At 45.1% G+C, this 72,089-nt stretch overlaps 2 protein-coding genes across 2 annotated transcripts; both read left to right on the top strand.

Annotated features, from left to right (window-relative positions):
- Positions 1-15,336: 15,336 nt before the first annotated feature.
- Positions 15,337-18,513, top strand: BCDIN3D (BCDIN3 domain containing RNA methyltransferase). Its single transcript, XM_083171287.1, has 2 exons — positions 15,337-15,789; positions 17,820-18,513. Exons 1-2 carry the CDS (start codon positions 15,595-15,597, stop codon positions 18,390-18,392), a joined length of 768 nt encoding a protein of 255 aa, XP_083027413.1. The 5' UTR covers positions 15,337-15,594; the 3' UTR covers positions 18,393-18,513.
- Positions 18,514-35,453: 16,940 nt separating this feature from the next.
- On the top strand, positions 35,454-69,106 carry FAIM2 (Fas apoptotic inhibitory molecule 2). The gene is made up of 12 exons (XM_083169641.1): positions 35,454-35,615; positions 40,247-40,427; positions 44,115-44,218; positions 44,922-44,986; positions 49,233-49,286; positions 50,679-50,729; positions 57,611-57,650; positions 61,111-61,148; positions 62,845-62,932; positions 65,905-66,000; positions 66,565-66,618; positions 67,833-69,106. The coding sequence occupies exons 1-12, from the start codon at positions 35,601-35,603 to the stop codon at positions 67,980-67,982; spliced, it is 936 nt and encodes a 311-aa protein (XP_083025767.1). The 5' UTR covers positions 35,454-35,600; the 3' UTR covers positions 67,983-69,106.
- The last annotated feature ends 2,983 nt before the right edge of the window (positions 69,107-72,089 follow it).

The following is a 72,089-nucleotide window of genomic DNA, read 5'->3' as shown; positions in this document are numbered from 1 at the left end:
GTAATGCTGTCAAATGCTTAGAGACTTACCATTCATACTGCCCATGTGCATGTAACGAAGGTAATACAACTGGCATGTAGGATCTAATGCAGGGTTGCCTACTTTGGAAAAATCATTTCAGGGAGAAAAGTAAAAGCCAGGGGGCGGGCCTGGTCTCGCAAGGGGGCGGGTCTTGCATCGCCAGGGGGCGGGCCTTGCACCATCGGCGGCGGGCCTTGCATCGCCAGGGACACACACTACACAGTGAGGAGGACTGGACCCCAGAGCAATGCTCTGCAGATAGCATACATAGTGAGGAGAACTGGGGCACAGTGCAATGATCTGCAGATAGCATACATGGTGAGGTCTAAGAGCACCAAGCAACCACTACAAACTGAGCAAATGAAAGGCTGAATATTACACAAATGAATGGTGCTGCACAGGGACAGCTTGCTGGAAAGGATGAATGTATTTATAAATCCAGAAGTTTACACATCAGGCAGGCATTCCCCAAACCCTTCAGAAGCACAGGGCACACATGGGCATGGTATACAAGGGGGCATACTCAGTGTGTATGTGTGAGCTGATGTGCTTAATACTAAGGTAGGAGATAGAGGGACACTGGGAGTGGGTGAGGCAATGCCAGTAGCACTGTGCCTTCCCACCACAGCTGCCAGGCCCTATACCAACAGTATGTAATAGGAGCAATAATACAGAAGAGCTCCCTGTCCCCTCTGCCATTACCTGTCAGCGGTCACTCCATATCTCTGACACCAGACACGGGGGCAGTGGGGAACGCAGTCCTTGTATGATGTGGCCTCTCCAGCAAGACGCCCAGAACTACATTTCCCAGCATGCACGTGTCTTTGCTTGGCGAGCTCTCTATCTGCAGGCAGCGGACAGCGCAGGACACGGAGGAGTCAGACTTCAATTCCTGGCAACCATGTAGCTGAAGGTTCTGGTTGGCCAGCAGGTGGCATTGCGTCATCGCGTCGGCAGCGTCGCAGCGCAAGCGGTGAGCACAGATGCAGAAGCAAAGCGGCGGCTGCGGGAGAAAGGGGTCCTCTTCCGGGAGTCCGTGAGATGTCCCAGAATTCCGGGAGTCTCACGGACATTCCGGGAGAGTCGGCAACCCTGATCTAATGCTTGTGGCGTGTGAAGGAGACTTTGGCTTTAGCCTGTGCAGCTGGCGCTGTAGCACAAAGAACATAAAGTTAACAATGTAAACTCTCACGAGCAGGGCCCTCTTCCCTCATGTGCTTTTTCTTTTTCTTATTAAACCATCTTTGATGGCACCAATCCTGCTGTTTTTTGCCACACTGACACTTATTCCAGTGTCCTCTGCTGATGCAGCTATGGTTATGTCCCTGTATGTACCATTGTATTCAACTGTAAGTCATTGTTTCCATTATTTGTTTATGTGCTCAGCAATTTGGCACTGCAGATCCCTTGTGGCACCATATAAATAAGGGTTAATAATAATAAAGTAAAGTAATGGTTCCATCAGTAAGTTAAATTGGCACAGCCATCTGGCAGTCACTTTAAGAACTTTACCCCCCACAGTACCTTAGGACGGGTGATAACTAACAAGCATGGACTTGCCTTCTTCATTGCTTTGTTACATTGCCTACCTGCCTTTAAGTCCCCCTGAAATAGTGACACCTAGATCCCTCTCTTCCTCAGTAGTTTGCATTATAGTGCCATTTATACAGGGTTGCCGACTTTAACATTCTCCTCTCCGGGAGAAGCCCGGAGAGGAGAGTTTCAGCAGCCGTTCAGGGGGCGGGGCTTACGAGTGACATCACTAAGCCCCACCCCCATACTGTTAAATGCAGCTAATTCAGGGATCTCCATGGAGGGGGCGGGGCTAAAATGACGCGATTGTGCCATTTTAGCTCCGCCCCCTCCTCTGTGACCCGAGGATTGCGGCATTTTAATGCCGCGATCCGGGGGTCAGCGGGGGTCCCCCCTGAATCCGGGAGGGTTGCCCACCCTTCCGGGGGCCGGGAGGGGGTACCCGATTTTGGGAAACTCCCGGAAATTCCGGGAGGGTCGGCAACCCTGCATTTATACTATATTTAGTCTTTGGATTTTTGCAGATGACACAAAGGTATGCAACAGGGTAGACACACCAGGAGGGGTAAAACATATGACTGATGATCTAGGTAGATTAGAGGAATGGTCAAGAGCATGGCAACTACAGTTTAATGCCAAAAAATGCAAAATCATGCACTTGCGTCTCAAAAATCCAAAGACTAAATATAGTATACATGGCACTATAATGGAAACTACTGAGGAAGAGAGGGATCTAGGTGTCACTATTTCAGGGGGACTTAAAGGCAGGTAGGCAATGTAACAAAGCAATAAAGAAGGCAAGTCAGATGCTTGGTTGCATAGGGAGAGGTATCAGCAGTAGAAAGAAAGAAGTAATAATGCCACTGTATAGGTCATTGGTACGACCTCACCTAGAGTACTGTGTTCAGTACTGGAGGCCATATCTCAAGAAGGATATAAATACATTAGAGACTGTACAAAGAAGGGCAACTAAAATGGTGCATGGCCTACATCACGAAACGTACCAGGAAAGACTAAAATATCTTAATATGTATACTTAAGAGCAGAGAAGGGAGAGGGGGGACATGATAGAAACTTTCAAATATATCAAGGGCTTTAACAAGGTACAGGTGGGAGACATTCTTCACAGGAAGAGGAGCAACAGAACAAAAGGACATGCACTGAAACTAGAGGGAGGAAGATTCAGGGGAAATGTGAGGAAGAATTACTTCACAGAAAGAGTAGTAGATAAGTGGAATAGCCTCCCATCAGAGGTGGTAGACGCAAATACAGTAGTACAATTTAAACATGCTTGGGATAGGCATATTGATATCCTTACAAAAAAATAAGGATCAGATATGGTTTGAGGTAACATGTTTAAAAAAGGGGCAGACTAGATGGGCCAAGTGGTTCTATCTGCCGTCAAATTCTATGTTTCTATGTTTCTATGTAAGTAGGCCTTCACTTTATTCCTCGGCTGTCACCTGCAAGGTGCTAAGCAAGTCACAGGCTTCCATGGGGCAGGATTTCACTCTGGTGGGGCAGCATATAGCTGATCTCAGGGCTCATCATTTAGCAGAGCAGCGATCATGTCTGAATAACCCTCATTGTCTCAGTACATGAACATGATGATGGTAATTTGTTGTGGCCCGTGGTTATCATTTGCATCAGTTACAAAAGTTATCAAGACGCAAGTTTCTGCACTTGACAGAAACACTCTATTATTACCTAAGCAGTCCAAGAGTCCAATATGAAGCCATTCATACAGAACTCTAACCAGACAAGTCCACAAATCACTAGGGGCCAGATTCTCTAAGCTTCAAAAGTGATAAAATGGAGAGTGATGAACAGCCAGCCAATCAGCTCCTGTCTGACATCTTTCAAACACAGTCTGTGTCATGACTGGTAGGAGCTGATTGGCTGGCTGTTTATCACTCTCCATTTTATCACTTTTGAAGCTTAGAGAATCTGGCCCTAGAACTGCTAAAAAATGATGGCCATGATCCAGTCTGACCCTGGCCTGAAATTAAATACCACCAAATTATTAGCACCTCGTTATTGGCGTGGGCAAAACCTATGTGACACTCTTGTCAAAACATATACTCAAATTGATCCTCTTTTAAATGTGGGTGTGTTACATGCCGTTCTCTCATTCAAGGTCCTAGTTTTTACCACCCACATATTAGACATACCTTAACCTGCAGCTTCAGGTTTACAGTTTACCAGATCATTAGCCAATGTGGCCTTGCCTACGTTGGTAAGACTGAACGAGCTTTTAAAGTGCCTATGGCAGCTCATCGGTCCGCTATTAAGAATGGTTTGTCATCTGGTAGCCGGGCATTTCTATGAGGCTTCCTATAGCATCTCTTCAATCGGATATTGTATGATAGACCATATTGCCATGTCGCTGAGAGGTGGCAATGGTTGTCTTCTTTTGCTCCATTGTGAAAAGCGCTGGATATTGCGACTGGATACTAATGTCCTTAATAAGACAATTGGGTGAAATGTACTGATTTGATTAGTCTTCATTTTTTTTTTTTTTTGATATTTCCTTATTGTTATATTGTAGTCTGTATGTGCCTTTTTTCTTGTGCCTTTTTTCTTATCAATGTACATTTTCATATATTGCTCTGTATTTTCTGATATTTTTATCCAATAAGAACATCTGCTTGTGTATTTGGCTTTTGCAAATGTTGTGTTTATATATATATATATATATATATATATATATATATATTTTTATATATATATATATATATATATATATATATATATATATATATATATATATATATATATATATATATATATACTCAGTACTATTTTTCTGGAAAAATAGGTTCAGGAACTCCAGGTCTGGGGGTGGATCAATTAAATAAAATGGTTTTATTAAACACTACGTTTCGAGACCCGCAGTCTCCTCGTCAGGTGAAGAAATGGGCTGGCTGGATTAACGGAGACCTTGGAGGGTATCACGGGCTCATCAACTCACCACCAATTTTCCCCATGGATAATCTATAAAACCACAGCTGCTCCCTTTTTTAAAGTCTAAAAAAGACTATGGGGTAAATTTACTAAAGCTTCTACAAATGAAAAGAAGTGATGTTGGGGGTATTCAATTCCAGATCACGCCCATCGGTACGTCATGCCAGTCGTGGCCCTGACCTGTTCTCAGTCCACTTGCCTGTTTATTGCCAGGCGGGATTCAATGTCCCGCCTGCCGAATGACAAAAAGGCGGCTTGGCCATGTAAATGGGCAAGGATTGACGAGATGCAGCCGTAATCTCGACAATCCACGGACATTCTCAGCAAAACAAGCATTGACAGCATTGAATAAGCACCCTCCGCTATTTGTTGGAAATAGCGGCGGTGATTGAATACTCCCCATAATCTGATTGGTTTCTATGGGTAACATCCCCACTTTTCACTTTTAGAAGCTTTTGTTTTTCTATCACCCTAATACTTATTTTAGTATCGCCTGCTGGTGCCGATATGTTCATATATCCTGTACTTGTTCTATACATTTTTTAATGTAAGTCACCCTATTCTTGTTCTGAAAATTTGTTTATGTATTCTGTAAATGGGTGCTGTAGTGCTGCAGATCCATTGTGGCACTGTATAAATATATAATAATAATAAAAACATTACCCATCATGCTCTACACCTTATACCTACCTCTCTGAGTATTATTGAGTTTTTCTGTTGATAGCCCCTGCAGCCTTTTTCTGTTTCTCTAGGGTGGGCATATTGGTGTCATTATTTTTGGACTGGACTTTGGACAGTGTAAAAATGTTTTTGCTTTTATTTCTCTACACATCATCACACCTAATTTACACTACTGTCGGAAATATAAGCTGCCACTGCCATCTTGTGGATATTATGCAATACTACACTTTATAGCTACAGAAATACCACTCTTTTTTTGTTCGCCTTTTTCCCAATGCTCTGCCTTTATTAAATCCACCACAACATTATCTAATATTCCCAGAACTCTTTTTATTTGCTTTACCTACAGTACTTGTTAACAAAGACAGATATTTCTAAATTCTGGGCATTCAAAAGTAATATAATAGGAAGCAAACTGTGTACATGCAAAACACTCCCCTTTGCCCTACGAGGAACCCCTGAAACAGTGGCGTAACTATGGAGGGTGCAGGGGATGCAGCTGCTATGGGGCCCGGGCCCTGGGGGGGGGGGGGGGCCCATAGCTCAACAGGCAATCCCCTGCACTTTTTTTTTTTTTTAACTGCCACAGTCACAGTGGCAGCACTGGCAGTGTCAATGAGCAGCGGCGTCACATGCCCCCTCCCCCACCAGCGGCAATGCTTTACAATGGAGCGGGGAAGGTGAATGCTTACATAATGATCCAGCCTCCCGTCTCCCCTCTATGATGCTGCCGGGGCTTGACCTCACTATCTAGTGACCAGCCCCGGCGCGAAACACGCGGCACCGGCAATGTGTGGGAGAGTTGTGGGAGACCCAGGCAAGAGCCGCATGTAGAGGAGGATCTTGTCCCCCGAGCGGTAGAGACCTGGAGCTGTCAGTTGACGGCAACTCTGCGCGGATGAGGAGAACCTCCCCCAGTGCACAACATCAATCATACTTAGTGGTGAGCGGTGGACAGGACAGCCTGAACGGGGTCGGTGGGGAGTTGAAAATACTTGATTAGGAGGTAAGAACTGATACAGGTCCCACCTCCTCTTTTTCTTCTCTGTGCTCTCTCTCCACCTACTCTCTTTTTCTACCTCCCCTCCATGTCTCTCCTCTCTCTTTCTCTCCTGCTACCCCCCTTCCCCCATACCTATCACCACATCCCCTCTGTCTATCATCTCCCCTCCTCCTTTCTTTCTCTGTTTCCTGCTCTCTCCACCCACCTCCCCGTCATCTAACCTCTCTTCTCTTTCAATCTCTCTGTCTTATGCTCCACTCCCCCGAACCTCCTTTCTCTCGTTTTCTCCTATGCATCTGTCTGCCTAACCCTCTCACTCTCTCTTGCTCCCCTCTTTTTCCCTCCATGAAGTGCTATCTATCCCTGACCACACCTCTCTATTTTCCCGACACCCTCTTTGTCTCTCATATCCTTCAATCTCTCTTCTGCCACCCTGAGGGGTATTGTAGTAACAATTGGGGGAGAGGGGCCCTTTCAAGATTTTGCTATGGGGCCTCAGAAGATGCTAGTTACGCCTCTGCCCTGAAACATTGTTCCTTTCTGTCCACGATTAAGTCCACCAACACAAAGCCTTGGTGAGATGTCCTTAAATACTGCCTGGGAGTTCATTGCAAAGCTACATCTGTTCTATTGCTCATGCACCTAATTTGTTACATTCCAACAGCCAGGTCCTATGAAGCCTCCACGAAGGTGTCTGCCTTACTCAGCACTGCCCTAGTGGTAGTAATTGAGACTACAGGTTCCAGACACAACAATTAGTTGGTGACAAGCAGAAAGAATGGGTGCCTGGCAATGGCTGTTATCTATATACAACCGGGGAAGAACCTTTCTACACACCAGACCTAGTTTGCTTTCATTCTCTTCTATGGCATTGCCAGGACCTTAGCTGTATTCATTAGGGTCTGTTCAGTATGTCCTAATAAGTCTATGTAGGGCTTGGGGAATGTCTTATTGCATATTTACATCACCTACAGTATTTACCTTCTGTAATATGATATATTTTGCTCAATTGATAGGTTTGCAGTGAGGGTGCAGTTCATTGTATATTAACAATGTTACAGTTGTGTACAAGAGTAGATCAATAAATACGGTAATAAGACCTCTCAATTTGTAAAATGATACAACTCATACTCCATAATGGTCTTGGTACATTTTATATCAGGATTTTGACCAGATAGATAGATAGATAGATAGATAGGTAGATAGGTAGATAGATAGATAGGTAGGTTGGTAGATAGATATTAATGATGGTTTAATGGTTAGCATTAATGCCTCCCAGCACTGAGATCAAGGGTCCCATTCCCGCTATGGCCCTCACTGTGTGGAGTTTGTATATTCTCCCCGTGCTTGCGTTGGTTTCCCCTGGGTACTCAGATTTCCTCTCACAATCTAAAATATACTGGTAAGTTAATTGCCTCCCAACACAAATGAACCCTAGTGTGTAAGTGTGTGCGTGTGTAAGTGTGTGCGTGTACATGGGTTTTAGGGCCAAGTGGCTCTCATCTTTAATCAAACTCTATGGGGGAAATTTACTAAGATGCGAGTTCTATTTCACATGGGATGTTGCTATAGGCAACCAATAAGAATCTATTTCTTATTTATTTATTCAGCACCTTCAAAATTCACCATGTGAAATAGAACTCCCATCTTAGTAAAATTCCCCTTATGTTTCTAAATAAAACATGCATACACGTAAAACAGGAACACTAATAGGTATGGAAACATATTCCCTGGTGCAACCATGATAAACAATTTAAATCGGTATTAAGGAATTAATATAATATTTTTGGTTTTACAGTATTTTATTTTGTTGCCATTTTTTGGTCAGATTTGGTTTCTTTCTTCTTTGTCTTTTTTATTTTTTTATCTCTTCTTTGTCTTTCTTCATGTGCAAAATGTCAATGGATCCTCTTCTTGATGATCAGATGTACTTAAGCATTTATCACCCAGTTATAAGGTAACTATTATTACCTTTCATGTAACTCTTACATACAAATAAAATGTTTCTCTACTCATTGTCGGAAAGCAGCAAAACGCGTTGGAGACCCCACCATTACCATTATCTCTGCCCTGCTGGACACTATTCACCCCTGGACTCACCATCATTTCACTGCTGTCCTTCTCAAACAGCAGCAAATACCCCATTGCCTCCAGTGGCTGTGGACTTCATCCCAACTGTCCCAAACGGCCACCCACTAGAGAGGACCCACTCCCTTCAGCAACTGGGAGTCATCCATTCCCCCAGCCCACAAGGGCCAATCATTGGATACCCCGACATTGGGAGCACCCTAACCCTAACCCACATCCCCCTCCATTGGACAAGATCACTGCCCCACTGTTATCCATCTACAAGTGGAAAGAATCTCTTGGAAACTCCTCCAGTGGCCACATAACTTACACCATCTTCTCCAGGCCACACACTAGAGAGGATCCATCACCCATTGCCTGGGTGCTCATTTTTCTTCCATTAGCCCATTGGGGCCCGACACTGCTCCCCGGACAAGTAGGAGACACACCTGATCCATTGGATCAACACAAAAGAGAGATGGTTATCCGCACAGGATCCTCGTTTGGATTGAGGAGATTTGGACCCCCCTAGAGTTAGTTAGGTATGGTGTCAGCCTGCAGTTCAACGCCACTGGACAAAATTTGGATAACTTTATTAAGAAAAAGAAAAGAGAAAAGTATGTCCTTTACGGGTTCACCTAAATGGTCCTTAAATAAAATGTAACCTTTATTGTTCTTTATTAAAACTTAGCGAAATATGGCAAACACACATATAACATTTAAACGTGAATACAGGGGAAGGGTAGGTGTGTTTATTAAAACCGGTGGCCTACTCGTTACACACTGGTATAATGTATGTAATGGTTACAGGTTTTCTCAAGGTCGACATGGGTCTACCAAAATAAATGTGTTAAATTAATACTGTGTCTCAGTGTCTTTATTTCTCAGGTGGGGTGTAATGCCCACGGTAGCACAAAGGGTTATGGTATGTGTGGATACACTATTCCCCTAAGGGTTAAATTGTCCAAGTGAAATAGTGTACAGTTCTCACTGGCAATATTAAAGCACCTGGGTTCACTTGTAATTTCGTAAGCTGGGTTTTAACTGCAATTTAATATACTATATTGTTAAATATTGCTCAGGTTGCAACGGTTGACATATCGTCTTCTTAATTCTCAATTTATATCACACCTCTGATTTCTGCGGATGCAGTTGTGATCTTTGGTGCAATAGTGTTTCAAATGTACTTGTTACAGTGGTTGTTTTTATCTGTGTAATGGCTCAATGGTTCTTACAGATTGTACCACTGTGTCTGCAATATTATCATTAATTTAATAATGACATGCTTGTGTCTGAGTTAACCTGCAGGTTTATAGTATTCCGAGTACAAGAGACAATTGTTCAAATCAGAGAAATACTTTATTGCAACATTGTATCATCCCTCAGCGCTGATAATACAGAATTATTTTATATTATCAGAGTGCAGGAGCCATGGGTGAAGTGTTAATTGCAATGGTCGACACAGTGTCAACATAAAAAGAAACCCTTCTTTCTCACTTACATTAATGACAAACACTGAATATATGTAGTTGGTGATTACTGTTTAGGGTGCGGTTAACCCTGGTGTTACTGCTACATATGAACTTAGTCAGCAGACATTTTAGGTATATGCTGCTGATCGATGCTAGTTTAAAGATAATTAATCTGAGACACATTGTACACTAGTCCCTATAATCCCTAATGCATATAAAACACTGAGTATAGTAACCGTAGTGGTTCCTCTTACAAGTGTAATGGCTCTGTGGCCATATGAGGTAGCCAGCTGCGTCTCAGCGTTTAGCAGGGATTATTATTAGCTCATGTATGGCATGCTCTTTGTATCATGTCGTTAACAAGGCTTTGTGTCTAGTCGCCGCTACTGCCCCCCTTGGGAGTACGGGGTCGGCAGCCGATATAAGACACCTATGAGCTATTGTAACCTGTAGGGAGAGAATACAGAAATCAAAATGCAGTGCTAGTATAAGGGCGAACGAGTAGGCACCACCTCTAGCCGGCGCGCTTCGCCTCCAGCTTTTTCAAGCAAACAAATAAATCCTTCTCACCCGGACTGAGTAGGACATAAGAGAATGCCGACCGATGACATGGTTAGGTATGGATACCCTTCTGATGAACAGATCCTTCTTACACCAACATGTTTCTGAATTAACCTTCCTCAGGGTGTGAGGACTAAGCTCCCTAACAGGAGAACAGAGGATAAAACCCCTGAGGAGCTTAGTCCTCACACCCTGAGGAAGGTTAATTCAGAAATGCACTGGTGTAAGAAGGATCTCTTCATCAAAAGGGTATCCATACCTACCCATGTCACCGGTCGGCATCCTCTTATGTCCTGCTCAGTCCGGGTGAGAAGGATTTATTTGTTTGCTTATGGGCCCTCTGTTGAACTTCTCCAAGAGGGAGACCGCGTCTTTAATAGGAAGTTCTGTTCTTTGAAATAACACAGCTGCGGCATGTAGACCTTGTCTGCAACAGCCCCTAACCTCTTGGACTCCTGGATCTTGCGGTTTTCTTTAACAAAGACTGATTTTCTTGCGCACCCAGGTCACCGAGGCAGCAAAGTAGATTGGCCTGGAGTAATCCACCAGGCGGTTATAGGCAGCCTCCCTCTTCTGCTTGTTGCTATAGTCTGGGGATGATGTCAACCACAAACACTCCTACTCCTGGTATAGGCTAAAGCCATATAAAAACTTTCTGCTCTCATGTGACCCTCTGCCCTACCTGCATTGCCAGGCCCAGAGGTCAAAGGGGACAGCCGCCCCAGGCCTCGCAGATCCGAGGGGCCCAAAGCATGCCCCCCTGCCGCTCAGTAACTCAACATGTACCCATCTTCATTCCCCTCCCTCCCCGAGTCCCTGACTCCCATCTAACCCGCGGCCAACAGGAACACCACGCGGGGTGAGCTGAGGAAGGAGATGCTGCACGGGGCTGCATGGAGGCGGAGCTTTGTGGGGCTTGGCAAGGGGGTTAGGCTGAGGGGGGTTTATCCACAGGGTACAAGCTTTAGACACTAGCATGATTGGTCAGGATTAGGCTGCGGGGGTTAGGAAGCATGTCAGATTTATAGAGCACAGGCCACACAGTGAGGGAGGGCAATAGTGTGATAGAGGGCAGGCCGCAGGGTGAGGGATGTGGGTCAGTTTGATAGAGCGAAGGCCACAGGGTGAGGGAGGGCATCAGTGTGATAGAGGGCACATCACAGGGTGAGGGAGAGCATCAGTGCGATAGAGGGCAGGCCGCAGGGTTAGGGAATGAGTCAGTTTGATAGAATGAAGGCCACAGGGTGAGGGAGGGCATCAGTGTGATAGAGGGCACATCAAAGGGTGAGGGAGGGCATCAGTGCGATAGAGGGCAGGGTGAGGGAGGGCATCAGTGTGATAGAGTGCAGGCCGCAGGTTGACGGATTGCAACAGTGTGATAAAGCTCAGGCCTCACGTCGTCAATGTTCTAGAGTGTAGGCCGCGAGGTAAGGTAGAGTGTCAGTGTGATAGAGTGCAAGGTGAGGGCAGTTTGATAGAGTGCAGGCTGCAGAAATAGGGCTGCTCCCACAAATTTCCCAGGCAAGTTTTCCATCCCAATCTAACCCTCCCTCCCTGCTCTGCAGCAATCCAGTAATGGGCACAGGAAGCTTACAGTTTATGTTCCAGCATAGGGGGTGGGGGCCCGCAGAGACATCAGTGTATGGTGCCCCAAGAATTCTGTTGCTGGCCCTGTGCAGTGCACATGGTTTTGCCCATTTTGAGAACAAATTTGTACTGCGATCACATCTGAATAAGGGCCTATGTCTGTTCTCCTATTCCTATCTCTTGTGGATGCCATTCTATTGAGGCAAATCATACCTCAATCTTTTCCTGAGTTTGGAGTGATAGGGTCTATGTAAATCTACCCCAAGTGTCAAAGATTGATTTTGTTTTGTACATACAGATGGGTCAGGTCCCATCTTTGCAGGGGATGGCGCTGGCGTCGCCAGCCGCCATCCCCCGCCAGCGCCATGGCGCTCGTGAGAAGGGGGCGCGCGCGCACGAGAGGCGTGCGCGCCCCCTTCCGACGGCGCTTCCAAACGTTTCCCCGGGTCCCCGCCGGCTTGCCGGCGGTAACCCGGGGTCCCCGCCGCCTGCCCGCACCCCCCCTAACCCCCCCTAACCCTGTCCGTCTCCCTGAGGCGGAGACGGACAGGGTTTCCGTCACGCTAGCGACGGAGACTGAGACGCGCGTGCGCGTGAGACGCACGCGCGTCTCAGTCTCCTCGCTGGCGAGGCTGCTGGCGGGTCGCCAGCGCGTACGTTCTGGCGACCCGCCAGCAAGGATGAAAGCAATAACATACTGTAGCTGCCTCTACCCAGTCCATTGAGAAGATATAATATAATTTATCCAAAAACATTTTCATGATTGGGGGTTGTGGTTGTATCCACATATGTAAAATCGTTTTTTTTTAGCGCCGGGACCGTTATGGCTAGTTATAATTTATCTCCCCTCCCAGTATTACTTGGCCTGTAAGTGGTTAAACTAAAAAAATAGCCCATTCAACCGTCATTTGGAATTCACTATCTGTGTAGGTTCTTATAAACTTCTTGACACTCTTCCAGAAACGGAACACGACCAGGCATCAACAGAGACAGTGGACCAGGTTAGCTCCTGACGTATGACATCTTATACAATTATTGTTTGTGGACAGCCCGATCTGGTTCCTTCTGTTAGAGGAAAGGTACGCTCTGTGATATATTTTTCATAAATAATTCTATGTAGGTCGGCATTGGTAGCATTTTGCATATATTTTCTAGTCCTGCGTAGAGATTGTTCTCCGTCAGTGACGGAAAGATCTCTGGTGGTGGAGCGCTAACTTAATAAAAATAGTTGACCAATTGGGTATTACAGTATTAATATTTAATATAAGACATCAATAAAAATACATAACAATACGATCACATATAATAAAAAGGTAAAAAGTATATTGTATATTTACTATGACAGTGTCCACCTCTACAAAAGGCCTGGGTGTGAATGAATTAAAGTCTCACTTGTTCCTAGTGTTGCCCTCTCATAAGATGAATTGCTGGATAGCGGGTGTCCATATACCTGTTTGCAGCCTGATGATATAGAGCTCCCCTCGTGAGGAAAGATGACACACGTCTCACGGAATGGAGGGCCGCAAGATGTTATCAGGTGGTGGTGTCCCTTTTGAGAGTCCAGTACTTGATGAGGTTGGAGGGCTGGTCCAAGTGGGAGTTGAAATCACAATATTTGTAATCCACAGGTAGTGTAGAGGATAACCGCCTAACGCGTTTCGTCATCCACACATGCCTTTGACAAAGCCATCTGTGGATGACGAAACGCGTTAGGCGGTTATCCTCTACACTACCTGTGGATTACAAATATTGTGATTTCAACTCCCACTTGGACCAGCCCTCCAACCTCATCAAGTACTGGACTCTCAAAAGGGACACCACCACCTGATAACATCTTGCGGCCCTCCATTCCGTGAGACGTGTGTCATCTTTCCTCACGAGGGGAGCTCTATATCATCAGGCTGCAAACAGGTATATGGACACCCGCTATCCAGCAATTCATCTTATGAGAGGGCAACACTAGGAACAAGTGAGACTTTAATTCATTCACACCCAGGCCTTTTGTAGAGGTGGACACTGTCATAGTAAATATACAATATACTTTTTACCTTTTTATTATATGTGATCGTATTGTTATGTATTTTTATTGATGTCTTATATTAAATATTAATACTGTAATACCCAATTGGTCAACTATTTTTATTAAGTTAGCGCTCCACCACCAATTTTCTTCTTTTCTCATCAGCTTCTGATATATAGGGGACTTACCATCCCCCGGTGTTGAGCAGCTAAGCAATACCAACTCATCTCAATCAGCGCCCTACATATTCTCTGCCATCCAGGTGGTAGAGAATATTAAACCTTCACGGAAAGATCTCTGTCCATCTTCCTGTGCCTGTTTTAGCCATCATGTTCTTAAGGAAAGTGTAATAAAATGAGAGCACTTTTTTTTAGGATGTGGTTGTGACAATTGCCTATCCAGACTGTTATTCCAATCTTCTTCTTTAAATATTTGGGTATCCTATATGTATAATGTTGGGCTTGTAATTCTGGACACATATTAATTCATACATGCCTACTTTTGAAAACTAATTTCAGGGAGATTATAGTTGGTAGTAGAATTTTGCACAGCGCCCCATTGAGGGGGCATGTCATGCTCCAATTATAGGGCGTGTCTAGTTCCATATATGGAGAGATTGTGAAAAGAGATTGTGAATGTGGCACCTAGAAGCGTGGGTGTGTACTGCTACATCTGAGAGGAATCTTTTAAAATGACTTCTATCCAAATGTAGATAATTATAATTATTATTTAGTTTCTTATATAGAGCAGCATATTCCGTTGCACTTTACAATTGGATGAGCCCGAAAGCAGTTAGTAAGAGCTACTATACTTGCTAAAGTGCTGGGAAATGGTGCTGATGATTCAATGTAAATGTATCTATCTCTCATTCCTTTTTTTCCCCCAAAATGTAACAGTGTAATGTGGGCTAGGTGAGAAATGAGGGAGATTGCTAGACTAATGAGGGAGAGAGTGAGATTGCTGCTATCTCAGGGAGTCTCCTGCAGTATGCAGGAGGGTAAGCAACTATGTTTAATTACACAGGTTCTGTGGCTGATTAAAGGAGAAATGGATAGTCAGCTAGCCACAGAACCTGTGTAATTAATGTGTCCAGAATTAAAGAGATGAGGTGGTAATAACCCTATATACTGTACGCCACTGGTCTGCACTTATACTTGTTACTTTCACAATCTCCCTGAAAAACTTTTTATAAAGTAGGCAAGTATGCTGAAAGGCATGAACATCAATCCTACCATCTCTATCTGTTTTGAAAATTACGTAATTCTGAGCTTTTAAAGTGTGTCAGTTTCTTCTCTAATCCGTTCTCTATGAGCATTTAGCATGGGGGAGGGGGTGGAGAGTGGACTGTGGAGCCTGTATGTGAAGCGGAAGTGAATGGAGAGGGGAGGGCTAAAGCAGTTGCACACTGTGACTGCAGTTCACACACAGTAAGCAGCAGGAAGGAAGCTATAGTAGTACACACAGTGAAACATGAGCTTTTTCTGCAGACTGCTTGCTGCACAAGCAGATTAAATCATGTGAGGACTTTAGAAACATTTTAAAGCGTCTATTGCAGTGTTTTAGCTCAAATGATTATTGAACAGGATAAAACAAGACAAACCAGGGAATTCTGCATTTTCTGAATGGAACCCTGACCCAGCATGCTGAGTGTGTAGGGCTAAGTGTTGACAGTTGCACGCTGAACAATGGCAGATGTGGGTCCAGCTCATTCCCTGGACCCTGGCGCTGCTCCATATGGAAACTTCCCCAATTATTACACATTCCATCCACCCGAAAACCGCATTCAGCATTTGCCCCCTGGGTTACTGCTGGGGCTGCTACAGAGGCAGGAGGGAGAGGAGCAGCCCCTGCTGGCACTGGATGTGGGGTGTAACACGGGGGTGAGTATGGAGAGGATCCCTTCCACTTTATTTGCTGTGTTACAGTATGTACACCACTATATGCAGAACAGTATACACTGCGCAGTATAAGCAGCACAGCCAATCAAAAGTCCTGGTTCAAATAGCCCTTTCTAAGTATTGATATCTGTGTTGGGGCATTATGCACCCAGACATGTGCTGTGTGCTCAGGTATGGGTCACTGGGTCGACTAATTTAAGTCAACATGCATTGGGTCGACCACTGAAAGTCGACAAGCCTTAGGTCGACACCTGAAATAGGTAGACAGGGTTGGAAGGTCGACGGTAGTGCTTCACCTTTTTTGTTGTTGACATAGTTGTTATGGACATCGTCAAATGTGCTCGCTGTGCTTGCCATGCTTCATTTTATTCTCCCACCACTCCCACATGTCGGCTCAAACAAAATGTGAAAAAATCATATTGACCTTTTGACTGTCAACATTGCCATTGTCGACCTAATGCGTGTGTAGACCTTCAAACCCTGTCAAACTTAGCCATGTCGACCTCCAGTATTCGACCCAATGCATGTACCTTAATAGGTTTGACCTATTGACTTTGGGCCAAATGCACTTAGCCTCAAAAGTGATAAAATGGAGAGTGATAAACAACCATTTGTTTGTGTTTGAAAAATGTCAGGCAGGAGGTGATTATTTTCTTTTTTTTTCTTTTAAATGCACTTAAGCTGGGTACACACCTACAGATTTATCTGGCCAATCTGTCTGGTGGGGAAAACAATCTGGTAATGTATGGGAGCATATAAGAATCAACAATTTGCTCCCAAATGCTGGAAAATTAACAAAAATGATTGTCCAGGTACAGTTCTTAAATTAATTCGATTTAACAAATTTGTCTGAATGATTATTTTCTGTTTTTCAGTGTTTAGGAGCAAATGTTCGCTTCTCATATGCTCCCATACATAGCCAGATTTTTTTCCCACCAGATAAATTGGACATATACATCTGTAGGTGTGTATCCAGCTTTTGTAGTAGTGTCCTCGTGCAAACTTTTTACAGGAATGGAGGGGGGGGGGGGTGTTAACAGATTACTGTTAAAACAACACTGCAACCTGCAAAGTGAAATCCTGCATACAGTACCTGTAAATAGTACCTGAAATCCTGCATACAGTACCTGTAAATAGTACCTGAAATCCCGCATACAGTACCTGTAAATAGTACCTGAAATCCTGCATACAGTACCTGTAAATAGTACCTGAAATCCCGCATACAGTACTTGTAAATAGTACCTGAAATCCCGCATACAGTACTTGTAAATAGTACCTGAAATCCTGCATACAGTACCTGTAAATAAGACTAGATGGACCTGTTGGGACTTTCCGCTGCAGTAAAGCGAGATGGATCGGCAGGGCGAATGCATTCGGCCACAGTTGAATTCCCCTGTAAGCTTAGGGGGGCAACTCTCTAAGACAGAAATGCGGTAAAAACCCCATTATCGGGTTTTTACCGCATTTCTGTATGCTCTAACCTCCCTCCGCAGTGGCAGCGCTGCGGAGGGAATCACCAGCAAATGCTATGGGCTTCTTACCGCAGCGCTGTTTGAGGGATCGTCACAGATCCCTCCCAACATGCCCTGTGGCCGGCACGTCACTCTGCGCATGCGCAGATGGGACTCCCGGGTCACAGACCTGGAAGTCCTGTGCCGTCACCACATCGCAAGGGACAACTCATCGCAAGAGCTGTCCCTTGCAGTAATAACGGCATATGTTAGAACATATGCCATTATTAATAATGGGGGGTGGGCGAACAGCGCTGCGGATGTTACAACATCCCGCCCTAGGTGCGGTGCCAAATATTTAGCCCCTAACTCCTCTTTTCCAAGTAAGGTGGCAAATCCCGGGATTGGGATCGGCGGGATCCCAGGATTTGGCCTCTAAAAACGCTGGGATTTCAATCCCGGGATTGGAGTTTCCAAAGAATCCTTTTTCATTGGCTCCAAATGTTTCTGCCTTCTGTATCACTGACCGCTTGGTAAATGTCACTGTTTGGTGTCTTTCAGGAACTGAGCATTGGATTGTATAAGCATCTCGTGCAGCCAGAGGAGATTTCGCAGGTGCCGGAGGATGTCCGTTTCCTGTGCTGTGACATTGACCCCGATCTGATCACCAGAGCCCAAACCTCAAACCCTTGCCCCAATTCCATTACTTTCACTTCTCTGGACATCATGGATGCCTCCTCACCAGCTGTCTTCCACCAGTTCTTGGATAGGTTTAGCCGGTCCACCTTTCACATTGGATTCTGTATGTCCATAACAATGTGGATCCACCTAAATCACGGTGACCACGGACTAGTGGAATTTCTTAGTCGACTAACGAGTCTGTGTGACTATCTGCTGGTAGAGCCACAGCCATGGAAGTGTTATCGGTCAGCAGCCCGGCGCTTGCGCAAACTCGGAAAACAGGATTTTGATCACTTCCACAATCTTTCCATTCGGGGAGACATGACCGAGCAAATAACTAACATTCTGACCAGAGGTGGCAGCACTGAGCTCATTCACTCTTTTGGAAATACAAGTTGGGATAGAAGTCTTTTGCTCTTTAAAAGCAGAAAGTCTACAAGATCACCCAGCTGACACTTAACATTTCCTGTGTTTTTGCATTTTCTAGTTACACAAAACCTTAAAATATTTTAATATTTGTTTTAAAAATGGTAATTATAGAATAAATAAAGTACATTATCAATCTGTAATAACAGCATTGGACTTATTTTTTTTTCAAAGGAATTTAACTGGGAGTGAAAACTTACCTAAAAATACCCTATTTAATCCCCCCCACACCCACATAGTGGCTATTGCTCAAAGCAGGAGACGGTGGGGCTAGAGGATGTCACTATTTCTGGGAACTTGACATTTAGCCATTGCCCCCTCCCAGTTATAAAACAGACTATATATTTCTCCCAGGATTGAATACCCCCCCTATATGTGGGTGCATTCAATCAAATATTGTTATAGAACAATCTAGCGCTAAAACACTGAAGATAACGTTAACAATTTCTTCCAGTGACGTCACCCAGCTGACGTTTAACATGCGGTCAAGGACGATGTATGCGAATATGACTGCATGTTCAGATGACAGGGTGGATTGTTAACCACTCGTGGGAGTGTGTATCATATAACAATAAAGTGGGTACACACTAGTCGATATGCATGATATATCGTTAAGCAATATTGAATAGTGTATACCTTACTTTATTATTAATGGCCCAGTGTACTGTACATATGGTTATGATTTCTCTCAAGACAACCTTAAATAAGATGATGCAGTGACAGAGGATGTTTTCAAGTGACATTTTCTCCTGGCTTTAGGATCCTGTCTTATTCTATTTGTTTTTTAAATGCAATATGGGCCCTGAACTAATTGGATAAGATGCAGTATCTCTGGGAGGGGAAACGAGACCACTTTGTGAGTTAGGTGGTGCTATACTCTGTAATATTTTCTGCAGATTGTCCAATATGTCATTGCTTAATGAGAGTAGGAGAGGAACTGCTGGGGGGATGTCTTGCTTAACAAACCCAGGGGCTCGATTTTGTGATAGGCATCATTTCTGCTATTGTAATGGTGCTGTCTACATGTCTTCAGATGTTGACTTTTACAGAATATGGATAAATTAATCGAGCGGACACTTTTATGGAAATGCAAAAAAAAATATTTTTTTTGAATAAAACTGATCAGGCGCTTAGGGTCTCGGGTATACCAGGATTCCTCCCGTGCAGTTCAAATATGTAAAAAAATGGAGATAAATATAATAGTGAAGCACGTCTCACATTTAATATTTCACACACACTTTAAAAACATTCAAGACATATAAAAATATCCAGATATGTATAAAATCAGCACATATGACAGTGCGGAACACATGTAACAAAATGCACTGATTAAAGTGCAAATGCAATCCTGAGCTGGCAGAGGTTTAAGAATTACCCGATGGGAAGGAACTGATGGGCTCCTGATGTCAATCTCCCGGGAGATTGACATCAGGAGCTCGGTGCTGCCGTGGGGAGACTCTGTTTGAAATAGATTTAGGACCTTGTGTAGCCAAGAAATCTATTGGATCTTTAAATTCAATTCCCTTTATCCAAAGGGTCTAAATGATTCACTTGAGCTGAATGTTATCCTTTGAATAGTGCTCACCCCCCCCCTTTCTCATTGTATAAACAACAATTCTCCATGTTGCCTCATATGTCCCTTTATTCTCTTCCCCCTTTTCTGCCGATCCCCTTTTTTCCCTTCATTTATATTTGAAGCCACAAATGTTAAAAGTATCATATAATTGTAGATATATATATTAAAATGACTCCTTTTAATAATAGTGGTACCACAAAGGCTGTTACCCTGATTTAACTGTCACTTCCAGGTATTGGATATATTTCCATGTTTTCCATTGTTACTTTCCATTAAGTAGACCAATCCTGGTATCTGCATTGTAGAATATAGACCTTGACTGTTTATTTCGAGTATATATCTGATATGATTATCGACTCCTAATCTGTGATGACCATCGAAGATACATCTTATATGCATGCACACAATTTTCTGTAAATGTCTGTATGTAAAGAGTGTGTTTCTTATGCCATCATTATTATTATGTTTTGTATCCCCTTTATATATATATATATATATATATATATATATATATATATATATATATATATATATATATATATATATATATATATATATATATATATATATATATAGGTTCAATAAATGAAGATGCGGCGACTATTGCTCTGGAGTAGTCAATGCTGAGTGTGCTGGTCCGCACAGTAATAAACCATAAAAAAGTTCTTTAAAAGTGGATTTAGAATACGGTATAAACTTCGTAGGTAAAAAATATATCAAAAGGTAGGTATAAAAAATAAATACATTTATTTGAACAAGGTAGAGAAAAATATAATTTCAATAAAAAACAGACAATTTAATAATTACTTTTCTCTTTCAATGGTCCTGGTGACACAGCTCAACACTGGGATGTAGGAGGGTCCGAAGGAGCCAGGCACCTATCCTAAAGCTTTTGAGGGTAGGCTCCTCCCCTACTGCATCCCTGGACTCTTCAGTTCGTGTTAGGTGCCCACTGGAGTGGGTGCTATTCTAAAGGGCTGCAGGAGCAGCCGAAGAATTAGAGTAGTTAGGGGATTTTTATTGTTTTATTAACTTTTACCCTAGCTAGGTAGGCACAGTGTGAGGATTCTCATAGTGATTCCTCACACTGCTAGCGCAGCAGGAGCTGACAGAAGCGCGTCCTGTCAGGTCACTGTGCACAGGGGAGACACTGTCTGGTCTCCCTGTGCAGCGCTTATAGCCTTTTCCAAAAGGCTGCCTGGGCTCCGGAGTACCCTGAAACCGGCTCCACATTTAGGTGGGGATCATGGGGGACAGGCGCTCCGTGATGGCGGCGGCCATTTTATGCGGAGCTTACACGCTGAGCTCCTAGATGAGAGGACAGCAGCGTTGTGACAGGCATGTTCCAAGTGATCCCCAGTGGAGGGGGAGACACTGGAACTAGGAAATCCTACCTGAGGAGCGGCTGGCTGGGGGTGGTTGGCGCCAAAAGGTCACGGACCCCGCAGCAGCAGGGACCTGTGGTCTCTTCCTTCACTCTGACTTTGGCGCCTTTCAGAACCCTTGCAGCGGAGCTGAGCTGGCTTACTGATCCTGGCAGAGTGACTTGGATTTCCTGGGCATCGCTTCCCCGCAGTTGAAACCAACAGACAGATAAGTGATTGGGTGCATTGCCTCTGTATAAACGCTTGTACATTGTTTGCACTGTGTATACTGATAGATATACATTTATCACTTGCATCATGTCTGAGCATCAGGCTGTGGTTTTGGGGGAGGGAGCCCTTAGTGCACTGAGCGCGTGCAATGTTTGCACACAAAAGTTTGTCCCTGAGCAGATGGCCAAGGGGGGCTTATGTATTACTTGCGCTGATGTGAGACCCATGGGCAGTGAACCCCATAGGGCAGAGCAGATGGAACCTGCGTTGGCCAGGGCCCTAGGCAGGTCAGTTAACGCTTTGGTGCAGCTTTTGGACAGGCAGAGTGATGGGCTGGTAGAATCACAGAGACCTATGCCATCATCTCAGCAGTCGTCTGGCTCCTTGCCTCTTACCCAGGCAGATCCTGCGCTGATTCAGGTGATGCAGGATACTGCAAAAGGGATCAACAGGTTCAGTGAAATGCTGGACAAAATGGATGATGTGGCAGGGACCCCTAGAAGGTCTTATGCTTTGACTACTGTGGTAGATGAGGAGGAAGGAGAGTATACTGACATCCCCTGGGATCAGGGTGATGATTTGGAAGAGAACTCTGCTGCTGGTATAGAGGATCTCATTGTAGCTGTGAAGCAGGCTTTAAAGCTGTCTGTGGAGGATAAGACTCCTGTTAAGGGTTTTCTAAGCGACAGCGGAAGGAGGCTGTTACTTTTCCTTCAGATGAGGGGTTACAGGAATTGTTAGAAGGGGCTTGGAAAACTTCTGATAAAAGGCTGCAGATGCCTAAGCGATTCCTTAGTCTGTACCCCATGCCAGAGTCTCATGCGGAGCTCTGGGAAAAGGTCCCAGTTGTGGACGCTTCAGTGGCACGTTTGTCCAAGGCTACTGTATTACCAGTACAGGGCGGTGCAGCTTTCAAAGACTCTGTGGATAAAAAGCTGGAGGGTAACCTCAAGGCTATCTTTGAAGGGGTGGGGTTTACCTTACGGCCCCTTATTGCTTCAGCCTGGGTCTCTAAGGCCATGATAGAGTGGGCTGGTGAATTATGCACCATGCTGCAAGCTGACCCTGGTGCGTTACTGCTTGCAGAAAAGATTAAGGCAGCTGCAGAATATGCAGTGGAAGCAGAGGAGGAAGCTATTAAAATGGCAACCAGAGTGTCCACAGTCTCCATTAATGCCAGGAGAGTGCTTTGGCTTAAAGCCTGGGAAGCAGACAATGAGTCCAAGAAGGCTCTGGAAACATTAGCCTTCAAAGGAAAGGTACTTTTTGGTACCGAATTAGAGGAGATTATAAAGCAGGCCACGGGCGGCAAAAGTACATTCCTGCCGGCCTCTTCAGCAAAGCAGACGTCCAGATTTTCTGCTTTTAAGCCGTCCTTTCGGCCCTCCCCTAGAGGTGGTGCGTCCTTTCGAGGACAGTCTTTCAGGGGAAGGTTTCAGTCCTCTAGAGGCAAGACACAAAAGTCAAAATTTGGCTCTTTTCACAAGAAGCCTGCCACAAAAGGAGAGGATAAACCCTCGGCATGACTGTCAGGGGCTTCGCCCGACAGTGACAAAAGTGGGGGGGCGTCTCACACTCTTCAGGGACGCTTGGGCTTCTCTAGGCCAGGATGCCTGGGTGTTAGATATTATAACACAGGGTTACAAAATCCCTTGCAGAGGGCCGCCTCCGAAGAGGTTCATCCCCACATCCTTACCAAAGGAGGCACGGCTTCGTACAGCTCTTGTGAGAGCAGCTCACTCCCTTTTGGAAAAAGGGGTGGTTACACCAGTCCCCAGGGCAGAGTGGAAGAAAGGCTTTTACTCCACGCTGTTCCTGGTGCCCAAACCAGACGGGTCTTTCAGACCAATACTAAATTTGAAATCCCTAAATGTTCATTTATGGGTAGACCATTTCAAAATGGAGTCCCTACGGTCAGTACTCCTGAGTCTGGACCAGGGAGAATTTTTGGCGTCCATGGATGTCCAGGACGCATATTTGCACGTCCCTATACACCCGGAGCATCAGACCTTGTTGAGGTTTGCCATAGGAGACCTGCATTTACAATTCCGGGCGTTACCCTTTGGGCTAGCAACCGCGCCAAGGGTATTCACAAAGATAATGTCAGTGATGGCGGCGGTGCTGAGGCTCAGGGGAATCACAGTAATACCCTATTTGGACGATCTCCTGTTCAAAGCAGAGTCAGCAGCCATGCTGCAGAGTCACTTGGCAGAGGCCATCAGTTTTTTGCAGGCTCACGGCTGGATTTTAAATTTGCAAAAATCTCAGTTGGTACCGTCACAAAGGCTCCAATTCTTAGGAGTCATACTGGACACCCATCTTCATCGGGTATTCCTCCCGGAGGTAAGGGCCAGGGATCTGGTCACCCTAGTCCAGGAGATTCTCAGGGCTCAGAGCATTTCAGTATGGAGGTGCCTCAAGCTCCTGGGGAAGATGGTGGCGTCATTCGAGACGCTTCAATTTGCCAGGTTCCACTCTCGGAGGTTCCAATGGAACATTTTGTCAGCCTGGTCAGGAAACACTTTGACCATGAAATCCGAGATGATAGTGCTGTCTTCGGACACTCGAGAATCCTTGAAATGGTGGACAGAAGTAGATTCCCTTCAGTGGGGTCGGTCATTACAGACCTGGGACTGGTTGATAGTAACTACCGACGCCAGTCTCAGGGGCTGGGGGGCAATAGTCCTGGATCTCAGGCTTCAGGGCCTGTGGACGGCAGAGGAAGCAGCGTTACCAATCAACATCTTGGAGCTGAGAGCTGTCTGGAAAGTGATTTCCTTGGCGGGAGACAGGTTACAGAACCTCCCTTTGAGGATTCAGACCGACAATGCCACAGCTGTGGCGTATCTGAATCACCAGGGAGGTACACGCAGCAGATTGGCCATGTGGGAGGTGTCCAGAATCTTCCTATGGGCGGAACAGAATGTTCCAGCTGTATCGGCTATATTCATTCCAGGAATAGAGAATATAGAAGCCGACTTCCTGAGCAGGGAGGAGCTCAAGGAAGGGGAATGGAGCTTACACCCTCAGGTGTTTCACCAAATCACTTCAATGTGGGGAACTCCGGATGTGGACCTGATGGCATCCAGGGTCAACCGTCAAGTGCCCAGGTTCTATGCCAGAACAAGGGATCCACTAGCGGAGGCAGTGGATGCCATGACTATTCACTGGCAGGGAGATCTCCTTTATGCATTCCCACCAGTACCAATGTTACCGAGACTTTTGAAGAAAATACAGGGGCAAAAGGTTCCAGTGATCTTAGTGGCCCCAGATTGGCCAAGGAGGTCCTGGTACTCGAGGCTTCAGAGGTTGTCTGTGGACTCATGGCGTCTACCTCTGAGACCAGACCTTCTAAGACAAGGCCCATTCAATCACCTTGATTCAGATCGATTGATTTTGACGGCCTGGCTATTGAAACCACCATTTTGAAAAGAAAAGGGTTTTCTAGGCAGTAGTACAGACGATGATAAAAGCCAGAAAAGCTGTATCTTCGGCAAATTATTATAGAGTCTGGAAGACTTACATTCGATGGTGTGAGAGAAGAAAGGCTCATACATCTCATTTTAAGCTATCAAGAATGATGGAATTCTTACAAGATGGTTTTTCATCGGGGCTAAGCCTTCAGTCACTGAAGGTGCAGATTTCGGCCTTGTCCATCTATTTCCAGAAAAAGATAGCCATTTTGCCGGAAATTCAAACCTTTTTACAAGGAGTATCCAGGTTGAAACCTCCATACAAGCAACCAGTAGCACCTTGGGATCTATCACTGGTTTTGGAATGCCTTCAAAAGGCACCATTTGAACCTTTAAGGTCGGCTGACTTTAAGTTTCTCACGTGGAAGCTAGTATTTTTGTTAGCAGTAGCATCTGCTAAAAAAGTTTCAGAATTGGGAGCTTTGTCATGTAAATCTCCCTTCTTAATTTTTCATGATGACAGGGCTGTTTTAAGAACAGTGCCTCAGTTTTTACCGAAGGTGGTATCTACCTTCCATTTAAATCAGGAGATAGTTCTACCTGTGTTTCAACCCCCAGAGGGTTCTAAGAAAAGGGACAAGTTGAGAACTTTGGATGTTGTGCGTGCCTTACGCATATATTTGGACAGAGTGAAGAGTGTCAGGAAGACTGACACATTGTTGGTATTGTATGACGTACACAAAATTGGTTGGCCTGCATCTAAGCAGACTATTGCTAGGTGGTTGCGGTCTGTGATAGCCTTTGCATACACCAAAGTGGGTAGACCAGTACCGGCCAAAATAAATGCGCATACCACCAGGTCAGTTGCCACCTCTTGGGCGGTTCGACATGGGGCCACAGCTGAGCAGGTTTGCAGAGCTGCCACTTGGTCATCTGTTCACACATTTGCCAAATTCTATAGATTCCATGAGTTCGCGTCGGAGGACGCATCATTCGGGCGAGCAGTGCTGAGAGCTGCAGACCTGAGCGTACCCTCCCAAAGGACCGGCTCTGGAACGTCCCAGTGTTGAGCTGTGTCACCAGGACCATTGAAAGAGAAAAAGGGATTTTTGTAAGAACTTACCGTTCGAATCCCTTTCTCTGATATGGTCCTGGTGACACAGCGATCCCTCCCTTACGCTCAGTAAGTATGCCAGAAGTTTCATGATGTTCATGTTAAAATGGTTAAAAGTTAACAGTTTCTGTTATAAAATGTGCATATAATATGTGCAGGCGTTTGTACTGAGTTAATGTATTCCAGTGGCTTTGAAAGATTGAACTGAAGAGTCCAGGGATGCAGTAGGGGAGGAGCCTACCCTCAAAAGCTTTAGGATAGGTGCCTGGCTCCTTCGGACCCTCCTACATCCCAGTGTTGAGCTGTGTCACCAGGACCATATCAGAGAAAGGGATTCGAACGGTAAGTTCTTACAAAAATCCCTTTTTTTTAAAAAACGTTCTATACTAAAAAATTATTATAAACAATAATAAGGTGCAAAAAGAGAAAGGAGGGTAGCTTATCTTTAGATAGATGAGACAGGAGGGCTATGGAGTCCCAACGCGTTTCGTCCTTCAGACTTTGATAAAGTCTGAAGGACGAAACGCGTTGGGACTCCATAGCCCTCCTGTCTCATCTATCTAAAGATAAGCTACCCTCCTTTCTCTTTTTGCACCTTATTATTGTTTATAATAATTTTTTTAGTATAGAACGTTTTTAAAAAAAAGTAATTATTAAATTGTCTGTTTTTTATTGAAATTATATTTTTCTCTACCTTGTTCAAATAAATGTATTTATTTTTTATACCTACCTTTTGATATATTTTTTACCTACGAAGTTTATACCGTATTCTAAATCCACTTTTAAAGAACTTTTTTATGGTTTATTACTGTGCGGACCAGCACACTCAGCATTGACTACTCCAGAGCAATAGTCGCCGCATCTTCATTTATTGAACCCACATTTTTCTTAAAGTAACTTACCATTACTTCTACTATTGAAGATTGGCTGACACCCCAGAATTAGAAGGGGGATATTGCCTGATTTACCTGGTATCTGGACTGAGGTTTTCACAAGTGGCGCCACACATCCTCTTGTTTACATATATATATATATATATATATATATATATATATATATATATATATATATATATATATATATATATATATATAGACTTTTGGTTTGCAGGATGGCACTCTAAATAGAAAAAAATCCCGGTGCCAGGAACATAAAGTTTTAGGACATGAAAAGCACTTACCCCCCTTGGTTGTAGAAGGATAGGAACCGGCACACGGGTGGATGGTGAAGAAAAGTTGATTTATTGTACAAACATGATTGCACACAACGACAGCTGTACACCTGACAGCTGTTTCAACCGAAATAAACGGCCTCTGATGAAAACCGTTTATTTCGCAATCATGTGTGCAATCATGTTTGTACAATAAATCAACTTTTCTTCACCATCCACCCGTGTGCCGGTTCCTATCCTTCTACAACCAAGGGGGGTAAGTGCTTTTCATATATATATATATATATAGCACTTACCCCCCTTGGTTGTAGAAGGATAGGAACCGGCACACGGGTGGATGGTGAAGAAAAGTTGATTTATTGTACAAACATGATTGCACACATGATTGCGAAATAAACGGTTTTCATCAGAGGCCGTTTATTTCGGTTGAAACAGCTGTCAGGTGTACAGCTGTCGTTGTGTGCAATCATGTTTGTACAATAAATCAACTTTTCTTCACCATCCACCCGTGTGCCGGTTCCTATCCTTCTACAACCAAGGGGGGTAAGTGCTTTTCATATATATATATATATATATATATATATATATATATAATTTTCTCATAATGTTGTAGTCTCCTGAATCTCTCCTGAGCAAAAATTGCCATATGTAAAACATAATCTATACTTTTGTTTCATATATGTGAACAGATGTCTGACATATAAAAACGATATGTGCCTCACTATTCCCCGTTAGTTGCCATGACAACGTTCACCAAAGCGCCACACTCCGGACGCAATATGTACTCAGAAACTTGCAAGTGTTACCAAGACAACACACACGCGAGAATTGACATCCGGATATGATGAGCGCTTAATGTGACACGCATTCTGCGTTCCAGCTAGCCGGAAAGATGCACTACCATCAGGCTGTAATATAACAAGACCGGATATGACGTGCGCGCCGAAGTCTGGCGTAGCGTCATTTCCGATCCAGCCAGGTACCCATGGCAACCAGACAGGTACACTATAAGACCGGATGTGACGTACGCACCGACTATAGCCGGGCGTAACGTCACTTCCGGTTTTTGCGATCTAAACAAACATCACGTCTTTACAGTGACAGGATATGTGTTAGTAACTGGGCCACTACCTTGTGTATTAGCCACTTTTCCAAATAAACACACTATAAGTTACATCACTATCCTATGTCCTAATAATAGGTTTCTCTAAATGATCAACGCTAAACCGGAAGTTATTACACCAGTGACGATCGAGCACTAACCCGGAAGTGCTTTATATACTCCCTGCTTTATAAACACGTTTTCTGACTTATATTCAAATTAAAACAGCCACCTAATTATTAATATATAATTATGTTTAATGCCTTTTGTCTCCGAGTAACTCTATTTAATGTTTTATGTATTTTTGTACTTTGAACCAATGTGGTATGCAAATCAACACATGGGAAGTCAGGTATAAAAATGGCTCCCATTGACCCAAACGGACACCTTGACAAAGCAGTCTGAGAACTGCGAAACGCGTTGGTGACACCCCTTGCCTGGACCCTCATCACCTCTAAGATCTCCACCTGCACTAAGGATTGCTCCACCTGCCAAAAATTTCTGATCCAAAGCCCACCATTCTGAGAGTCTCAAGCCAAGATTCCTTGTCTGGATACCTGACCATCTACATCAGCGGGACTACCGATCAGGCTAATTCCACTCTTGCCATCGGTTGTAGTCCATAATAACATCTTCGCTTCAGGACACCATTCAAGTGGCCGTAAAGGACTCCCTCCAATTCCTCTGGATCAGAGCAGGTCCCACCACCCTCCACCATTGGTGACTATAATATTGGGTCCAGTCTTTACATATATTTGTCAATTTTTGCACCATCTGGTTCATTTTTATGTATTTTATTCCTGTTTTTATTGTGAAATAAATTTGCTACATTGTAGTATCAGCGCTGCTTCACTTTTTGTTTAAACCTTTTTCCTATCTGGGAGCTGCCTACTCCCTTAAGCAGCTGCTGTATTTGATTTAAACCACCCCTGGCAAGCGCTCCACACCAACCTCGGTTGGTACCTCTTTTTCTCTGTTTGAAATCTATCTGGAACTGTTCGCTTATCAGTTCCTTCCCATCGGGTAATTCTTAAACCTCTGCCAGCTCAGGATTGCATTTGCACTTTAATCAGTGCATTTTGTTACATGTGTTCCGCACTGTGATATGTGCTGATTTTATATGTATCTGGATATTTTTATATGTCTTGAATGTTTTTAAAGTGTGTGTGAAATATTAAATGTGAGACGTGCTTCACTATTATATTTATCTCTATTTTTTTTACATATTTGAACTGCACGGGAGGAATCCTGGTATACCCTAGACCAGGGGTCTTCAACCCATGGCCCGCGGGCCACGAGTGGCCCGCGGAGCTGATCTCAGTGGCCCCCTGCCCGCCAGCCCGCCATGCACAGGATTTTTTTTTTTTAAAGTAAAAGAAAACGCTGCCGAGGGAGGCAGCATAATGGAGTCCCCACGGGTGCCGCCTACCCGATTTCCATTGGCTGCAGGCAGGGCAGAGTGGATCCAGTGCGGCTGAGGGAGGAGGAGGCATGTCTGGTGGGAGCTGGGGAGTTGGGACCCGGCGAAGCTGCGGGAGGAAGAGGTACAGCTGGCGGGAGCAGGGGTCCTGGCAATGCTGCAGGCATTACTGGGAGCATTGTGTGTGGGGCATTACTGAGGGCATTGTGTGTGAGGGGCACTGCTGGGGCATTGTGTGTGAGGGGCACTGCTGGGGCATTGGGTGTGAGGGGCACTGCTGGGGCATTGGGTGTGAGGGGCACTGCTGGGGCATTGGGTGTGAGGGGCACTGCTGGGGCATTGGGTGTGAGAGGCACTGCTGGGGCATTGTGTGTGAGGGGCACTGCTGGAGCATCATATGTATAAGCAGGAGTACTGCTGGCATTATGGTCTGTGGCATAATGGGCATCAGTGTGGGGCATAATGTGCAATGGGCATAATTTTTGTGTGGATTAATGTGTAATGGGCATCACGGTGTGCGGCATAATGTGTAATGTGTATTATGGATAAACAGTGTATATTGATTTAAGTAGCCTTTCATTGTTTGGGTTCGATCTGTGAGGCATACTAGTTCACTGTGTGGGCCTTCATGTTTATATGTTTCTGTGCAGCCTTCAGTCAACTTAAGTGTGTGAGGACAACGACCATTCCTGCGGTAACCAATGTCTGGTCATGCAGGTTGCAAAATAGGTGTCAGGTAATTGTTTTCCTGCTAGTTCACACTCGTTATAATTAGGCCACACCCCTTTTTTGGGAGCGCGCCTGCGGCGCGTGCAATTTATTCAATTTCAAATTATATATATGGGGGGGGGGCACAAATTTTACTGTTTGCACTGAAACCCAAATTGGCTGCTGATAACTATTTGGGTATGTGTGTGTGTGTGTGTGTGTGTGTGTGTGTGTGTGTGTGTGGGGGGTTATGTGCTGAGTATGGGCGGCTGTGCCAACTATCTATGAAGGACTGTGCTGACGTTATAGGGGAGCTGTGATTCTATGGGGCTGTCCGAAATACCGCAGTAGAGTATAGTGGCCCTCGGGCTTCACTGGATTTTTTTAGGTGGCCCACGCTGTCTTAAAGGTTGAAGACCCCTGCCCTAGACCCTAAGCGCCTGATAAGTTTTATTCAACAAAAATATTTTTTTTGCATTTCTGGTGATGGTGAAGGTGTGAGGGACCTTCTTATTGAATTTTCAACTTAGTGGCAGCTGGGAGCGCGACCTATCGATAGACCAAGACTCTGTTGCTAAGTACTTTTATGGAAATGTAACCGCATGGCATCAGAACAGTTCTATGTCTCTTGGTGGGTACACACAGTGAGATTTCCACTATTGTCCTGTTTGATTTTTCTTACAGAAGCAAAATTGAATAGTAAAATAGTGGATATTGAAGCTTTTTAATGGCCTTCAATGCAGATTGGATCCCGATGCATGGCCCTGTGACACCGGGATCGAAAGCAGAAATAGACTTGACTGGCACGTCTATTTCTGCTTTGATCTGGAAGACTGAAGACAGTTACATGCTACTCAATTCATCATCCCTGCCCCCCTGCGCCACCCCCTTCGTCCCTCCTGTTCAATTCGACGGCCGCCGGGATCAAATTGTGTGTACCCACCATCTGCCTACTGCTATCAGCAATTTACTAATAATGTCCTCAAGTTTTATGAATCTAACTTTCTTGAATCACGGCGCATTAGAGTATGAGCATTTTTTCACTAGAATAAAAGTTTTTAATAAAAGAAAGGTGGTCAAGCGTCCCGCATTCAGCTCCCCCCCCCCCCCCCCCCACACACCTCTAACACACACAGGCTTTCACTCAGGACAAATGTGGGTGGGATGATGGGATCCATGCTAAATCACATCATCCTAGCCCCACCTCCGCTTTACAATGCCGCTAATATTGATATTGTAAATTGGGCGGCTTGGCTGCATTGACACGATCGTGTCTTCACACTCCCGGATTGCCCCCTACTGAGCCACCCTTCTGTGTGACATGGGTACAAAGTAGGAAAGTATCCTTTGTACCCATGGTACGGCTTCTGCTCCATTTTCTGATCAGCTTTAAACCATGCTACATTTAAAATAGGGATTATTGATCCATGTGGAGTAGGCTACAGAGCCTGGACTTTAAGCACTTCAAGTAATTATTGTTATACTGTGTATTATATTTTGTTCACCATTTCTGGTCAATCCAGTACAAAGGGAGAGAAGAAGTACTAAGCCTTGAAAAGTAATAAACCACCAACCAATCAGCTCCTACCTGTCATTTTTTAAACACAACCTGTGACATAGCAGTTAAGCGCTGATTGACTGGTGGTTTGTCACTCTCCATTGTATCACTTTACAATAATTATCTTTACATACGGTAGTGTATAATATAAAGTGCAAGAGGGTTTTTTTGTTGGTCGCACAAGACACAATTGAACACGGGTGGACCCCCTTTGATAAATTGTTTTCAAATAGAGATACAACAGTGGGGGTGTGCTACCATCGGACACAAACTGGCCCTGAGGAAACAAAATCTGCGAAGCGCGTGCCGGCTTTGCAGTTTTTGTTATTTTTCATATTTATGCATTTTGATTATGTGGGCGTAAACAATGACACGCTGCGATAGCCCCTACAACGGTGCTCACTGTCCAGTGCGTGTAGCCACTTGGAGGCGACTCCATTTGGATCTTTGCAGTCAGATACCCTGGTGGCATACCGACTCCTGTATTACGCAACCCGTGCGATTGGGAGCCCATACCATCTATTGATAGAGCGTCTCCACGCTGGGTACCGTGCCCCTACACACAGGGCAATCTGCATCAGCAATTTACGCCCATATAGAGGGGGTTACAACCTCAGAGGGATCCTCCTTTGGAGTCAGAAGTGAACATTCACTCATACACTGCGTAATTATCACAGTGCATGCAGATCCCTACTGACGTCACCTTGACCTTACAGGTGCGATAACCCCACACATGCACATGTGAGCCTGTGTCACTGAGAGCTAAAAATTAAGAGGTTCAGTAAACCCGCTCTCATTTATATAACCTGTCCTGTCAGATCCAACCTTTTTCTGCACAGACCAGGCACACTCTGCCTGAAGTCAAATCAATACTGACAAAACACTTCTGCAACGTCTGCCTGCCACCTTAGTTTTAAATTGTATGAACCCCATCCTTGTTTGTTGTTATATGTAAATTTTATCTCGCAGTTCTTAAAAAGAAATAATAAAGGTTAAAATTAATTCTTATTTGGTGGACCGACATAGGACATCTCTTTTCTTCTTTTTGATCGTGTATAATATAAAAACATGTGACATGGCAGTATATAATACATGGAGATGCAGGTGGCCAATACATGATGGGACATGATAAAGGTACAGCCATTTCCAAAAGTTTTGAGAATAACACAAATATTAATTTTCAAATAGTCTGCTGCCTCAGTTTTTATGATGACAAATTGCATATGTACTGCAGAATGTCATGAAGAATGAATTGCAATTTGTTGAAAAGTCTCTCTTTGCCAATGAACTTAATCTCAAAGACAACATTTCCCCTGCATTTCAGCCATATCACGAAAGGACCAGCTGACTTCATGTCAGTGATTCTCTCGTTAACACAGGTGAGAGTGTTGACAAGGACAAGACTGGAGATCACTATGTCATGCTGATCGATTTAGAATAACAGCCTGGAAGCTTTAAAAGGAGGGTGGTGCATGAAATCATTGCACCATCATCATTGCTTTGCACAAAAAGGGCTTCACAGGCAAGGATGTTGCTGCTAGAAAGTTTGCACCTCAATAAACTATTTGTCCCGAATCCCATTGCTATTTGTTGCATATAGCGGATTGATAAAAATAGAAAATGGATGTAAGGGCACCATATATATATATATATATATATATATATATATATAGAGAGAGAGAGAGAGAGAGAGAGAGATACCCAGCGCAATTAAGTCCAACACAGTCTTTGTATCAGGTCCAAACCACTGTTCCCAATGTGTGCAGCTCCAAACAGTGGGATCCAACCACGAATCCAAGGTATGCGTTTATAGAGAAAGAATAGATAGAGCGCACAGTCAGAAACACTATATAAGATTATAGTAATTTTACTGATATTTTAAGTAGAAGTAAAAACTGACATACATGGGTTTAAAACAAGGGTAAATCGCAACAAAAACGTCGCTTGTCACTGGCACAGCGGGGTCAACCCGATCTCGGCAGCACGCAGGGTGATCAGCCTAGCGGGGCTCGTCCAACCGCCGCAGTCAGGACAGAGCCGGATACGTCTTCACAGGACCAGAGGACGTCAGCCGTCAGCATCGGATAGTAGCCACGTCCAACGCGTTTCGACAGAGGTCTTCGTCAGGGGGTGTGACACCCCCTGGCGAAGACCTCTGTCGAAACGCGTGACCAGCGCCGTTTTTGTGGCGATTTACCCTTGTTTTAAACCCATGTATGTCAGGTTTTACTTCTACTTAAAATATCAGTAAAATTACTATAATCTTATATAGTGTTTCTGACTGTGCGCTCTATCTATTCTTTCTCCATATATATATATCATTTACAGTAGTAACACCTTTATTGAATACTGAATTATTCAATACATTATGATTTGGTATAAAATGATTGCATCCTAAAGTTTTCTACTATTTATAAAAATAACTTATTAGTCAATACAAAATGGCACTAAAACACTGACAAATAGAAAAGCATCATGGCATACAGAAGTGCCAATGCAAATACTAATATTAATTCATTACTACATGAAAAATTGCATTGCTTTAAGGTATGCGGGTTCCACAGTATGTATAAATAAAACATTTTAATAAAAAACATAACTAAATATAATCTGGCCACAGATACAGCATCATCTTTAATTGGCTGGCTAAACTTTAATTGTAAATCTTGCCCTAGCAACCAATGACACATTTGCTTTCTATCGTTTTTCGTGCACTGGATCAATCAACAATATTTTTTATTTCCACGTACACAGTACTCAGTACACATCGCTGCATGGCCGCATTGCACCCGCGATGTGTGCTGAGCGATGTGTGCTGAGCAGGCATTTGCATAGGCTTATAGGCAAGACGCTGTGATCTTAGCTAGAAAAACATTGCATGAACTATCTTTTCCTGAGGGCGATGGCGATGCTTATGACTGCACATCGCCTTCGATGTAAATGCAGGTGCCACTTCAGTGCTTGGAGCCCGGAAGCATGCAACTCGCTTGTCTCTAGGAGTTACGCCCCGTGGTAACATCCCATTCCCATCTTCAATAGAACTCTGTGGCGGCTCATACCTTCTTGGGGGAGGGAAGCTGCCTCTGGCTGCAATCGCCACAGGGTTACGTACCGCGACGCAGTAATACTGTATGTGTATACTCTAATCTTACAAATACAGTAGAAACAAATTTTGTCTTTTTTTAGCAGTTTATTGGGACATTTATTTCTCTTTAGCTGGCCAGTGTTCAATGTTATACTACAGGGTGATGCAAGTTATACAATATTGTCCATCCCGATATATAACATAACAGATGATCATCTCCCACTCCCCTGCCCACAGTCAGTCAGTTGTTCTAGCACTTGCTGATGCAGGCATGTGATCACAGAGTGGCCAGAGCTCCCCCTGCTGGGTCACAGAGGAACGGCAATTACACGGTGCTGCAGGCTGCTGCTGGATGTTACTAGAATGTGAGGCATCATCGCAGCAGCAGCATCATCGCAGCAGCAGAAGCAGCAGCAGCAGCAGTCGGTCCTCCTAACCTGAGACTAGTGACATCACTAGGATAACTCGGAGGAGCATCGCCACCATCATCATCATGACCCAGGGAAAGGTAAACATTATCCTTTACTGTGTATACACAACCCACGGCAATGCTACTCACCCGGCCACTGCATGCACACTGCATTGGAACGATCACTAACCTAATTATATTATTATAGTATACTCTATAGAATTAGTTGTTAATATATTGCATATTATTACATTACAGTATATAGCAATTCACTTTACAGTTTCTGATAGGTATAAAATCATATAAGTCCAAAACAGCATTATATTTACTAGAGAGACAGCATTTTTCAACTTAGAGGTAACACAAGAGAGGGTAAAGGAGCTAAATAATGCAATATATCTTCTCTCCCGGAAAGGTGAAACTAGGCACCATGAGGCTTCAGCACTACTGCGTCACTAAGCACTGCTGTATTAAGCTGTCATGTGTCAGCTGTTGTGTTAGGTTGTCATGCATCATCTGCTGTATTAGGCTGTCATGTGTCATCTGCTGTATCGGGCTGAGATGTGTCAGTTGCTGTATTACACTGCCATGTGTCAGCTGCTGTTTTAGAGTATGGGTAAAAACTGGACCGGACAGAACCCTGGACTTGACAGGCTTCATTCATCAATATACGTAATTCTGGAGCTTGTAGTGTCCCATCCGGTGGGGCTGCTCTGACACCTGTCTGTCACCAGGGAAAGGGAGGCTCCCTGCATGGTAATAAAAATCGTAACGGTCCAGACCACACGGGGAGGCTGTAATCTCCCCTTCCCCATTTTTCAGCTGAAAGCAGGGCCGGACTGGGACCAGAAATCGGCCCTGGCATTTTTAAACACACAGGCCCACCAGTAGTAGGCGGGACCAGTGCGGTGAAAAGGGGGTGTGGCCTCACAGAAAGGAGGCGTGGCATCACAAAAAGGAGCATTACACATTATGGAACACACCGTAATGCCCATTACACATTGTGGCACACACCGTTATACCCATTACAGAATATGACATAATCCTTATGCCCATTACAGAATATGACAAAATCCTTATGCCCATTATACATTGTGGCACAGACCGTAATGCCCATTACACATTGTGGCACACACACCAACACCGTAATGCCCAGCACAGAATATGACACACACCATATGCCCCCAATAGTGCCAGGTATGCCCCCACTAATGCCAGATATGCCCCCAATAGTGCCAGCTATGCCCCCAATAGTGCCAGGTATAGAAACATAGGCATGCCCCCAATAGTGCCAGCACTCACCATTGTTGCTCTGAGAATTTGATGTCCCCATCTGCTGTGGCTGCTGCCTGCTACCCTTCTTCCGATGACAGGAGAGCAGCACAGCACATCGTCACACAGCACAGCGTCTATACTTCCCTGTGACTGAGCCATCAGCAATTCAAAGCTTGCGGGCCGACTTCTGATTGGCTGCCGGCCGGGCGAGCTTTGATTGGCTGATGGCGGCACAGGAATACACACTGAGGGGAAGGAGAGACGCGCGGTGCGCACTCATCGGCATCGGTGTCATGCCGTCAGTATGCAAATGATGCGGCGGCCACTATGATGGACTGGGAGGGCGGCAGCGGGGTAGATTTATTAAGCTCGGTGAAGTGATAAAGTGTCTTGTTTTTATCACCGGCCAATCAGCTCCTACCTGTCATTTTTCAAACCAAGCCTGTAACTTCACAGTTAGGAGCTGATTGGCTGGTGATAAAACCAGACACTATCACTACACCGAGCTTAATAAACATGTCCCATGTTTGATGTCTGGTCCGGCATTCCGGGGTCTTGTCCGGGTCTGATTTTTACTTAGTCCCGCTGTATTAGGTGCCATGTGTCATGTGTCAGCTGCGGTATTAGATTGCCATGTGTCAGCTGCGGTATAAGGCTGCCGTGTCAGCTGCGGTATTAAGCTGTCTTGTGTCAGCTGCTGTATTAGGCTGTCATGTATCAGCTGCTGTGTTAGGCTGTCGTGTTAGAGGCAGTATTAAATTGCCATGTGTCAACTGCGGTATTAGGCTGTCATGTGTCAGCTGTATTAGTCTTTCATGTGTCATCTGCGGTATTAGGTTGTCCTGTGTCAGCTGCTGTATTAAGCTGTCATGTGTCAGCTGCTGTATTAGGCTGTCATGTGTCAGCTGCTGTATTAAGCTGCCATGTGTCAGCTGCGGTATTAGGCTGTCATGTGACAGCTGCGGTATGAGGCTGCATCGTGTCAGCTGCAGTATTAGGCTGTCATGTGTCAGCTGCTGTATTAGGCTGTCATGTGTCAGCTGCAGTATTAGGCTGTCATGTGTCAGCTACAGCAGCTATTAAGCTGTCATGTGTCAGCTGCTGTATTAGGCTGTCATGTGTCAGCTGCTGTATTAGGCTGTCATGTGTCAGCTGCTGTATAAAGCTGTCATGTGTCAGCTGCTGTATGAAGCTGTCATGTGTCAGCTGCGGTATTAGGCTGTCATGTGTTACCTGCGGTATTAGGCTGTCATGTGTCAGCTGCTGTATTAGGCTGTCATGTGTCAGCTACAGCAGCTATTAAGCTGTCATGTGTCAGCTGCTGTATTAGGCTGTCATGTGTCAGCTGCTGTATTAGGCTGTCATTTGTCAGCTGCTGTATTAGGCTGTCATGTGTCAGCTGCTGTATTAGGCTGTCATGTGTCAGCTGCGGTATTAGGCTGTCATGTGTCAGCTGCGGTATTAGGCTTTCATGTGTCAGCAGCTGTATTAGGCTGTCATGTGTCAGCTACAGCAGCTATTAAGCTGTCATGTGTCAGCTGCTGTATTAGGCTGTCATGTGTCAGCTGCTGTATTAGGCTGTCATGTGTCAGCTGCTGTATTAGGCTGTCATGTGTAAGCTGCGGTATTAGGCTTTCATGTGTCAGCAGCTGTATTAGGCTGTCATGTGTCAGCTGTGGTATTAGGCTGTCATGTGTCAGCTGTGGTATTAGACTGTCATATGTCAGCTGTGGTATTAGGCTGTCATGTGTCAGCTGTGGTATTAGGCTGTCATGTGTCAGCTGTGGTATTAGGCTGTCATGTGTCAGCTGCTGTATTAGGCTGTCATGTGTCAGCTGTGGTATTAGGCTGTCATGTGTCAGCTGTGGTATTAGGCTGCGTCAGCTGCGGTATTAGGCTCAAAAGCCGCCCAGTGTGTACAGGGCAGAGGAGAGCGGTGGGCGCTGCTCATCTGCTCTCATGCACCACAGGTAAGCTCATTTAACCTAAACCTGTGACAGCTGGTCCTTAGTGCTAATTCAGGGGTTGGGTTGGTGATTGTGTCACCTTTAAAAGCCATAAGGCAGCTGGCAGGTGAGCACATCAGTGTCGTAACTAGATATTTGTAGGCCCCATAGCAAAAGTTTGTAAGGGCCCCCTATTTAGCAACTGATGGTGATAAATGTATGTAAAACATATTACTTAGACAGTAAAGATGGGTCCCCTTCAGCTCTGGGCCCCATAGCAGCTGCACCCCCTGCACCTCTGGTAGTTACGCCAGGGTTGCCTACCCTCCCGGAATGTCCGGGAGGGTCCCGGAAATCGGGTCCCCCTCCCAGCCCCCCGGAAAGGACGGCAACCCTCCCGCGTTGTCCTCCTTCTCCGGAGTTCCGTGGGTCAAATGACGCGATCGCGTCACTTAAACCCCGCTCCCCGCAGTGCAATGCATAAAATACCGGCATTACACGGCGGGGGGCGTGGCTAAAATGACGCTATCGCTCTAGCACGCCCCTAAATGGCTTGTCACAGCCGTGGCTCCGCCCCTTTTCCCTCCCGGCTTTGGGCCCGCCCCCCTGCCATACTGAGCTGGCTGCTCTCTCCCGGAGAGAGCAGCCAGAAAGTCGGCAACTATGAGTTACGCACTTGAAGCACATGTTAATTTCAGCTATAATGTGTCAGCAGTTGGCAGGTTCTTTAAGTGACAGATTTTTAGTGTAGGACTTGCAGTGAAATGGGGTCCATTGGGATGGGCTGCAAGCTTAAATGCATTGATCACTTCTTGAACTAAAACCCCATTATTTATTTGATTTTTTTTTGTAGTAAGGTGAGTTTGTTTATTATGGTGAATGTTGAGCCCCCTGTTTCTATATTTATTTGAGCATGTGGTCACAGTACACTGCACCTCAACCTGTGAATGGCGAGTGTGGTGGTTTCCTGTATGTATATTTTATATATGCAGTATATAGATAGTTCAAAACAAATAGCTATATTAAAGTTTGCTTTGTCTTCACTAACCTACTGCTGTGATTCCATTGTAGAAATTTATTCCAAATGTTGGGATTGGGGTGGGGCTATCGTGGGAGGGGAGGCAGTATTGTAGACTGTGGCTACATTTACTGTAAAATCACTCAAAGCTTGGAGTGGGAGGGGTAAAGAATAATTAAGGGAGGCATGCCCCTCTCTCAGCACTCATTAAATAAGGGGGCGTGGCCTTGCGGATGATGCTTCCTAAGGCCACGCCCCGTTTCCTGTCCCTCAGCAGCGCTGAATAGACTGTGTGCATGCATCTATTCTCTTAAGGCCGGGGGACTCCCAACCAACAAGACACTGGCGGAACTGGGTGGGACGTGGGAACGTCCCCGAAAACCGGGATGTTCCCGCAGAAAGAGGGACAGTTGGGAGAGCTATGCTATACCGGCTATTACATTTCACCCCTAGTTTGCATTCTGCTAATTCTGAACATTTATTTTCTACAGGTTTCTGTTAGTAACAAAGCTGCAGAGAATGGAGGGGGTAAGGCTGACATGCAGACCAGTACCCCAGCTCCTGCCGAACCCCCTTCTTATGAGGAAGTCACAGCTGCAGATGGGAAGGCAAATTTATTTAATTCATCTCCCACCATGACCACATATCCGAATTGGACAGGTGAGGATACAGGTAAGTAATGAAAGAATGCTTATTTTCTCCCACACATGTCTTCTGGGGCAGAATACAGGCTGGATTTGAAAATGACAGTTAGGAGCCAATTGGCTCATGTGGAGCCGATTGGCTCTTCACTAGGCTGAATAAATCAAGCCTCCATCCACTAGTGCGATATGGCCACTTTTTATTCGATTCCGAGCTTCCGGAATGAGGGATCAGATGAAAAAGGCCATATTGCTTGTGATTTTCCTCCAAAGCGCGTTCTTGTGCTCTTAGGATCAGAGTCGTAGATCGACATGGCTGCCATGAATATTTATCGTGTTCCACAGCCATGACTGGGATCACATACCATACACTGCAAAAGAACCGCATACGGGATGGCTAGCTTAGTCAACCTGCACACTCCGATAAACTAGTGATTCTCAACCTTGATCCTCAAGTACACCCAACAGTGCATGTTTTCCAGGTCATCTGGCAGGTGCACAGGTGCACTCATTAGTCACTGACACATTTTAAAAGATCTACAGGTGATACTTGCAAATAAAGCATTATGCACAAGGGAGGGATGTACAAACGGCAGCCAACAGGCCTCTGACTCCCTTTGAGAATATGTGACTTACACCATCGCGTCCGGCGCATTTTCTCTCAGGAGGCTAATTGAACACATGTATTCTTCCCGACCTAAGTACGCCTCTGCTTGGGGAAATGACCCTTCCATTGATTTAGAAGATGAGACCTGGACAAAAATATTTCAGGCTACATTTGCTAGTTCTTCCAGCTACTCTGTGATTGAGACTTAGTTCAAGGTAATTTCACGTTGGTATAGATGCCCACTTACTATAGCAAAGATGTTCCCCGGGGTGCCTGACACTTGTTGGAGGTGTAATGAAGAGATAGGCTCCCCTTTACATATATGGTGGGAATGCCGGCTACTCCGCCCCTTCTGGGATCAAGTGGTATCTATTATTAAGTCCATAGTTGGTAACGGGGTTCCTACTACTCCCTCGTTCTGGCTCCTTAATCTGTACCCTGGCCCAGTACAGGCCTATAAATTTTTTTTACTGAAGTTCCTCAATAGTGCTGCAAAAGCGGTGATTCCAGTAGCTGGCGGTCTACGTCCCCTCCCACGATAAAATACTGGTTTGCCCGAATTGATATGTATATGACAATGGAGGATCTGAGGGTGGCTCCAGAGCGGATTCAGGAGTTCACAGCTACTTGGTACCCGTGATTGGAATTGAGGTCTTCCCGGTTGTTTTCGGCCAACACTTAAATGGCAGATTTGCATATTCGCTGAGGCTCCACCCGCACTCCCTTCCTATACCCCTCTCTCCCACTTTCCTCTCACTCCTTCCCTTCTTCTGTACGCCTTTTTGTTTTTGTCAGTTTTAGCTAGTAGTTTTTTGGGTACTTGTGTATTAGCACGGCGCCCTATTTGCATACGTACGCCACCATAGGGAAATCGCATCGCATCACATGCGGGTGCCTACAATCTCATTGCATCTCATAGAAGTGTATAGTAAAGTAAATTGCATCGCACCCTCAAGGAGCTGTGCTGGGCATGTCCCCCACAACGGCAAACATGGGGCGTGGCCTCGTGGTAGTGTCGCAAGTACAGGCCATGCCCCCAAAATTTCACTGTCCCTACTATTAGCACTCAAATGTTGGGAGGTATAATACCTTTTCTTATTACGGGCCCTCTTAGGCATTGTCATTCCTGAGAAGAGATAGTTGGAATTGTAGTTTTAATGGATACATGTTTCACGCTATTTACAGAACGCATATAACTAGCTAGAGGGATCGGTACTAAATCCCGGCTGTCGGAATCCCGACCCCCAAAATCCTGACAGGTGTGGGGGGGGGGGGGGGGCGTGGATCACCCCCCCTTGGGGGCCGCTGTGCTTGCCACGCAGCAGGCCCGGACCCTCGCTACGCTCGGCACACTAATTTATTCTCCCTCTATGGGTGTCCTGGGTGTAGGGATTTCGGCGGTCGGGATTCCGGCGTCGGGATTTTGACCGCCGGGATTCCGACAGCCGGGATTCTAACTGCATCCTGATCTAGACTATAATTCCCAGTAGGCCATGCATTCAAGCTGTAATAACAATCATAGTGGCCCTTATTCTGGTTGGTGCGGTAATATCCGCGTGCGTTCGGGCCGCCGATGTTTTGTGTCTGCGCATGTGCAGAGGCGTCTCTGCGCATGTGCGAGCGGGGCGTACGGCCAAATCCCGCATGAAATGTGAACACTCCGAACAGGGGGTGGAGAGGGGCGTCAAAGGCTATTTGGGCTCATTACCATATGCATACACCCCGCGTTTCATGGGCGTTCCCATGCAAATGCTGGGCGTACGCATGGTAATGCGGCCGTGACGCACGTGTAGGGGGCGGACATATGACATCGCCGGATGTCAGCTGCCCGCCCAGATCCCTGCTTTTGCACGGAAAAATGTCTGTGTGGTCTGAGGTTGCGGGAGCTGGTGGACCATTCGGTCCTGCAGTCGATGAACTGCGACCATCGAATGATGGGGCAGGTTCCCTGAGATGGAGGAGGCGTATTCCATGAAAAATACACGTGCGGTCCGTTCGGCCAGCTTCTTACCGCATTCGGACGGAGTGAGCGATCCGTACGGAAGGCGGGGTTTCGCACGCACGGTCCTGCCGCACCGATCAGAATAAGGCCCAGTGTTATTGGTGATGAGCTTTAACTATGCTGTGCAGAAAAACATGAAATGAAAATCTGATCTTTTGGTGTTACTGTATGTGCATTTGTTTTATTGTATTTTTATTAAAGCAATGTACATATTGATGGACAAATTGTGCGTTTTATTTTATTAACACACACTTAAAAAAACTCAAACATTTTGTTGAAAAATTCAGTCAATGAAAAAAAGTTGCATTGGAGCCCTCAGGGATTAGGGGCCCTAAAGTTTAAGCTTCTTTAGCTTAATGATAGATCTGCCCCGTTAAACTGTAGAAAAGTTCCAACAAATTTACCCTCAAAATTTCTGGTTGTGATACCCGGAGATTTGGGGGGTGATAAACTACTACTGCTAATGGCAATGTTTGTACGATAGAACCCTTAGTTCTGGCAAACTATAGATTCAATTCTGCCCTAGTTAAATACTTGTGTAAACTGTATTATAACATGATTTCCAGACTGTTGAGGTAGATACTACTGGTTTATTTTTCTTTAATACAGTATGTGACTTTATTAACCCTTTGAGTGCCAAGTGAATTTGTCGAAATAAGTGTGAAAATTGCCAAGCTAACATTTTTATTCAGCATAATGACCTGTAACGTTTACCTTATATAGGATATATATTCCATTTTTACACAACATTTTTTATTTGAATTTATATAACAAATGTAAACGACGCTGGTATTTTTAAATGATGTTTTGCATATATCTCATAGAGCTGTTGGCACTCATATTTTGAAATTCTCTCAGAGATTTTGGCATTTTAGCACATATTTTGCACCTCACTCACAGAGATGTTGGCACTCAAAGGGTTAAATACTGTAGTGTTACAGAGATGATATGATGTTGAACTGGTATTGGGTGGTATCTTTGCTGTTACCCAGTGGTAGCCTATATCCCAGGATATTACTGCTTGTTCATTGTAAATACCGGCAGACACGTGATAATGGAATTGCCCAGATCCATGTACCAGTAGGCATCTGACTGTCCCTCTGTTTCAGGCAACAGTCCTGGCTACGGTAGTGGCGCCTATTCTGGAGACACAGAGATGCTGACCTCAATGTGCTGGGATGATGAGAAAGTGCGCAGGTCATTCATTAGGAAGGTAAGTAAGACTTTTACAGTATGAAAGAGGGAAATACATGTGACAAGTGGGAACACAGGGCCTTATTCTAGTTCACTCTTTCTGACAAAATCCTTCTTAAGCAGCCCATACACGCTGCGATGTGGGCTGTCCGATGTGTGCTTTGAGGTGCGCGCTCCCGCGGCACCTCATCGCACAGTACAAAAAGTATGTGCTTGCACATACTTTTTGTACTTTGTTTTCATCACATTGCATCGCATTGCATGCACAACGGTGATCCGTGCTAGTTAAGCACGGAACGCACGCCCGTATCGGGACGTGTATGGGCGGCATTAGATGGACAAAACCATGTGCACTGCAGGTGGGGCAGATGTGACTTGTGCCGAGACAATTAGCTTTGGGTGGGGTTTTACTTCAAAAGTGAGATCTATATTGCAGTGTAAAACTAAAGCAGACAGTATTTACCCTGCACAGAAACAAAATAACTCACCCAAATCTAAATCTCTCTGCACATTTTACATCTGCCCCCCTGCAGTGCACATGGTTTTGTCCATCTAAGAAGGATTTTTTCAGAAAGAGTGAACTAGAATAAGGCCCACAGTGCTGAGTGGTGCAGATATCACAGATCGTACAATACAGAAGGCATTGTTCTTGTGGAGAGCATGAGATCAGTGGCGAAAATGGGTTTTCTGCTCTTTCAATACAGACTTTATTTCTCTTTCAGGTTTATTCAATCCTTTCGCTTCAGCTGTTGGTTACAGTGGCAATTGTGGCTCTGTTTACCTTCTCGTGAGTGTTGCACAATGCTGGTATTGACCACATATTTCTTAATATGTCTGATTCTGCCCCAGCTGTAACTAATATATATTGCATATCGAGAATACTGATAACTTTATATGTATCTAAGTTCCTGAGGGTTTGGGATCGTTGGGTCTACAGCTACTAGGTCAACAAGCATTGGGTCGACACCACTAGGTCGACATGACATTAGGTCGGCATGGGCAAGGTCGACAGTCAAAAGGTCAACATGGGGTTTTTCCCTTTTTTTTTTACCCAAATGTGGACACAGTTTGTAATGCACCGGATCCCCTCGCAGCGCTCTCTTCACTTGCATTGCTTTGGGCAAGGTGCCTCGTAACGCTCGGCACACTATTTTGTTCTCCCACCACACCCTAATGGATGGTAGGGCATGAAATACCGCCTGTCGGCACATGTCGGCTAAAAAAACAGTGAAAAACTCCATGTCGACCTTTTGATTGTCGACCTTGCCCATGTCGACCCAATGCCCTGTCAACTACTCCATGTCGACCTTGACCCATGTCGACCTTACTGCAGGTCGACCTAGTGGTGTCGGCCTAGATGCTGTAGACCCAATGACTGTATCCCGTTCCTGAGAAGCGTGGGCATAATTCATGTTTGTATGCAAATGCATTAGCAAGTGCGATTGTCTAGGCTACAATATTGCTAATGTTAGCAAGTGACGCTGCTGCTCAGTAGTGAAAATAGACACCTACTGGACACAGCTGGGGACATTTACTAATTGGGAGTTCATATGGGATGTGGCTATGGGCAGCATTCAGATTCTGGGCGGGATGCTTTAAAATCCGCCGCCCCTTTTCACCCCACGTCCACCACATTTATACTAATTGCATACGCACTAACATATGCAATTAGTAACACTAAGGACATCTTTCGCGATAACAGCTGTCCTTTGCGATGCGGCACCATCCCTGAACTTCCGGATCTGAGACATATGCAGAGTGACAGCGCCAGCTGCGGGGCATGCTGCGAGGGATCCGTGACGGATCCCTCTGACAGCGCTGCGGAGAGATGCCCATAGACTTCTATAGGTTATAGCCAGCAAAAGCTGTTGATTCCCTCTGCAGCGCTGCCCCCAGGGCCGGTGCTAGGGTGTCCGGCGCCCTCCTGCAAACCATAAATTTTGCACCCTTTCACATTGCCATTGCAACAAGCTGCAGCCCGATTGTGGGAGCGTATGCAACATGCGATCTCGGGTGCATGTACATGTGTGCATACACCATCTCAGTGCTGTGTCCGCAAAATGTTGCAGGCACTAAAGGTGCCCATACACGCTGCGAGAATCGCATACGTTATGGGCTAGATCACATTGCACGGCATGCATGCAGTAGTACAATTTAAACATGCTTGGGATAGGCATATTGATATCCTTACAAAAAAATAAGGATCAAATATGGTTTGAGGTAACATGTTTAAAAAAGGGGCAGACTAGATGGGACAAGTGGTTCTTACCTGCTGTCAAATTCTATGCAATGTGTGTGCGATGCGATCCGAAAGCAGTACAAAAAGTATGTGCACATCGCATCGCACGCTGCTTTTGCAGTGTGTATGGCCACCTTTAGGCACATAACCCAGCCCATTATTTAAAAAGTGTCTAAATTAATATTAAAAAAATCTACAATTATTAAAAAATTTGTTATAAACATGTATAATAAAATACTCACTGTTCTTTTGCTGTTTAACTCTTGTGCAGTCCCTCCTCTTCTATCTGCGTAGGCAGGACGCTATTACACCCCTCTCGTGACTGAGGGGGAAAGGAGGGGAGAGAAGGAGCAGATGGAAGAAGAGGGGCCGGAGTGTTGAGAACTGGCAGTGGCACTGGCACAGCACACTGAGAAGAGGGAAGGAAGGGGAGGCGGCGCTGCTGCCTGTTCGTCATTTGATTGACAGCTGACAGGTGCAGATCCGGACAGATCCGGACATGACATGTCATCCAGGCATTCACAGACAGCGCTACATGCCTCAGCGCAAGTGTCCGTGAGGGAGAGGGGGCAGGTCGCAGGAGGAGGACAGTGTGTGCAGTGCAGGGAGCTGCTCAGCCTCTCCATACTGCCGCCCGCTGTCAGACAGGCACTCGCGGTGCAGGGAGCAAATCTGTATACTGCCACTCGCCCGCCGGCGGCGTGAAGGAGGCAGTGACAGTGAGAGCTAAGGCAGCTTTAGCAGAGCAGGGAGGGAGACAGCACCTTTTTAGCATGGCGCCTCCCTGCTTTGCAGTAGCTGCTGAGTGGGTAGCGCTAGCCCTGGCTGCCCCCAATGGATTGGCTTTCGAGTACACGAAAATGCGTTAAAACCTGGATAACAGGGTTTTTACCGCATTTTCGGTTTAGCGCATCCTGCCCTCTATCTTTTATCTTCTAGAAGGTGCTAACTGAATTAGAAGTAGATTCTGATTTGTTGCCCATAGCAACATCCAATCTGAAATAGAACTCCCATCTTAGTAAATTTACCCCAGCAGGAGTGACTTGGATGCCATGTATTTGCATGTACAAGCTCGCAGCTGTTACAAAATACACCCCTTTTACACATAAAAATCATTCACACACACATACAGTTCCTGCTCCAGTGCTGTCATCTTGGCCACAGCTCTCTTGCTACTGACAGGATGCTGCTGCTGGAGCGGAGAATTGTTCAGAGATGACAGCGCTGGAGCAGAAATGTATGTGTGAATGATTTTTATGTGTGAAAGGGGTGTTTAATAAACTTTTACATGGTGTCTCCTGTTTAGCTTTCAATTTTTTTTTACACACAACAGCACTAAACTTCAGCCCTAGACAGGAGTTCCCCCTTTAATGAGGGGATTCTGATTCCCCCACGGACCTCATCCAGGGCTGGCCAGCCACAGTGCTCATTGTACGGCCGGGAGACCTTGTATAAAAATTGTCCTCCGGCTGTGACATGACACCAATGGCTATTGAAGCCCGGGGCTGGTTCAAAAATATGCAGGGACCCCCAAAACTTTGACCAAAATTTGCAAAGATGTAAAACCGCATTCTATTACATGTCACTGATGATATCCAACATTTTGTAAAACAACTGAGATAGTGACACTTTTACTTTCTGATGGTGCAGTTGTTTTTTTGCACAAAATGATTACAAATATTGTATATAATTATCTTCAGGCTGTGCTTAAGGTATATAAAAAACATAAATTATCCCCAAGATATCTCATTATGGCATGCAAATATCCAAACATATGGCAAAAACCAAAACACTGCTAGCACCAAGCAAGAGACTAAGGCCAGTATTCAATGCTCCCGATTCACAGTTTTTTTGGCGAATCGGGCTGTTTTCACTCCTTGCAGTGAATCTTTTTCACTGAAAATCTGATTCACCCTATTCAATGTTCACTGTTCGCCAAAAGCGAACAGTGAATGCCGGCCAGTTCTCCGTTTCATGCTCGCTGTAATTCGCTGGTGTATTTCATGGGGGTTTCACTGGGATTCGCTGAGATTGTATTCAATGCTAGGATGGAGAACTGCTTTCTCCCTGATTTTTGCCATGATTCACCGTTTTGCATTCGACATCTTTTTAAGGTGAACTGGAAAGTGATGTTTTAAAATAGAGTTTTTTTTTTTTTTTTGGTGTCAAAAATTCAGAATTTTTTTTCTGTGAAGGGGCATGCTATTTTTATTCATGTGCTTGAAGCACATTAATATATATTAAATTTTTATTTAATTTTATTTTTTACATATTTTTTTTTTAACACATTCGCCAGCAGGGGGCCGGGAGCCGCTCATTAGATATTCATATATTCACTTCACTCTGGTCCCGGCTTGTTATGTGCGGGACCAGAGAAGCGGCTCCCTACACCTGTCCCGTGCCAGCATTCCCGGGGGGCAGCCTCTGCGGCCTGTGTCCCCGGGAGCCCTCCCCCACAAATTCTGGGGCAGATAGGGAGGCTTATATCTCCCTGCCTGTCTCCGTCCCCCTGCTCCCTGCAGCATTTGCCGCAGGGGTTAAAATTCACCAGCAGGGGCAGCGAGCCCCTGCTGCATTAAATAGGGTGACAGGGAGGGCTGGCAGCGAATGCTGCAGCCCTCCTGAACTCTGTGAATGTGCAGCGAATCTTAAACAGGATTCGCTGCACATGGAGAATAAAAACATTGAATACTCCCCTAAACCTGTATTAATCAATGCTGGTGATTTTACATTGAACAGGCAAATTGTGTAGTATATAAAGATAACACTGCTCTCCTGTGTGCTTATCTTTCAGTGACCCAGTGAAGGAATATGTTCAGGAAAACCCTGGCTTGTACTGGGCTTCTTAGTGAGTATGAACGTGCTCTAGAACCTCATTTGTGAGGACACAAATGTTCATGAATTTGCAGGGATAGTTTTACTTCAGTTTGAAAGCAAACACATCAGGAATCACTGAGAATTTCATGTGGCCTATAGCTCATAGAAGACAGGTGGACCAACGCTTTTCCACGATTAGACCCAGTAACATAAATGAACAGCTATACATCTGTGCTCTTTGAATGCTATAAAATGTAGAGAAAACATTACACTTGTCAGTTTGTTCTCTCAGATGCGCCCTAGTCATGTTTTAGTGGGTGCGGTATGACTGCCCGACAGTCAGTATACCGAAATCGGAATCCCAACAGCTGGTGCTCCGGGAGGGGAGCTAGCACAAAGAAGCCCCCTGCGGGCTCCCTGCGCTCGCCATGCTGGACCCCCACAAGGGAGAATACCCTCTGTCAGTCGGGATCCCCCTGTCAGAGCACCAGCAGTCAGGATTCCGATGTCGAGAAGTCATCCGGCACCCTGCTTTAGTAGTGTTTCTTTTAATGTTCTTGTGTTCATCATCCCCAGCTGTATACTGTGTTCTGGTCTCAGTTAAATGGCTATGTTACTGCATAAGAAGTATAACTCCTGATGAAAATGCTTTTGTGGCTCATTCTCAATGATAACACCTCATTATAGGTGACAGCTCATGACAGTTTTTCATTCCTGAATCCCGGGATTGAAAAATAGCCCAGGATTGGCCTTCCCAGGCATACTGTGTATCACCAAATGTCACGTTTTAAAAATCCAATGGTGATCTGGAAAACATGAACCAAGCAGAGTCCTGAGTATAGAGTTTGTGAACCTTATACAGTAGTAGGCAATATAACTAAATTTATTTCTATCTCTCTTAGCACATGACTAACATTTTGCTGTTTTGTATATGGTCCCAATCAAAGTATACCATTACTAATGCTTACAGACAATGGTATATACTAAACTAATACTGTATGCAGTTTATCCATCCATTATGAGTTATTGATATAACTAAGGGCTAAAACCCAAATCATCCCTTAGTGATGCCGCTGGTTTCCTGTGACTGTATAGGCTGTGTTTTTAGCACACAACATGACTGACATCACGTTGTGTGGGATATAGTTGCATTCAATGGACCATACAGTAGGTAATAGCCTGGGTCCCATGTGATTACGGCAACCTACCTGTAGTCGCTAGCTTTAAATAGGCAATTACTGTAATATTAAAGCACAAACAATGTGGTTTTTCTTTAAAACAAATTGCTGATTAAAATATAGAGGCTAATTTGCAGAAGTAACTCCAGAACCAGGAAATAGTAACCAATTACATACAGGCCCATGTGTTGCCTTAAACATAATCCGAAATGTTCAATCCTTCTAACTTGTTTTTGCTTTAACAGTGTGGTTTTCTTTGTCACATATCTGGTTCTGGCCTGCTGCAGCGGACCCAGGTGAGATCATGATCATTATGGTAGAATTATACTATCGTTATAGTAGAGGTAATGTGCTAGCGCTTCGCGGTGCAGCAGTTTGCTCACATTTTAGCAAAAGCCTAGAGCCAGCAATTTTTTGCAAATTTACAACTGACAATCTGATTCAGACTCAGGGGGGTATTCAATGTGAGGGTCACAGCAGTCGAGCTTGCTCGACCGCCGTGATCCAGTCCCGTTCTCGGTCAGCTCGACCGAGAACATGCAGGTGGGATTCAATGTCCCGCCTGGAGCGGGACGAGAAGGGGGCGTGGCCGCGAGTTGCGGCCAGGAAGAGGCGTGCTGCAGCCGGCAGCTCGTCACTTCCCGGCCGTTCACAGCTTGTGATGTCGGGCTCGTTCTGCCGAGATACCCTGCTCAATGCTGTCGGGAAAAACAATTGAATACCCCCCTCAATATTTTATAGAAATGTTATTCTTTCCTGACCCTTATAATATGATTTGAAAATGTTATACCCTTGTCAGCTTCCTTGAAGTTCCTTCTTGTTATGCAGAAAAAAGTGAATTTAGTCCATGTGTCGAACATATTTTTCTATGCGAGGCATATGTGAAAGGGTAGAATATTCCTTCCGTCCTTGATGTGGCAGGAATAAGATTCAGTTTTCTTTTGGATTAAGAACTCATGCAGTATTTGAGCTGAGGATTTCACATCTCACTTTTGCACTAGAAATCATTCAAAAAGGCAACAACTACAGTATAAAGACTTTCCTTCAAGTGTCATGCAAAGATACACATGTCCAAATCTTAAAAGAATAACTACCAAAAACTAAAAATGCCGTTCCGGTGAAATTTAATAAGTTAAAGTAAAGGGCAAGATTGTGTTTACCACGGATGTGCTTTGTACTGGATCTGCCGGCATTAGGGGAGTAATTAGGAAGATAATGGGGGAGGGGCATAGTCATGTAACAGTCCGAATAGTAAGGGGTGAAAGGAGACTGGCGTTGGACAGAGCAGTGCATACATGGCAAGTACTTTTTAATTTCTGATATGAACTCATTATGACTTTATGGGCCAAATGTAAAAGGGTGTGAGAAGAAGAAAGTGAGACATTTTGGGAGAATTTTTTACATTTTTTAAAAAGTCCAATCAATTGCACGGCAAAATCAACCTGGTTTTTTAGTGTAAATGATTGCCGCTTTAAAAAATAGGAAAACTCTCCCAAAATCTCTCACTTTCTGATTCCTTTCCAAGCTTCTAGTCATGACGTAAGAAAAACAATTAAGACTAATAGAATTTTTAAGAAGAGGAAGAAACCTATGTAAGATTATACAGAAAGCCCAGGAATGATGAACAGGAGTCAATAAGACATTTCTTTGGCCTAAATTTAAGCTTTTTCAAAAAGATACATACTTTGGGTGATATTTAATAGGATGAGAGATTCAGAAAGTGAGAGATTTGGTAAGAAATCTCCAGTTTGTATAAAGCGGCAATCATTTACACTGCAAAAACAGTTTGATTTTGAAGTGTAAATGATTGCCGGTTTGAAAAAACTGGAGATTTCTTACCAAATGTTTTACTTTCTGAATCTCTCATCCTATTAAATTTCACCTCTCTCATCCTATTAAATAGAGATACATGGTATTTGGCCACACCTGTTAATTATTGAATTCAGGGGTTTCAACCATACCTGTTACCACAAGTGTATAAATTCAAGCACCTAGCAATGCAGTTTCCATTTGCAAACATTTATGATACAATATGGGTTGGTCTGAGGAGCTCAGTGACCAAGCCTGGTACTGTGAAAAGTGTAAAGACAATTCAGTGAAATTTCATCTATGCTGGATATTCCACTGTCAACTGTAAGTGATATTATTAGAAAGTGAACATCAGCAACTCTGAAGACCACGTAAAACCACAAAACCAGGTAAACGACTGCTAAGGCACATGGGGGCAAATGTATTATCCCCATAAAGAACGTTATGTGCCAGGTGATACTACACCAGCCAATCAGCTCCAAGCTTCATCCATTTACCCCATGGTGTGTAAAAGTCACCAACACTATTTAATAGCTGAATAGTTCCAAAATTCCACTAGTATTATTTTAAACACAAAAACTGTGCCGTGGGAGCTTAATGGAATGGGTTTCCATGGTCAAGCAGATGCATGTAAGCCTCACATCACCAATATCAAGCATCAGATGGAGTGGTGTAAAGCACACCGACACTGGACTGTTCAGCAGTGGAACCATGTTCTGTGCAGTGGCGATTCACACTTCTCTATTTAGCAGTGAGATGGGCGAGTCTGGGTTTGGCAGATCCCGGGAGAACATTACCTGCCTGACTACATTATGCCATCTGTAAAGTATGGTGGAGGCGGGATAACGGTATGGGGATGTTTTTCAGAGTTTGGTCTAGATCCCTTACCTCCAGTAAAGGGCAATATTAACGTTTCAGCATACCAAGACATTTTGAACAATGCTATGCTTTCAACTTTGTGGCAATAGTTGTGAAAGGTCCTTTCCTATTCCAATATGACTGTGCCCCAGTGCACAAAGCAAGGACTATAAAGACATGGTTTGTTGATGTTGTCAAATAACTTGAGTGGCCCACATAGAGCTCTGACCTCAACCCCATCGAGCACCTTTGGGATGAACTGGAACAGAGATTGTGAGGCCCGGCTTACCTCCAACATCAGTGCCTGACCTCATAAATGCTCTACAGCAGTGGTTCCCAACCTTTTTTTTTCACTCCCGTACCCCTTGATTAGGCTTTTCATTGATGAGTACCCCTCTTCTCAATTTAAAATATAGACAGCACTTATGAGTGGAGTGGAAGTGAGCGGTATGAGTATCCTTATGCATGTCCTTATATTATGGAGTAGCGGACAGGAATCGTGCCCTTCCGTGTCTGGCCGCTGGCTGTGTATTGTCTCCAGGGTTCCCACTTACACCTGTAGGATTAATGCCGCTGCTTCTTCCACCCGTGTCAGTGCAGGGCAGATGATCGCTGATGTCTGAGGGCAGCGCGGGTAGCTCCCAGTGGATTGTTGGTCAGGCAAAAGCATAATGAGACGCTGATGACGCTGAAGACAGAACCATAAGTGACACAACATGGTTCTTCTCCATAGCAATGGGTCTTCTTCAGCCATCAAAAGACTTTTTCATCTTCCGCCATTACTATTATTATTTTCAAGTACCCCCAACTGGTCTGCAGAGTACCCACAGGGGTACTAGTACCCCAGGTTGGGAACCACTGCTCTACAGAATCAGAAACAAACACTCCAATATCTTGTGGAAAGCATTCCAAGAAGAATGGAAGCTGTTATAGCGGCAAAAGGGGGACTGATGCCATATTAAAGTATAAGTATTTGAATACAATATCATGACAGTTTGTGTTGGTGTATTGGTTAGGCATCTGAATGCTTATGTCCATATTGTGTAATTTTGGGGAAAAAGTCGACAGGAAAATTTGGTTTTAAAATAGAAACAAGAGGTACATACAGTAGGAGCAAGTTTCATCTTTGCTCCTTTGGCCATGGCTAGCCATGGCTAGCCATGGCTATTCTATTGTTCTCAGCTGCAATACGTATTGTATTGCAGTTGAGAACAATAGATTAACCATGGCTAGCCATGGCTAGAACTGCCCAAAGGAGCAAAGATAAAACTTGCTCCTACTGTATGTCTAATTACTCACAATAAGGAGCTAATTCTTATTTTTAGAACATATCTGTTCCATTGACTTTACTGATGTTAAATTGATTTTACCCACTAGCACTAAAATGCTGTGTCTGAATTGAAATTGCTCATTATTCTCTATGGGCGCCTAGTGTGTATATTTATATCACTAGGAGTACTTCTTTACTTTCCTATTACTTCCTATGGCCCATTCATTTTCTTGGTTCATTGATAACAAAGTGCCCTTTCGCTACCCAAAAACACCTACTAAATCAATGGTCTATATCAATGGTCTATATCAATGGTTCCCAACCCTGGTCCTCAAGTACCCCCAACAGTGCATGTTTTGCAGGTCTCCTGTGGATCTTTTAAAATGTGCCTGAATAATGAGTGCACCTGCCGGGTGACCTGGAAAACGTGCACTGTTGGGGGTACTTGAGGACCAGGGTTGGGAACCACTGGTCTATATAAATTAGTGTGCTGTTCAGTGGCGGAAGTCTCGGAGGCAATGGAGTCATTTGCCGCCGGGCGCCACGTTTGAAGGGGACACTCAGCAGCCTGACATCCATTTCCTCCGATAAACGCCACCCCCTGCGCGCCAGCCAGAATACTGTAATCAGAGCAGCAGTGCTGCAGTGATAGCAGGCACGCTGCTCCGACCACGATCTCTGTGAAAGGAGGAGGAGGCGGGACTTCCTGTCACACACAGCCCCTGCCTCCTCCTGACAGACCTGTCCTGCAGCCCGTCCAGCTCTTCTTCACCTCCCACACACAATCTAAGTTCTGACTCCTGCTACAGTATGGACGGATGCTTCTTTTATAGGTGAGAGGCCCCCCCAGTGTTTATTAAACTATTTATGTGTAGTGTGTTTGTGTGTATCTGTATAGGTCTATGTTTATATGCATGTGTTGCTTTGTGTGCATATGTGGCTGTGTGTTTACAAGGGTGTGTGTATATGCATATGTAGTTGTGTGAATACATGTGTGTGTGGTTGTGTGTATACATATGTGTATGTTGCTGTGTGCATTCATGTGGGTGTATGTGTATACATGTGTGTGTGGCTATGTGTATACATGTGTGTGTGGCTCTGTGTGTACATGTGTGTGTGTGTGGTTGTGTGTATACATTATGTATACACACAACCACACACACACTGCAACATACACACATATGTATAATACATATGTGTGTATGTTGCAGTGTGTGTGTGTGTGGCTTTGTGTATACATATGTGTATGTTGCTGTGTGTATACATGTGGATGTATGTGCATATGTATCTGTGTGTGTATACATGTGTTTGTATGTGGCAGTGCATAATTGTGGGTGTATGTGCATATGTACTGTAGGTACTGTATGTGTATACATGTGATGTATGTGGCAGCGTGGCTTCATGTGCGTATGTGTATAAATGTGTGTGGCTGTGTGTGTGTGTATATATGTGTGTATTTGCCTATGGGGGTGTGTCTACATATATATATATATATATATTTTTTTTTTTTGGGGGGGGGAGGGGGCAACATCACATTTTTCGCCTCCGGGCCTCTGTTATAAACTTACGCCACTGGTGCTGTTGACATGTATAAGGATAAACAGCAGTGGGAATAGTTTCTTCCCACATCAGTAGAGATTCAGGGATTCTATGTTTTGGGCAGTACCGTGGCACAGTGATTAGTATTGCTACCATCACACAGCACTGGGTTTATTTTAATTCCAACTAAAGCCCTATTTATTTGTATTGTGTATGGTTTATCTATGTTTGCATGGGTTTCTTCTGGGTGCCTCAGTTTTAATTCTGCACTTCAAAAACATGCTGGTAGATTATTTGGCTTCTGACAAAATGTGGTTCTCCAAGTCCCTGCATACGGGGGGAGGCTTGCAGGGACATGTTGTTCCACAGCACAACCCAATGTTACATTTTGATTCTATTTTTTACCACAAAATTATCAGCCCGGAGCCCCCTGTCCAGGGGCACCGGGGACAGCCACTGGCTTCAGCACTGGAGGGGTGAAGCCTGAGGGACCCCTTTATTGGGGGAGGGTACCCACTCCGCCAGGTACCCTGTCTAGGAGGACCTAGCATAAAACATGCCCCCTGGCTGTGGAATGACACGCTGGCTGTTGGGGCCCAGTGCTGGTTTCAAAATATGGGGGACCCCCAGTCTTTTTGTCCCCATATTTTTGAAACCTGGACCTGTCAAAGAGCCCGGTGCTGGTTTTTTTTAAATACGGGGGGGGACCCCATCACTCCCCCCCCCCCCCCCATATTTGCGAAATCAGGACCGGCTCAATGGGCCCAGGGCTGGTTTTGCTTGGCGGGGGACCCCCACATGCCTCCCCCCTGGAAGGCATCGGCCCGTGTACCCATGGGAATGCCAAGCTTTTTCATGGGGATGCCCATAAAACACTGGCCACTAATGCTGCTGTCTGGTCCCGGCCTTCCCCCCGCAATGAAACGACCAGCGAGTGTGTAACTCGTCAAGGGCATTCGTTGCCGGGGTCTTCACCTATGTGCTTGCGCATGCGCAGACCACCAAACATCAGAACGGGGCCTATTTCATATGTGAATTAAACCCTAAATCTCTACTCATATAAATGGGAAAAGCTCTATGGTGTTTGAGTTAAGTTAGTAACAGGGGGTATGGTGTTTGAGTTAAGTTAGTAACAGGGGGTATGGTGTTTGAGTTAAGTTAGTAACAGGGGGTATGGATGTTTGAGTTAAGTTAGTAATAGGGGGTATGGTGTTTGAGTTCAGTTAGTAACAGGGGGTATGGTGTCTGAGTTTAGTTAGTAACAGGGGGTATGGTGTTTGAGTTCAGTTAGTAACAGGGGGTATGGTGTTTGAGTTCAGTTAGTAACAGGGGGTATGGTGTTTGAGTTCAGTTAGTAACAGGGGGTATGGTGTTTGAGTTCAGTTAGTAACAGGGGGTATGGTGTCTGAGTTCAGTTAGTAACAGGGGGTATGGTGTTTGAGTTCAGTTAGTAACAGGGGGTATGGTGTTTGAGTTCAGTTAGTAACAGGGTGTATGGTGTTTGAGTTCAGTTAGTAACAGGGGGTATGGTGTTTGAGGCAAAGTAGTAATATAAAAAAAATACTGAGGTGGATTTACAGTATGAAATGATTGTTGTTAGTAATAGGGTGGAAAATGGTCATCACAGTTGTGAGTCCTTTTCCAGTGGTATATCCATGTAACAGATATGACAGATTTTAATTTCCTTATGTTTTTTTGCAGGAGGTATTTCCCATGGAACATCATTCTGCTGGGTGTTTTTGTAAGTAAAGAGGAAACACTGCATTTATGAGCTCACCCTCTAGGCATTACCACTATGTCCTAAAGGAGCGATCCCACTTTTCTGATATTCTTTAACTGGATGTATTTATAAAAATCTTAGTGTGAGGAATTATTTTTTCATTTATACAGACGGAACTGTCTAAAGCTGTGTACACACGGTGCAATATCGCTGGCAATATGGTCGCTGAGCGACCATATTGCCAGTGATTTGTTTGTGCCGCGGCGATAAATCACCGGGTGCGCGCTCCCGTGTTTAGCCCCCTAATGGTCGCAAGCTCCTGCGACCAGCTGTTTCCCTCTGCGGCTCCCCCGGCAGAGTCTCCTTTTCATCAGCGACCATCTCTGCTTGCTGAGGAAAACGGGACACTGCGCAATATATTGCTCCGTCTGTACACAACTTAACAGCTGCCCTCATGTGGCATGTATTCTTTCACCAACAAACAGAGCAGAAGAGTGGTATTGGCTGATGCAAGATTACAGTTCCCATCATTGTAAACTAGCAAGTTTTTCATTTATTGCAGGACAGGCCAACCTGTGGCTCTCCAGATGTTGTGAAACTAAAAATTCCAGCATGCCTTGCCACAGTTTTAACGCTCCCTTATAGCAAAACTGTGGCAAGGCATGATGGGATTTGTAGTTTGACAGCATCTGGAGAGCCACAGGTTGGCCAGGCCTGATTTATTGCATAAGAAAAAGTAGAGCAATGAACAATATATAAAGGAGGTGTTTTGGTACTTATGTACTAACTGGGCTGCCGATTTTGAAATCGGGTCCATCGCATCGCATCACATCCGACCATATCGCATGCGATGCGATGCGATGCACCCGATTTTTCCATAGGATTCAATGTTAAAATGGACTGAGTCCATTTTAACATGGAATTCAATGGGAAAAGGGGTCCTTTTCATACCCCTACTATCCAAGTGGGCATGGAGTTGGATATAAACCTGTGGCGAGCGTAGCGAGCCACCGAGCCCGAAGCGTGGCGAGCGTACACAGAATACCGTCCCCTCGCGGGGCTCGCTTCGCTAGCCACGCTTCGGGCTCGGTGGCTCGCTACGCTCGCCACAGGTTTATATCCAACTCCATGCCCACTTGGATAGTAGGGGTATGAAAAGGACCCCTTTTTCCCATTGAATTCCATGTTAAAATGGACAGAGTCCATTTTAACATTGAATCCTATGGAAATATCGGGTCATCGCATCGCATGCGATATGGTCCTATGCAATGCGATGCGATATCGCATCTGATTGTATGCCTTAAGTCAAGGCATACAATCAAAAAATCGGCAGCCCAGATAATACATAAGTACCGGTGTTTTTTGTTTAATGCTAACCTCCTTTCTACCGTGCCATATAGTGGAATCCTGTAGTCATGCTGAAAGTTCAAAGGGTTAGATCACAGGTTCTCAAACTCTGTCCTCGGGGCCCTAGACAGTGCAAGTCACAGAATTGCAAGTGAAATAATTAGCGCCACCTGTGAATCTTTTAAAATGTGTCAGTGAGTAATGAATGCACCGGTGCATCTGCCAGGTGACCTGAAAAATGTGAACTGGGGTTCTGAGAATGGAGTTCTGAGAATGGGGTTAGACAGACCACCTGATCTAGGTCAAATTGAATTCATCAGCTACAGCCTAGGCCTGGAGTTCTTTAGTACTACCACTCTTCTACTTTACAATATACTTTTATCAGAGATAATGTTAATCAAACGCTTTCCCCTGTCATTTGCTATCTAGCATATTAATAAAAAAGGTAAAAATTGACATTTCAATTTGTAAGAACACAGACCAAGGGCCTGATTCTGGTTCAGTCACCAAAGCAAATTCTCTCTAATGGACAAAATCATGTGCACTGCAGGTGGGGCAGATGTAACATATGCAGGGAGAGTAACATTTGGGAGGGGTTTGTACTTCAAACTGATATCGATATTGCAGTGTAAAAATTAAGCAGCCAGTATTTACTCTGCACAGAAACAATATAACACCCAAATGTAACTCTCTCTGTACATGTTACATCAGCCCCACCTGCAGTGCACACGGTTTTGTCTATTAGAGAGAGAATTTGCTTTTGCAAGTGAACCAGAATCAGGTCCCATGTACGTATTGAACCGAATTTGGCAAGCAAGAAAAGTCCAGTGTTATTTTCAAGAAAATCAATCATTTTGGCCCAGCCCTCAGCTGGTGGAGATCAGGGGGGTGATTCAGGTTGGTTTAAAAAAGCAAACGCCTTCTTTAATGGACAAAACCATGTGCACTGCAAATGAGGCAGATGTTACATGTGCAGAGAGAGTTTGAATCCATTGTAGGACACAAATATCACTGCGATAAGTAAATTTGAATCTGCAAGACCATTTCTTTACTTCTGCCCACACTGCCACATTCAGTCATTGGGCCCGATCCTTAGACACATACTATATGAATGCGACTGCATCTAGGGATTTCTAGCAAGCTGCAGAGGCTAGGAATACTGTGGGCCATAGTCATTTTTTATGTACAGTATGTAAGATTAGTTTTGTCCTGTAACCATCTCAGCCTTTTCTCTACCTAGGGGGGTATTCATTCTGTGCCACTATTTCCGCTGATGGAAATAGCGGCACTCAATGCTGCTTTTACTGACAGCTTTGATGGCAGTCAGATCCTACTTTTTTAAAGTCGGATCTGTTTTGTCGGAAAGGCAGCGGATTGTCAAATTTGCGGCCATTTTTCAACAACCCGGGGTCGATCTACGGACTTTCTGACACTCAACAATCAGAACATTGAATTCCGACTGTCGAGTTACTTTCAGATCAGATGAGAATGGCCCGGGATTCTGACTGCCGGGATGTTCTGACAGTTGGAATCCCGGATTGCGTACCCCCCCCCCCCCTTAAACTGCAACAGGGTGTTGGCCAGTGGCTGCAATAGAGAAGGGGCTGTAGCACAGTCCAAAAATACAAATATGGAAGCCAACCCAACTGCCAGCGAGTCAGTTTGGAATGGCAGTTAGCGTGGCTCCCTTATTTGTATTTTGGATTGTGGTGCCGCCATTGGTGTTGGCACATAATAGAAAAGTTCTGTTGGTGTTTTGTGGGCATGTTGCCATAGGTGTAAAAGGGGTCTAACAAACGATAATAGCGATGATGGAAGTGGGTGGAGTACAGGGGTGTTGTGATTGCACTGATCGTAATGACTCGGAACATATGCATATTACCGCATTAAAAAATGAGTTCACATTCCGTGCTATTATGTCTTCCTGCTGATCAACTATATCAGCTGCATCCAATGTGATTACAGACAAGTTGGCCAAGATTGTACAGATCAAATTGGTTGTTGATCAGGCTGAATTGCTTCCTTTATGCCCAGATGTGATTGTGCTTAGCTTCCCTGCAGGCGCTAAAAGAACATATGTACATGGTGGCTTTAAAAACATGTTTAGTTTGTGACTGACTGTATCTCTTTGCAGACTCTTTCCATGGCATATGTAACCGCGATGTTATCAAGGTAATGACACAGTGGAATACCTAGGCAGTTTGTATATGGAGCATTGTAATTATATTGTACCAAGCGTGTCTCTATACCAGGCATGGCCAAACTATTGCCCTCCAGCTGTTGTGAAACTACAAATCGCAGCATGGATTGCTATAGTTTTGGCATTCCCTAATAGCAAAACTATGGCAAGGCATGATGGGACTTGCAGCTTCACAAAAGCTGGAGGGCAATAGTTTGACCATGCCTGCTCTACACCTTAAACTACAGCCATGTGCCAGTGGGGCCTAGTCATCATTACTGCAGGCGGGAGATAATTTTTCTCCTACTTTTGTAGAAATGAAGTAACAGGGCTAATCACTATACAGGTAATGTAGGAGCACAATAGGGCATGCGGACCACATACTGTAATATGAGGACTTACATTCATCTACTTTCTAAAACTTAAAGCTTTCTGAGATGGATTGCAGGAACTGACGACATCCTCCCTCTCCAGGATGCAAAGATCCATTGGGACCCCTCTAATAACCTCCGTATTCATGCGTGAATTCAGTTCACCCCGTATACAGTAACTACCAGGTGAAATGGGCAGTGTAGGCTGGTGAATAGTGGTGAAAGTACTAGTGAGATAGGGCTTAGTGGTTCAGCTGTCCTCTCAATGGAGTTTTGTATCTCCCCACCTCAACACACAGCGACTCATATACCTAACTAGGGGCAAATCGGGGTATAATAATGAATAGTCCACATTGTCAGAAAGCACGGAAGGACATTACATTTTTTGCAATCAGTGCTAAACTCTGCTTTATATAAAATGGTCTCCACCTACCAGTGGCGTGCGGTGGGGTGAGGCAGGTGAGGCACAGCCTTTACTGCCATACTAATGTATATGCCAGAGTTTTGAATTTATCAAGTATGTAAAAAATACAAATAATATATAAAGAAAATCTTATTTTTATTATTCTAATCATTTTTATAATCAAAACTCTGGAGTAAAAAGTCTATGGCAGGTGAGGCAGTGCCTCACCTGGCTACCGTTTCTGCGCATCTCTTATCAAAACGCATCGAGTTTCCAGCAGTGTATACTGCTGCACATGTGTATAATGTCGGCATGTACCCCATGGCTCATATAGTGTGTGCAAATCTGGCTCTGGTACTTGCCAGGGACTCCTCAGCCATTTACCTCACCGCACGTGCGCGCCCGAGATGCTCGTGTGCCCAGTGGCAACGGAGCTCCCTGCCAACGTCCGCCGCCAATGGTCCCCCTCACTGCCCCCCCCCCCAACCCTGCCCGTCCCTGAAGCAGAGACGGGCAGGGTGCCGTGGCCACCCGCTGAGAGACTGGGACGCGCATTTGCGTGAGACGCACACGCGTCCCAGTTCAATGTAGCCCCTGTCCGCCTGCGCTCGCCAGAGGGGACGTCGGCAAAGATGACAGGGGCTCCATCTGTATATCCTCTTGAGTAAGCATCTAGCTAAACAGCTCCTGTTCAACCGCATCCCGCTAAAACGCAATGTGTAGACGCAGCCATAGATTTAAATGTGCAGGCTCCTTCCTGCCAAACAGGAACTTGTCAAAACTCAATGTGTAGACGCAGCCTTATATCCATTTCTATACATATACAATCTTTAGGCCACATTATGCTAGAAATACTTTGATATGCATGGGGGAAATAATATCCAGTATCTTAGTATCCTATATTTATCTTCACAGCTTTTATAACACCAAGTCTGTGATCCTGTGTCTTGGAATCACTGCTCTTGTCTGCCTTGCAGTTACCCTGTTCAGCTTCCAAACCAAGGTGAGGGCTGTGATGATATGAGATGATTTACTGAATTCGGATAAGTAATGCCCCTTTCCCACTGCAGGCTTTACACGTGTAAATGCCGTTTTTTTAGCCTTTTTAAACGGCTAGAGCTGCAGTGGGAAAGCTCCAGGTTGCTTTAGACGGGTAACAAATACCGGTTTTTGTTACCCGTGTAAAAAGCAGTGTTTTTAACGGGTAAGAGCCGTTTTTTCGGCAGTGGGAAAGGGGTAGCCCTTTACACGTAAAAAAAAAAAACGGCATGGGGTCCCCCCCCACTGCCGTAACCAGCACCAGGCTGAAGGAGCCGGGGCTGGTATTAAAAAAATCAGGAAACCCGACAAATAGGGGTTCCCTGATTTTTTACAACCAGCCCCAGGCTCCAGGTCCGGGGCTGGTTCCCAAAATACGGGGGACAAAATGACTAGGGGTCCCCCGTATTTTAAGAACCAGCCCCAGGCACAACCAGCCAGCAGGGTAATGCCACAGCCGGGGGACACATGATATAAGTTCCCGCGGCCAAAGCATTAACCCTACCGACCAGTCAGCCTGGCCAGGGGCCCTGGGGGAGTGGGGACCCCCCCAATAAAGGGGTCCCCCCCCTCCAGGACTTACCTGACCAGGCTGAAGCCTGGTGCTGTCCTCGATGCCCCTGGGCGGTGGGCATCGAGCTGATGGTATGGTGTAAAAAATAGAATAAAAACCATTGTCTTTTACTGGTGAACTATGAGTCCCAGCAAGCCTCCCCCGCAAGCTGGGACTTGGAGAACCACAAGTCCCAGCCTGCGGGGCATTAAAGGGCCCGCTGGGTCTTGTAGTTCCACAGTAAAAGAAAGAGTTAAATAAACACACTGACACACGTGAAAAATAAAAGTTTAATACATACATAACACATACATACTGATACTTACCTATCTTGAGCCCGTAGGTAGCCCTGGTCCTGATGTCCTGGTCCGTGTCGGCGTCTGTATCCATGTCGGCATCCCTGTCGGCGACGGCGTCGGCGGTCCGGAGTCCGAAGAAATCCATTTGGGAAGCTGTGGAAGGAAACCATACTCACCTGTCCCAGCGCGACGTAGTCCAGGTAAGGTCTTTGCAAAAAAAACAAACCGACACCCGAACCAAGCGGACAGGCAGAGAGCCGCACGGTGTGTTTACATCGTGCGGCTCCGCCCCCGAATGCCGCTATTGGCCGCCTTGCGGCCTAGCGGCCAATCAGGAGCCGCTAGGCCGCAAGGCGGCCAATAGCGGCATTCGGGAGGCGGAGCCGCACGATGTAAACAAACACACGTGCGTCTCCGTCAGTCCGGTCTGGTTTCGGGGTGTCGGTTTGTTTTTTTGCAAAGACCTTACCTGGACTACGTCGCGCTGGGACAGGTGAGTATGGTTTCCTTCCACAGCTTCCCAAATGGATTTCTTCGGACTCCGGACCGCCGACGCCGTCGCCGACAGGGATGCCGACATGGATACAGACGCCGACACGGACCAGGACATCAGGACCAGGGCTACCTACGGGCTCAAGATAGGTAAGTATCAGTATGTATGTGTTATGTATGTATTAAACTTTTATTTTTCACGTGTGTCAGTGTGTTTATTTAACTCTTTCTTTTACTGTGGAACTACAAGACCCAGCGGGGCCTTTACTGCCCCGCAGGCTGGGACTTGTGGTTCTCCAAGTCCCAGCTTGCGGGGGAGGCTTGCTGGGACTCATAGTTCACCAGTAAAAGACAATGGTTTTTATTCTATTTTTTACACCATACCATCAGCTCGATGCCCACCGCCCAGGGGCATCGAGGACAGCACCAGGCTTCAGCCTGGTCAGGTAAGTCCTGGAGGGGGGGGACCCCTTTATTGGGGGGGTCCCCACTCCCCCAGGGCCCCTGGCCAGGCTGACTGGTCGGTAGGGTTAATGCTTTGGCCGCGGGAACTTATATCATAAGTGTCCCCCGGCTGTGGCATTACCCTGCTGGCTGGTTGTGCCTGGGGCTGGTTCTTAAAATACGGGGGACCCCTAGTCATTTTGTCCCCCGTATTTTGGGAACCAGCCCCGGACCTGGAGCCTGGGGCTGGTTGTAAAAAATCAGGGAACCCCTATTTGTCGGGTTTCCTGATTTTTTATTACCAGCCCGGCTCTTTCAGCCTGGTGCTGGTTACGGCAGTGGGGGGGACCCCACGCCGTTTTTTTTTTTAAATTCCCCCCCCCCCCCCCCTATCTTTACACTGCTTAAACGGGTTTTTAAACGGGTAAGTGGGAATGTGACAAAAACAGCTTTTAAACGGTAATTTACCGTTTAAAAGCTGCAGTGGGAAAGAGTCTTTATGGCTCTTACCCGTTTAAAGACTCGTTTAAAAAAAACGGGTCATTACCCGTGTAGGCAGTGGGAAAGCAGCATAAGGAAAACCAAAATATCTTTTTTGCACTGTAATAAAATGTTTTACCAGTTATTTATATAGCACACACATATTTTACGGCGTTTTACAGAGAATATTTGGCGATTGTCATCAGTCCCTGCTACATGTACATTCACACACATTCATGCATGTTGGGAGCCAATTAGCCTACCAGTATATATTTGGATTGTGGGAGGAAACTGGAGTACCCGGAGGAAACCCACCCAAGTACGGGGAGAATATACAAACTCCACACAAGAGGGTGTGGTAATGTATATCAACCAGAATAACCCCTTAAGTGTATTAGGGGGTTATTCTGGTTGATTACATCTACCTCACCGACCAATTACCATGGAAACGCCCAGCGTTTTCATGGGAATGCTCAAGAAACACTGGGCGTTCCCATGGGCGTTTGTTCACCATGGGCACATGCACCCGGCGTCTGCACATGCACAGACACTAAACATTACCCCAGTGGGGACGCATATGCACTAACGAACGGATCTGAATAAGGCCCTTATTGCATCATCACATCCCACTCACAGAATAACGGTATCCCTGTGTCTTCCCTCTCACAGATTGATTTTACATCATATCACGGCGTTCTCTTTGTGCTGGTCATGGTCCTGCTCTTCAGTGGACTATTCCTTGTCATCCTAATCCCATTCCAGTATGTAAGTATCTGGCCCAAGAGTCGCAGCTTTTGTGGTGTTGTAACACATCTGCAGACTTGGAAACTGCAGGATTTATTTTCCAAGTAACATAAAAGTGATGTGAAATGCTGTGTGACGTTAAACTCCCATCTAATATAAATAAGAAAGGGATTGAAATCCAAAGTGAATTACAGTTAATTAGTGACATTTACATTTAAAATACTTACTACATAAAGGTCAGTGAGAAGTAAATGGGGCTGATGCAGTCTGTTTTGCTGTCATACTATTGGGGTATTCAATGCCGGATAATATTTCCCATTGAGGGCAGTATCAGCAGTTTTCGACAAAAATAGGTTGAATTTTACATACGACCTATACAATCCTGCCGCCCCAGAAGCGGCTGGGGGGGCTCATGGGGGATCCTAAGTGACTACTCTCCTTGGAGAAGTCGCAGAGTGTATTCAACAGGACAGATAAGAAATAAAGCAGCCATCGTAATCCATTCATTGTCAACATTCTTCATAAAACATCAGTCTGTCATTTAGTGTACATTTTCTGTTTAACCAATTCTGAATGTGTCTCCAGGTTCCGTGGCTTCATGCAATCTATGCAGCGCTGGGGGCCATTGTGTTTACTTTGGTAAGTAATAGCAGTTACGGGTTTTTCTGTGTGTTGTTCCTGTATGTACAGACACACAGCATACTCAGATAACACAGGACTGTGTATTACAAACCAGTTAGATGGTCATGTCTATCAATCTGTAGCTTGTCAGAATATAAGATTCCGAATACACTGGCTGATCTGTATTTTGGCCTAAGCAACGTGATCTCTGGCCAATTCGAGTTGCTTGTTACAGTGGAAAGCTGAATCCTTCGGAATCTTAATTAAAGAAAAAAACAAATAACGACATTACTGGCTACTATATTTCATAATCAAATAACCCGGTGGAGATTATGGAGGTTACAATAGGTGGAGGAGTAGGTGAAAGGCCTGGTATTGAATGGTGAACAGCTTGTAGGATAGATGGAAGAAACCTGCCACATGTAACCAGAAAACAATGTGGGCTATAACCAGTGGCAGAAGTAGTTTTATAGGTGTCAAAAACATGAAAAGTGTGTCAGGAAGGAACAAACTGCTGGGTTGGTATGGATGAGAATGTCTGCGGTTCAATTTGCATTTCAAATGGCGGCCATCTTAGATGAAATGCGTTCCACATGGCTGCTACTTCCGGGAATGCTACTATGTCCCTCCATGCATGTTTTTTAACATTTGCCCGCCACAACTTATAATTTAATTCAGTTATAATAAATACAGAAGATGATATACATTCTTCCTCACCATAGATGGATGTTGCGGTAGGCAGATGCTGTAAAGCATACCTTAGCACCATCTTTAAGAGTTGCCTTAAGTTCTATTAGATACCATATAAATCTATTTGGAATATATCAAGTGGTAATGGCCTCTCTTTAATTTACTGTACTACAGGCCTAATTCAGCTATTTTTGGTAATGTGCACATGTGCAAACTCTGTGTCGTGCATGCACGACCCCTTAAACTGAGGTTGCATTCTGGAAAATGTAGCTTCAGTGAAAGGGCTGGCGGGGGGCGGCGACACAGTATTAGCGGGGTGTGTCTGGATCGTTTGTGAGACAGGCCACAGCGGCTGCGTGGTGACACAGGAAGCTGCGGTGAACCTAAACATGGTGGCCCGGTACCTGCTTTCGCAGCTAGGGTGTTACCTTAGAGATCGTATGTGATGGCATGAGGTTATTCCAATTCTAGAATGTCTGAATAATTTCCTAATGGATATACCTTTTTGCATGGCAGTGTTTAAGAATGTTTGTTTTCCACAGTTCTTGGCATTCGACACCCAGATGTTGATGGGAAACCGGCGATACTCTCTCAGCCCTGAAGAGTACGTCTTCGGAGCACTCAACATTTATCTGGATATAATCTACATCTTTTCATTCTTGCTCCAGATCTTTGGCTCATCCCATGAATAAAGATTAGCAGCCTAAGTCTCTAACATGTGCGTGCAATATATCCGAAACAATGGTAAAAAAAAAAAAAACTCTGCCTAGCATAGAAATCCAGAACACCCACATTTCAGATCTATGGTTTTTATCAAGAGTAAAAGTTTAATACAAAATGCAATTTTTGTTATTAGATAAATGTTTTACTAATGTTATAGATATTGTTTCGTTTTAAATGAGTAGAAACGTAACGAATGCCTTCAAATCCAATATTTGTCACTTAAACCCAACACAAGTGAAGTAGCAAATAGGTTTTAAAATTCATGTGTGTTGCATCCATATACAGTATTTAACATGCGTGAAGACTGGGAAGGGTATTCAATCTTGACCATCGCCTATTCAATGCTGCCGTTTCCGACAGCATTGAAGGCGCATTCCGACAAAACAGATCCGACTTTAAAACCAGTCAGATCTGTTTTGTCGGAAATGGCCGCAAATTGCCAAATTAACGGCCGTTTTTTGACAATCCGAGGCTTTTTTCACAGTCGCGCCCACTTTTTATCACTGGACAGGCGGAATATTGAATTCTGCCTGTTGAGTATCTGTCAAGAAGAGCGAAAACGGCCTGGAATTGCTGTCAGAACGTCCCGACAGTCGGAATCCCAGATTGAATGCCGCCCTGTATCTGAAATTGCAGATTTTATCCGGAACTCGATTGTGGTACAAAATAAATTTTTGACCATAACAGACACACATGAAATGGTTACCAACAAGACATTCTTTGTCAGAAACGTACTTGTTGATACAATTATAGTAAACCTATGTAGATTTCCAGCCACTGACAGATGTGTATTGTTACATTTTCAAACCACATGAAAATTATCAACAGTATTTAATGTATTGGCTTATAGCATTAGTTGGCGCTTAGGTAACAGAATTTAATGTTGCGTTCTAAATGAATTGTAGAGTTAGTTACAGAGTTATGTATTTCGTGTCATCTGCACCAACCATCACACCAGCACGATACCACACGTAAAATGAGGTTAAAAATTCTATGCATGATACCTATTTTTGTATTCCATCTGAGCTATAGTTACTGTGAACTTAGAGCTGACATGCACATTGATATAATAAAGACTATTATATTCTTCTGAGTTCACTTTCCATTTCTAAATTGTTTATTTCTGTTGCCTGCGATGCGAAATGTAGCATTTGCATTGCTAGTTTTCAAGCCCCTCGCTATACAGAAAAGTGCTTGGACATTAACGTCAGGCACAGGGCGGCCATTTTTTAGTGATGTTACAAGCAGTCAAGACCGCGCCCCAAAAATGGTTGGTCGTTGCCCCCATAACGATTGGTCAATGACCCTTGTTGCTCTGTAGTCTGGTCACTTTTTTTTGTGTTTGATTCTCCAAACTAATTGTAATCCATCTGAAAGCTTCTGCTGCCTCCCTGTATCCTGGCTCTAGCAGCGCTGATATGGCGGCGTGGGCTCCCAGTCTGGAGCAGCAATGCAAAGGGGAGATGTATCTGGGTTGGGATACCTGGTGAGTGACATGTGCTGGCAGTAGCTACTGAGCCACTACTGCAGAGCGGAAGAGGCAGTAGCAGCAGCTGTATTATTCTACTTTCATTCTACTTTCAATCAGAAGCCAGGAATTGACTCTGGCTTTTCCTGACTTTGAGTCGGGTCACAGCTCTTATCCAACTTTCAATTGGCGTGCTCCAAGGTGTCACGGTGATAGCTGGAGGTTCCGTCCTATGGTGCCAGAGTACAGGCTGCTACTGTTGCTGCTCGGAAAGCACCTCGGACAAGTCAGTAGAGTGTGAGCGCCAGGGCCAGACTGGCCATCTGGCACTTCTGGCAAATGCAGAAGGGGCGATGGCCAGGTGGGCTGATTTGTTCATTCATTTGCAGAGTGATATCATGATGCAACCACGACAAGTTCCAGATTCGGAGTATCATCGGCACGGGTGGGGAAGCTTAGAGGAGGACACCCGCCGCGTCATTTCATCAGACTCATTTCATCAGACTCTGTGTGAAAGGCGTGGGTGGGACGAGAAGCTCTGAGTCTCCGACTGGCCGTTGCACTGCAGACTTCTGCTGCGAGCAGCACGTGGATGCTGCAGGTAACTTTGCACAAGTATAATATGTTCTGAATCTGTTCTGTATAAAAGTATTGTTACTGCAGAAAAATGATAATGCATGGCTAGCTGCAGCGGACACTGCAGTGCATACAGCTGCTCTGTAGACAATTTTTTTTTTAAAAACCCCATGTCGACCTAATGACCCTGTCGACCTAATGACCCTGTCAACCTAACCCATTTCAACCTAGACTCATGTCGGTCTTCCTGCATGTAGACCTAGATTCATGTCGACCTAAATGCATGCCCCCATGGTGCTGCATTAAGCACCAGGGGGGCACCCAAGACAGGTGGGCTCTCCTGTCAGCAAATCACCCACCCTGCCCCCCGTCTGGTACCATTGCACTCACCACTCAGCTCTGCCCCAACACTGCATCCAGTGTTGGACTTACCCACAGGGGAAACCTTTCCACACACCACTCTCACACTAACAGCAGGATGCAGACTGCCAGGAGTAGAGAGACTATGGAGTAGCTCAGTGAGCCAATCAGCAGCTTTGAAATGTAACCTGGGTCTGAGAAGACCCGACTATCACATTTCACACTGCAGACAACCCATGCTGGATCCGGGAATAACCCAGTGGTAGCAATTAGGATTGAAACTGGCAATTCTGTCCCAGGTGGCCCCTTTCACAAATGGACCTAGGTTGAGCCCAGTGGTGGAACTTGTAAATGGTTGCCCAGGTGCAAAAATATAATGTACCCCCCCCCCCTCCATTCCATCCCATATACCACTCAGCGGTGGGTGGCAGTGGTAGGCCCCTTAGTCCTCATGGGCTCAGGTGCAATATAACCTGCTGCACCAATGGCAATATATATCTACTGTATTTGTGCCAATTGACCAGGTAAAAATCTCGGGGGAAATTTACTAACGCGAATGCGCCAGTACTGTAATTGGGCGTATTCGTAGGCAGTCATATGCAAATACGACTGCCTATATGTATTTTGGGCATTTGCTATGCCGAAAATATGCCAATTTGTATTCGTATTCATGGCACATTCATATTTCCAAATACGAATGCATACGCCATCGAAAGAATACAAGTAGGAATCACCATTCAGTCGAATGATGATTCCTAATTTACTAGGAGGCCGTATGCAATGTACGGCCACTAATTGCCACTAAATACTCCTCATTTTCCAGGCGTATTTGGCTTTAGCCTGCATGGATCAGTCAGATCCATGCAGGCTTCACTGTAAAAAAAAATAGAACAAATAAATAATTTTGTATCCCCCACGGCCATAACCAACCCTGGTCTCAAAGAGTCAGTCCTGGTTTTAAAAATTCAGAGAACAGGGGTTCCCTGTAATTATTAAAATCAGCACAAGGCTCAAGGGCTGGTCGTGGCTCCCAAAATACGGGGGACAAAATGGGGTCCCCGTATTTAGTGAAACAGCATCAGGCCCATCCAGCCAGCAGGGTAATGCCACAGCCAGGGGAAACTTTTAATACAAGTTCCTCCGGCCGAAGCATTATCCCTATTAAGCCTGGGCAGGGACCCTGGGGGAGTGTGGACCCCCCCCAATAAAGGGGTCCCCCCGTCCAGGATTAACCCTACCCAGGCTGAAGCCCGAGGCTATCCCCAGTGCTCCAGGGCGGTGGGAACCGGGCTGATGGCATTTGTGTAAAAATTTAAATTTACCTCTGCCGTGGAACTGAGTCCCAGCAAGGCTCCCCTGCGTACTGGGACTTGGAGAACCACAAGTCCTAGCATGCGGGGCATTAATGGCCATGCTGGGACTATACTCACCTACACTATCACAAAGCATCTGTCCACGTACTTCAGGGTTGCCAACCCTCCCGGAATTACCGTGAGTCTCCCGAAAATCGGGTCCCCCTCCCGGCCCCCCGGAAGGGTGGACAACCCTCCCGGATTCAGGGGGGACCCCCCGTTGCACCCACGATTGCGGCATTTAAATGCCGCAATCCGCGGGTCTCAGAGGAGGGGGCGGAGCTAAAATGGCAAAACTGCGTCGTTTTAGCCCCGCCCCC

Source organism: Crinia signifera, chromosome 2 (assembly GCF_055691185.1).
Source record: "Crinia signifera chromosome 2, ASM5569118v1, whole genome shotgun sequence".
NCBI lineage: Eukaryota > Metazoa > Chordata > Amphibia > Anura > Myobatrachidae > Crinia > Crinia signifera.
The sequence above is the reverse complement of the archived record's forward strand: the minus strand, read 5'-3'. Positions and strand labels throughout refer to the sequence as shown.

Coding starts and splice junctions, on each gene's coding strand:
- BCDIN3D (XM_083171287.1), top strand. CDS start 15,595: ATGGCAGATGTGGGTCCAGCTCATTCCCTGGACCCTGGCGCTGCTCCA. Junction 15,790..17,819: donor ATGTGGGGTGTAACACGGGG/GTGAGTATGGAG, acceptor GGTGTCTTTCAG/GAACTGAGCATTGGATTGTA.
- FAIM2 (XM_083169641.1), top strand. Junction 44,219..44,921: donor GCAGGTCATTCATTAGGAAG/GTAAGTAAGACT, acceptor TTTCTCTTTCAG/GTTTATTCAATCCTTTCGCT. Junction 66,619..67,832: donor GGGCCATTGTGTTTACTTTG/GTAAGTAATAGC, acceptor TGTTTTCCACAG/TTCTTGGCATTCGACACCCA.